Here is a 72089-nt window from a genome sequence, read left to right on the forward strand (position 1 = left end):
GTTTGGTCAGGACTTACCGCTTGGAATGTCATACTGCAAAGGAGTTGTACAACTCCATTGCTAAAAACAATTAAGTGATTAACATGATTAAGGGTATTTTTGCAAGTGTTTTAGGGATGACTAACTCCAATGACAGCACTTACCTTATCACAGAATTCAGGATAATAATACTTTTTTTCCTGGATATACAGCTGCATAGAACGGCATTTTTTACGGAAGCAAGATCTTTAAATATTTACAAAAATTGAAAATATTTGTAACTGCAAGCAAAATGAACACAAGATGCCCACTCAGCTGCCTCAGGTTAATGAAAAACAAAGGAAATATTTTTGCTCATGCTTCTCTACCTTCTCAAGATAAAAACATCAACTATTTTTAATAGGATTAAAACACATGGTTTTAATGCACCAATAATATGACAATTACTTCAAGGTTGTCTTTCCAAAGCATTTCTAAATTAACAACTGCTTGCTATAAAGATCATCAAAATAGACTCCCCAAATTTTGGTTCACTCTCCCTATGAAATACACTACTGAGGCGCTGGACAAACATTGTCACAAATGGAACAAAGATGGATTTTCTTGTTTTTAAAGATAAACTAATTGGACATCAGTTTACCTGTGATTCCTAACTCAAAACTTCTTGGCAGAGAATAGGTTTAATGATTAACTTTTATAACCTCTGTACTTAAGCTGCTGCTTCTTCTGCATATTCTGGTTTCAGACATGGGCATGCCTTGCTTGTAACTGGCTGGGAGATCTAACAAGAGAAAGACACTTGACAAGGGTTCCTGGACCCCATTAACACCAAAGAAATAGAAATAAATCAGGTAAGTGGAAGCAAGAATTGATAAAGGTAATGACTGAAGCAGTCTAAATACATGACTTTAAAAGAGAGATATTGGGCACAAAGCTACAATGGACTTCAGTCATCCAAGCCCTGCATTCTTCATGTGTGCAGTTTTCTATCATAGGTTTAATCTTAGAAGTTGGATTCAGTATGATTAAATTAATTCAAAAGATATACTTGATGTCTTTATAGCCTAAATGTTTCTGAAGACCTACAATACTGAGATAGATGTTCTGTCAATTTAAAATGCTGCAGTTTCTGTACACAGTTACTGCTTAATTAAAAAAACAAACAAAAAACAACTTATGTTGCCTAAACATGATGCCTTCCAGAGTTACTATCTGTATAGAAGCATAAGGATGTTCAGCATTCAAACTCAAGTAATTACAGTAGTAGCGTCTTAGGAGAGAGGAGACTTTTGACTGAATCTGTTTCAGAGTCTCAGGACCTGACCCGACCAATTTCCTTCACTGTCTCAGACTGCAATTTAGACCAACACTAGGGGAAACAAGCAAAATCCTCACCGGAAAAAAAAAAAAAGTAACACTAAATTTAAATTTGAAAACAAATACTTTACATTCCAGTTCTAAAAAGGACAAAAGATTGGGTGGAAGATATTTACCCTGAATCAACAGAGAGAAGATTGGTGACTCTTTCTGGGGCAAAGAGCTGCTAAATGGATAATTATAGTAGCCCACACTCTGTTTAGCAGATACTTCCATCTCCAAGGAACTGAGGCAAGGCCACATTTAATGAAGAATGGAAAGAAGCTCTCCTAGATAAGAAGAAAACAGACGAGCTTTTGGGAGGAAGATAAAAACTATCTGGACCTTTGGAGGAGTTCAAAGGAAGGACTGGCTATAGAGGCTTGATTGTTCCAGTGAGGACATCCCGGAAAGCGAATGTAACCCGGGACAGAGGACACTGACATTCCCTTGCCAGGTGGGTAAAAGGAAAATCCACAGCGAGCCGGAGGATGAGGTGAAGCTGACATAACTTCTGCTCTGCCGTTTGTTTCTTCTCTCAGTAGGTCTTTCCTTTGCCTGTGAGTGTGTGCAGGTGTTTGTTTTCTGGTAATATTTACCTATTCTACTTTGTACCCACACGTGCCAGCCAAAGCCAAGCAACAATCATATGCTGGAGTAAGGTTTTCTTTTTATTTCCTTAGAAATTTCAACAAGAATAACAAATGGGGGAAGAAAGCTTGAAGAAAAGAAGAGGAGAGGACAAGGGAAGAGAGGACAGACAATCCATTCAGAGCCATGAACCCCAAAAGATGAACCTACAAAAGCAGGCAAACCTTTTTCTTTTCCCCTTTGGTCCATTGTGGAAGGGATTGGCAGAGGGAGGCAGGGGGGATATTTGTGCATATGCACCAACATAAAAACCCACTCCTGTGTCCAAAAATAGGCTAAAATCTCAACAATGTGGTTGGTTTACATTTTCAGAAACTGCTAATTACTGAAGTTAAATAGCCCTGATATAAACAGACTAAAACCCCTGGAATATGTCGTTGAAGTTATCAGATATAAAAATAATTCAAAGACTTACTCTAAGTTGATCAACTTAGGCATTTAATCATCTTTTTTTTTTTTTTCCACATGTACTTTTCAGAAGTTGTAGTGTGTTGTCCAGCTCATCGTTTCTGAAAGTTTGTTAGTGATTATAGCCAGGAAATAGGCACTGGTTCTTGAAGACCAGTGAAAATCGGTCTCCTCTAGAAAATTACAGATGCTTCAGAAAACAGTTGTGTCACTTCCTCCCAGGAGAGAGTGGCATTTCTCTTAAAATTAATTTAAGTAGCCTGGAAAAAGATTATCTATGTGGATTTAGTTTGGTGCCAAGACTGGAAAAATACTGATGTAATTAGAGTAGCCATAGCTATCAGAAAATATTGAGTAGCCCATGCCACTTGTTTTAGTAATACATACCTCGATTTCATTGGTTTCATGTAATATTGAAATCACTACGAATTTAGGAGAACATGTTCTTATCATCACCTAGAGGTATCCACACAATTCCTAGGCACAAATAGTTAAAGCAAAGAGAGGAAAAAAACTGCTCAACGAAAAAAACCAACCCCCCCCCCAAACAAACAAACAAACAAACACCTCCCAAAACCCAAAAACCTAAACCAAACCAAACCATAAAAAAAAACCTCTGGACTCCATCCATGAAAGACAATTTGTGAATCTTAGAAAACTCAGAATTTATTAAGTGCTTGTAAAAGAATGTCATTGGTAAATCAGAGGAAAGGGCAAGTTCACCATTCAAGGTTATATTTGAGACTCACATAATCCAAAAGAGAGTTTAATAAAGGAAATAGGCAGGCAAAACACAAATAGATGTGATTTTGAAAACAGCAGGAGTACACCACAGGGTACATAGAGATCTTGGAAAGAAGAGTGAAACTTTGCAAAATTGTTTAATATGTTTCTTTATAGAACTTATATATTGAAAGCCAATAAAAATAAGTCAGTAATGCCAATTACTGTAGTTCTATGATATTGAGAAGTAATTGGTGAATTGCTAGAAATTGTTCACAAAAACATCTCATTTCATTTCATTTCAAGGTGGGCCTCATTAGTGGAATCTGTATGATTGTTGGTACAATTATTGGCTCAGGTATCTTCGTTTCTCCAAAATCTGTGCTTGCCAATGTTGAAGCTGTGGGTCCCTGTTTAGTTATCTGGGCAGCCTGTGGAGTTCTGGCAACACTAGGTAAAGGACTTGATAAAAAAATCTGAATCTTTGCCTTCAATCTTTATATCTGCTGTTTCTGTGTACTTCTCTCATTTCACAAATTAGCTAATAGCACCTCGACCAAAATCAACTAAACCCTGCTGTATATATGCATAGCAGTACTCAAGCATCAATTTGAAATGGGGTGTTTATAAAAGACAAACTAAGTTTTAAATTTGTAAACCACACTCAATTTATTTTGAAACAAAGTTTTCGTTTTTCCTGATTCATCCACTGACTGTAATAAAGAGAATAGTCTTCTACTTAAATATGTGACATTTACTGGTAGTGAGCTTTTACTTTCTGCTAGCTTTCTAATTCTGTAATTCTAATTCTATTGTCTGAAAGTTTAGCACTAAGCACCTCAAAATATTTCAAGAAGTGAAATAAAGAAATTTTTGAGCATTGTATCAAGTGGGGCAGCATACAAGAAAAACCTTAATTCAAGATGCCACAATAGAAGAGGAAGTATAATTGTATTTTAGTGTTGGACTTAGCAGACATTTTATTTCAAAATTGTGCAGAAAGTCTGTTTTTTCAGGTTTCCAAAAGGTCACCCAGTGCTGTTCTCACTTAAAGGCTTCATATAGTGGTCATTTCTTAAACAGAAATTGAATGAACTCAAAATGTTTGTACTGGTTTTGGTGAAATCTTAAATATCAATGATATTAATTTTAAGACTGCATCTGAATAAATTCAGGGTATTTTTTTCAATTGCTCACAAGTAATTAAAATTGTATTTTTCATATACAATGAAATATGCACAAATATGAAGAGAGTAATTGTTGTAGTTGCAGTGTAGTGTAGTTGAGTTGCAGTGTATAGATCAATTTCCTTAACTTTCCTACCTATTCAAAAATGATCATCTGTTCCAGCAGTCCTGGGTTCCAAAGTGTCTGAACTAAACCTGCTTTTCTTGTTATTCAGGTGCACTTTGTTTTGCTGAGCTTGGTACAATGATCACAAAGTCTGGAGGAGAATATCCTTACCTTATGGAGGCATTTGGCCCAATTCCAGCATTTTTGTTTTCTTGGACCAGCTTGCTGGTTACAAAACCCAGTTCCTTTGCAATCATCTGTCTCAGCTTTGCAGAATATGCATCAGCTCCTTTTTATCCAGGCTGTGATCCACCCCAAGCTGTCATCAAATGTCTTGCAGCTGCTGCTATTGGTAAGAGCCACACTTTGAAAGACAGAGCAGATCCAAAATTGCACAGTGACCTGTGTCTGCCCCCATCAATAAATGCACTTCAGTACCCTGGAACTTCCTTAAGTTCATCTTCACAGATACCAAAAAAATCTTTAAGACACACTCCAGTGAGTCCTCCCCACAATAACTAATTAAACAGCATAAAAAGAATTGATCTAAATATGGTTTTTTTTTGCTAGTCCAAGGTTTTTTAAAATTCCTTATTAAGATAGATACAGCTGTATTATGAAGGCTTATCTCTAGCAGAAAAGGAAGAAAAAATAAGTCTGAAAATACTATTTCTTTATTTACCAAAATGCTGTGCAACTTCAAAATATATTTTGTTAAAGGTGCTATCAAAATCTAATTAATAAATTTGCTTTTGCTCACTATTTTAAGTTATCCAAACACAGGAAGTAAAATCTGTATAAAACATAGACAAAAAGTGTGACAGACAAGCAATACAGTAAATAAGGGGAGGGGCAACTTTTCTTTAAATTCTGACAAACAGTGCAAAAATTTAAAATTTTATTTCTTTTAGTGGTCATTACAATTGTGAATTCATTGAGTGTGAAGCTGGGAAGTTACCTCCAGAATTTTCTCACAGCTGCTAAAATGATCATTGTCACAATCATTATTGTAAGTGGAATTGTTCTCCTTGCACAAGGTAATAAAATATGTGTTATTTTAAAAAATTATTTTAACTTTTGCTAGGATCACTAAAAAATTCCTCACTGACAGAAGTGACACAGTAACAAAGCACAGCCCTGCATCTCTTCATTCAGAGTTTTAGTTCTGCATCTCCTGGAAACTGTGGTATTTTCTTTTAGAGAAGGGGGATGAGTGGAAAATGCAGCATTACAGATCAATTAATACAAAAGGGTATTAATTAATTTTTATAAGCGAAAAATTTCAAAACGTGAGACATATGTTGGAATGTTTTTTCATCTGGTGGGGATTACAAGAATGAATTTCAACACTGATCAGTAATCTTCCTTTTATTTGCAGGAAAAACCGATAATTTCAAAGATTCTTTCAAGGGCAGTAAAATTTCTGTTAGCTCTATCAGTTTGGCATTTTATAATGGACTCTGGGCATATGATGGATGGTAAGGAATTTTTATTAGCCTTAACAGTTAAACAGCCTTTAACTGGTTTACTGTCTCCCTGTAGAACTCTCTGAAGAAGGTAACAACTTATTATTAAGAATGTCTGAATGAATTGTGCAAAAAGAACACTAGTTTGGTTAAGAAAACCCCAGAAATTTGCTGTTTATTAGAGAAAGAAAATCTATTAGATCCCAAAAGGATTACTACTGCTGCTTTGCTGCTGAAGGTGCTTAGATAATGCAGGAATGGGAATATAACACAGTTTAATTCCACTGTGTTAGACAAAACAGCTTTCCCTGCAGGTTATCCCATCAAATTCCAGCTCTTGTGAAATATGCAGTGCTGTTTGATTCATCCAGGAGAACATCAAAAGGAACATTGTGTCAGAAATTACAAGGTTCAACTTGGAGATTTTTTTCTTAGGGAATGTCAGCTGGCATAGTGTTCTGATGGCACAAATCCATTGTTATTCTTAAATGTACAAACTGCAAAAGTCTACATATAGGTCTGTAATTTGGAAGCAAATAAAAATATAATATTTTTCTACCACACAGCAACTCCCACTTAAAAGCTTTTGAAACTGAGTTTATTTTAAATAGATTATTTTTATAGGTTCTGTTTCCAAGCTTGAGTGTCTGAACTCAGGCATGTAAGTCTGCTAATTCAGGCATTCATTTGGGCTTTTTAGGAGGGCAAAGAAGCTGATCCCTAAATAATTATTTGTGTATGCAGCCAGCAGGCACTAACATTTGAAAATTTGCCTTTGAACTGTCAATACTAACTCCTCAGGTTTTCAGAATGGATGAATATAAAAACCTTGTTTCAATTGGTCTACATGCTCTAGCAAAAATGGGTATTTGGAAATTCAAATTCAGATAGGTATAATCCTCAAAAAGGTTTTCATGCCTGTTTTCTAAGGACAGCATGACAGCAACAGCAGCAGAGCTGCTTTACTCTTTGCCCTCAGCACACTTGTGCTTTTATTTGAAAAGACTCAGATATCAAAAAGCATGAAGTTAAAGGGAGTCTTGTAAATCTAAGATGTGTACCAAATTTTTGTTTGGTTGTTCTGGGATATTTTATCCAAGATTTAGAGTTTCCGAAATAGCAGAGATAATGCAGAGAGAGATGGAGAATCAAGAGGCTGGCATGTGGGTAAGAAGCTCACATAGGTTTTGTCCTGCAGTTTTCCCACTTAAAAGATGGATTTTACTTTTTTTTTTCCTATTTTTAAACTGAAAAAATTAAAAACAATAACCTAAGAAATAACACCTCACTGTATAGTATAGTCACATTTAAACACCAGACTGCTAAAATACTCTATGAATGTTTTTCTTTCCAGGAATCAACTCAATTACATCACAGAGGAACTTAAAAATCCTTACAGGTAAAACTGTGTAGGAAAGCAGTGTTTTTACATGCAAGATATCAAACTATGTCTTTTTCTATAAGCAAGCATATATTTTGGTTTGTTTTTTAAAAGCACTAATATTCTATTATTCAAAGCTAATTTACTTGTATTACAGGCTTTGTATCTTTGCATAATTTGTATTTTTTTTCTTTTTTTTTAATCCTGATTTCCATAGCTCTACATTTAAAAAAAAAAAAAAATACACCTAAAGAGCATATCAGGAAAAGTAAGAATCCACAGTTTACTATGATAACTGGACCAGTGATACAGCAGTGCTGATGGGGTCTTACTTTTCCATTCTTTAGAAATCTACCACTGTCTATAATTATTGGAATCCCCCTGGTAACAGTTTGTTACGTTCTGATAAACATTTCCTATTTCACCGTAATGACTTCAACAGAACTTCTGCAGTCCCAGGCAGTTGCTGTGGTAAGCTACTTACTTTTGTAATAGAACACCTGAAGAAAGCTGTGTGCAATGAAATCATGCAAATCATTAAGTTCCATTAATTTTTGGAAGATAAAATTAATTTTAGTCTAAGCTGTTAGTGCCACCTTTCCCCCTATTATTTATTATCATTTCTTAATCTAAAATTTCAGTAATGTCGAATTTAAAGAGTAGCTCTATGAGATCCAAATGGGAATAAAAGAGGGAAGCAAAGGGAATGCAATCTTCAGCAAACGTTTTGTAAACATTTCAGGTCAGAGGGTGGCTGCTTTCCATAGGCAGCAAAAATAAGGAAAGAGAAATAACATCTGACAGTTGCTTTGCCATTTTCAGTGTTTCCAGTAGTTCTGAGAAAGAAGCACATGTGAAATGACAGTAGATCAAAGATTGTTATTATGGAGATAACAGTAAATAGTCCATCATTCGCTTCCACCTTATTCTTTTTTTAAATTTTTTTTTCCTCAACAAATGTGAAAGATATGATTTTTACATTTTTGCAAGACCTACTCGTGCAGGTAAAATTAGAAATTCTGTAAGGTTCTGAAACCATAAAAAATGCATTTGCCCCTTCAGTTGCACTCAGTAAATTTTCTGTGTCTCTGAAACAACTGTTGAGGTCCTGCAACAATTTTCCTAAAGCTAATTTTTGGGGAAAACAAACAGTATGTGACAAGCATTTAAATATATAGTCTAACACAGTGAAGAAGTACAGTAATGTTGAAATGCTTTTTTTTTTTTTTAATAAAAGTTTTTGAAATTTAGATGTTCTGTGCATTTCAGCAGCTTGTCTGCTCCACAAAGTACAGCAAAGAATGAAGTTAAATCTTGTATAAGAACTAGTCCTCTTCAATACACCTTTAAACTTAGACAATCTGAACACCACACATCAACTAGCACTGAACTGATCAGACTAAATTAACAAAATCTCAGAAGTGGCACTGGGCAGAGATTTCTATGGAGCTGTAACTTCCCTTTGAGCATCCTGCTCCTGCACAAACAAACACCACTGGTGTCAGACCTGTGCACAACCAAAGCTCTTTATGCTCGACTTAACTAGAAAACAAAACCCCAACTAAAAACCTAAACCTACCTGACCTGTCCAAAACATTTAAATTCGAATTATTTGCTGTTGGTCAATGTACCTACATGAGATCTACAGCAAGAACTAACACACCACGCCACAGGTGAGAACTCAAATGGCCAGAGGGAGTTTGTCCTGTACCTGTTTGTCCCCAGGCTGTCACTGCTGAGGTTCCTCCTTCTGGGAACAGCTCTTGGTGTGGAGGATGCTGTGCAGCAATGCCATTGTCTCTGCAGACACATCCCAAACCACGTGTCCATAACAGAATTTAATTGCTGTGTAGTTTTTACATCTGTCTTCCAAAGTTTCCTACGGATGTTGCATCTCAAACATCATGACAATAATATTCCACTCCATTTTATAGTGGTCAATGAATTAATTTATTTGGCAGAGCATTCTTTAATAACTCCACAAAATACACAACATGGCTTTGTCAGTACATAGCTCAGATACCCATTTACTTTACCCACAAAGAAGCTCTAGCATTACTGAATATACTAAATGGCAGTTCAAATGACAAAAGTGATTAATTTTAATCCCATATCCCAGACATTTGGAGATAGAGTCCTTTATCCAGCCTCTTGGATAGTTCCTCTCTTTGTGGTATTTTCGACACTTGGATCTGCCAATGGCACCTGTTTTACTGCAGGCAGGTAAGTCTCCTTCTAAATATCTTCAAATGAAAGGTTCTGAAGGATGGAAACATTTTATACATGTAGCTACAGACATAAGGACATTCTTCTGATCCACACTATAGAAAATGTAATTTAAAATTGCCTGTAAATCTAGCTGTATTGTTCAGTTTTCAAAAAATAAACAGTGGCTGCTCAGGTCTGAAAAATCAGAAAATATGGTATCTTCTTAATTCAATAATAATTCGATTCTTAATTCAACCTTAATTCAAAGGTTTTTTTCATCTCTCATTAATTTTAAAGCTGAGAATTAAACAATTAAAAGTTACCAGTAAAAACATGACTAGACCAGCAAAAGTAACTGAGAAGCTATTCCTTTCTCTTCGTTGTTCAGTGCTTCCATTTATTATTTAAAATATTTTAAAATTTGAACAGCATCTGAATAAATGTGGCTGTAAAAGACCATTTTTTGACAAAAGGTTGTCAATATAGCTTTTTTTCTATGAAACACATGAAAAAGGAAATATGTAATTAAAAGGGACACAGTAGGTAACATTTCCCAAAATAATTTTCAATTATATGTTTAAAATAACGATTCTGAAATTAGTTTCAAGTGTATTATTTTAATACTGGTTTAGAATTTGTTTTAGCTCACTGCTTTAATACTGGTTATTTCATTTCCCCCATTTTAAACTGCTACAATACTCTTTAAATCCCAATGCATATCAAAGAAAACACTGATGAAATGAGCTGGATGTCTATTTTTAGTGACACCAGTGAAAGTCCAGGTGCCACACTAACTCCCTTGCCTTGTTTTTGTTTTGTCAGACTTGTTTATGTTGCAGGTCGTGAAGGGCACATGCTAAAGGTACTATCTTACATTAGTGTTAAGCACTTAACACCAGCACCTGCTATCATATTTTATGTAAGTATATATTCTAAGTACAGAAAAATTATCACCTATCACCAAAAATTCCCCAGCAATACTTTCACAGCTCCCTATAAGCAGTTTTGACAAATACCTTGAGCTATCTAGACAAGAAAATTGCTAAATACATTTTGGAAAAAAGACTACACAAAACCCCCAACTTCTCTAATTTGAACATATTCATTCCAGAACTGGATTTTAGAAATCAAAATGGTTGAGAATCAATGGCATGAGAACAAAAACTGAAATGAATGGTTAGCATTTCACAGGATGCTTGCATGCAAGCTATCACTACCCTGTTTCTTCCATGTAGGAATATTTCCTCCATGTAAAAAACTTGCATCTCACTAAAAAATTCCAGTAAATTTAAGAATAAATCTAGAACATGTTGTTATTTTTATTTTACCCATTTATCTTCAAGGCAAAACAAGATATATTCAACCCTGCCAGGAAAATTAATCCACAAACACCAGTGGTTTTTGTCCAAAAAGGAGACAGAGAAAATCTGTAAACTTATTGGAATAAAGGGAGAGGTTATGAGCATTTCCCCCGGGGTCTCTCAGATTATTAGAGGACACAGTCTCCTTTTCATCCCAATTTCCTGGCCACATTTCCCTCTCTTTCCCCACTGGCTGAGGTACTTGAGAGGTGCAGACTTCCCACATTGCCTAATGCAGATCTCCTTTCCAATGTGTGCCCCTTCCCCCCACCTTTTCCTCGTGTCTCTGTTCTTTTTCTCTAAATCCAGAGATGTAGCTCAGTCTCCAGTGAGTAACAGTCTGTGTCAATTAGTGGAATTCCTATGGAATTTATGGTTCCCCCCACTGCTTCTTTCATGTCTCTGTATCTGGCCTCATCTACCATCAGGCTCACAGTTTGTTTGTAAAGACACCTCCTTCTCATCCCTTTCAATCCCTCCTCTTCTTAATTTCTCAATAATTGTCTTTACAAACTCCAGTTATCATTGACTTGACTTTCTGTTCCTGGGTCCTTTTTGGTTATGCATTTATATTCAGTGACATCATTTTCTTTCCTTTTGAAGCCATTTCTGGGTCTGTAGCTATTACCTGCATCCCTCTGATCACATGTTGAATAAGTTGTACTAAGCAAAGGATCATGCATGGTAAAAAGACTAGAATGGATATAGCACATAAGAGGAAAAAAAACCAGTTGTTTAACCCATAGTCCACAAGGTAACCATGAAAACATGTCCCATTCCCAACCTTTCCACATTTGGACTAGTACATGGGCTAATTTTCTTATTCTCTTTGTTATTTGTTTTACCACTTTTCCATTGTCATCTATTTAGCAGTTAGAGTAATTTAATTTTCCACACACTTCCCCTTCTTCTGCTAATAGATGATTCCATATCATCTGATGTTGAAATATTTAATTCTTCATCTGAGTGGTTTGGTCAGCAAGAAGGTCAAGAGCTGCAGCTGTCTGGTTGGTCATTATTTCAAAGACAGCTTGTAACTTTATTACCAGATTTAAATGATAAATAGGTTCTCTGGCACCTGATGTAAATTAATTTGGATGCCCAGGGGCTGGTCCATAGTGTTGTATGGGTTGCTCAGGTGGCCATTCATCTTTTCCCCACTCTTGGGTGCTCCCTCCAGCCAGGGATGCCTCAGCTGACTGCTTCTCTCTAAGCAGACCACCATGTACCTTGATTCCTGACTGATTTCCCTGAAGCTGTGGTGGGAAAAAGAGCAATGGCTTAGGATATCCTACATAACATTTTAACCAGCTTGGAGGTAACCTGCAATAAGCATGTTGGCCACAAATCCTATAATGCCCTGTCAAAGCCCAGGTCCCAGTGGCAAAGGCACCCTCCCAATTTTCATCATCAGTTGGTGGATCAAAATACAGCTAATACAAAAGCTGAAAATACAGCTGTTAGACTGGGTCTAACAGTCCTCCAACAATAGTTGCCCCACCATAAAGATCACAATATTTGCATTTCCAAGCCCCCACGTGAGGTTTCCACCTACAGTTACATCTCAGATCTGTTTTGTTGGATCTGGACCAGAACTTATTAAAAGGGTTTGAATTCTGTTCTGGTGTTGCCCCTTCCACTGATAGTCATGGACAACATGTGCCCTACTTGTGGAATTATCTCAGGGGCAGCTTAAAAATAAAGGGTCAAAAAAACCTTCCCTACTGCTTTACAGCCTTTAAAATCCTTTTGGTAATTATGATAGGAACACCTTGCCCAGCTACCATTAGTGAGCTTAACATGCATTTGATTCCCTTTGCCTCAATATGTAGAACAATCATAAGGAAGGCATTTGGGGGTCCAGCAGTATAAGCCCAAAGATATAAACCCAGTCACAAGCACTTTTTCCCATGTAAATGCTTCCTGTTCTATTTAGACAATAAGTGCCTCTTTCAGAAGAATGAAGCAGCCATGGACTTGCTTCCTCATCCCAAAATCCCATTCCAATATGGATCTCACTCAGGGTGCTAATCCACCATTTATGTCCGACTGGGCTGGCCACCCATGGCCACTCTTCACATCCCCCTGGCCCTCCACAGACCAAACAATTGCTGAAGTTAAAGGTTTTTGCTCCTTCTCCTAGGACTAAAAAATCATTCTCCCACCTCTGGCCCAAACCTAAGTGACAATATAAAGATAAGGTTATTAAGAGAAACATTCTAATAGTGTATTCTAATGACCTAGTCTAATTTTCACCTTGTCTTCTGCACCACCTGTGGTGAGTGAAGGCACAGAAGCCACTTAAGAGAAAGAAAACAATGACAGCAAGTAGTAGCTCCCCAGTGGATATTCCAAAGGAATAGGGACTATTTCAGCAGCAGTCTGTGGGTAGGCACACAGGGCACTGGCTGCTGCTCCAGTCCCCTCCTGCAGTGTCAGTCACTGCCTGCCATCCTTCCCAGCTGAGATGTGCAAATCTCTGGGGCTGCAGACACCTTGGCCCGAGTGTGATGGGTCTACCCATGTTCAGCTGTTTTGATGGCTGTGTCTGTGCTCAGCAACACCTGGCAAGGCCCACACCACTTCACCACCAGTGGTGCTTCTTCCCACTCCTTAACCAGGACTAAATCCCCTGGTTGGATGTTGTGAACAGCAAAATCCAAAGGCAGGCTCTGTGCCAGCTGAGCTTCTTGTCAAAGAGATTTCACAAGAGACAGGATTCAGGCCACATATTATTTTAAATATACATCACTTATTTCCACCCCCCAGCTAGGTTGAGAATTACAAGGGTAAGGAATTCCAAACATCAATTTGAAGGGAGATAATTGAATATCTCTTCTAGGTCTGGCCCTTATTCTTGCTAAAGTCAGTGGCAAGAGCTGTACCCACGGCATCTTTCTTTCTATCACCAAGTGCAAAAAGTGTTTCTTTATTTCTCCATTCATTCTTTCAACCCAGCCCAAGTTCTATGGGTGCCATGGGGTATGGAGGTTCCTCTGTATCCCTAAAGCAGTCATAACTCCTTGAATAATTCTTCCTGTAAAATGAGTTCCCCTATTGCAGTGTATTGCTTCCACAATCCTGTATCTTGGAATTATTTGTTCCAAAAACACCTTAATAACTGATGCTGTAGTTGCTGAACCAGTTGGAAATGCTTCTGGCCACTCTGTTAATTGACATACTATTACCAGAAGATATTTAAATCTTGCCACACGGGGCATTTTTGTAAAATCCACCTGGCATCTCTGGAAGGGACATACAGCCCAATGCCTCCCTCCCCTGGCCAGTTTCTTTGTAACTCTGTTATTGTTTTTTAGCACAAATAAACAACCCTCAATAGCTCACTTTGCCAGAGTAAAAAGACCCACAGCAGCATACATTTTGGGAAGGCTTCTGCCAATCCTTGAGAGCCCCAATGGTTCCCTTCATGGAGTTGTTTTAGTATCTATAAGGCCAGAGCTTTTGGTATCCACTGCTTACCATCCCTTGTAAACCAGTTACCCCCTCTTCCCTCTGCCCCACTCTTTCTAATTATCTGCAGCTCCTCTGGTGGAAAAGCATTTCCCTGGCAGTGCTGGGGTTACTGGGAGCAAGGGAGGATCTTAGAGATTTCTGGCAACAATGCAGCTTTCCAAGCTTCATCTGCCAGTCAGTTACTGCCTCCTATTGTCTCCTCTGAGCACCCTGCCTGGTGCCCCTCTCTGTGGATTATTGCCACCCCTTTTGGTAAATTTACCACCTCCAATAGGCGAGTAATTAATCTCTCATGAGCTAATGATTTTCCCCTGCAGGTTAATAAACCTCTTTCTTCCCATAGTTTCCCAAATGCATGTATCACCCCATATGCATATCTAGACTCAGGAAAAATATTCACTGTCTTGTCCTGGTACAATTCACAGGCTCTCACAAGTGCACACAGCTCATGTCTGAGCTGACCATGTGGGTGGCAATCTCTCCTTTTAATTCCTTTCCATTAATGATAGTGTATCCTGTAAATCGCTTCCCTTCTACCACCCTTGCAGACCCATCAATAAACACATTTTGTCCCTGAGGCCAGGGAGTGTCTCATACATTTTCCCTAGCCTATCACTTGAATGCAGTCATGGGCTTCTCCTTGGTCCCCCTCTCCAGGGGGACAGGACGCTGGATTAAAATCTTCCCCACTTTTGAATTTTAAATCCTCGTGGATTCATGCTGTAATAACCAAGTGCTGCTCATCCATTTGGAGGCTCTCTCAGTTAACAAAGCTTTAACCTGATGTGAAAATTTAACAATCAGCTATTCTCCTATTTCAGTTTTCAGGCTCCAGTTGCCATCAGAGCTGTGGCTGCCCAGTTCTGCAGACTCAGGGCCAGCCTCTGGCCACTGGCTCTAACAGCTTAGAAAAATAGGCAACAGGCCTCCGTGTTCCCCCATGCTCTTGTACCAAAATTCCTCCAGCATGGCCTTCTTTAACATCCACATAGAGCTCAAATTCCTTTTCTGAGTCTGGAAGAGCCAAGACTGGGGCATTAACCAATTTGTCTTCTAATTTTCTAAAGCTTTGCTCTCCTTCTGGTGTCCATACCACAACGTTAGGACGGTCTAGGGTTAAAAAGTCATATAAAGGTCTGGTTAAATCAGAAAAATCTGTAATCTGTGCTCTGCAGTACCCCACCAACCCTAAAAACTGCTATTACTCTTTTTTTTATGGTAATGGTACTTGTAAAATTCCGTGTATTCTTTCTAGATCAATACACTCTAACCCTCCAGTCAAAATGTGCCTCAAATATTTAACCTTTTTCTCTACCATTAACATTAAAAACCTACAAATATATTTTAAATCGTCAAGATATTCAGTCAACAATACAACAGATTAATGCATAAAAATTATAAGCATTTTGACTAAAAATGGAATTAAGATTGCACACAAAAATAACCACACTTTGGCAGGATGCAGCCACAAACTTTAAAGGTGCTGCAATACAATTACACCCAAATATTAAAGCAAAAGCACTCACAGTTCATATTCTGGAACATTACACATGCAGCTATATTGAAACAGAAGTAAAATTCAGCCTTCTTCTGTAATTTCTGTTTTCATTTTTAGGGGGCCATTGCTATTATTTATATCATTCCTGGTGACATTGATACGCTCATAAATTACTTCAGTTTTGCAGTCTGGATATTTTATGGTTTAACTGTACTTGCACTAATTGTTATGAGGTTTACAAGGAAGAATCTCAGGAGACCTATCAAGGTAAGTTCTGTGTGGCTTTTCCTCCATTCCATAGATGCAGTAGCATGAATTCACACTGAGTATCTGGATATTTAAACAGCACCCTTGGGCAGTATCCTTGTTTTTTACTCCCCTTGCCTGAAATCTAGCCATTTAATAGCAGTTCTGCACCAGGACTAAGATCATAAGGACGGGGATAAGATTAAAAAATGCTGATTTTCACTTGCACAGACAACAGGGCACAAGCCAAATTTTCACAGATAGGTAATTGCTGTCTGCAGACTGGGTTCTACCCAGTTCTATCATTGAAAGAATATCCAAAATAAGACCCCAGGTTATTGCATGAAAGTCAGTTCCCACATTTATTAAAATGCAAACTTGTACACTGCAATTTGAAATATTCCCTAAGAGATCTTAGTGAATTATTTGGCAGAAGAGTTTTCCCTATCCATATTTCTGCTACTCCTTCAATTTTCCCATCTGATTACAGAGAATTTTAAAGTAAAAAAATGAAAATAATTTTTTATTTATTATAAGGGAATAAGGGAATTATTTTATTTATTATAAAGGAATCAAAATATTCTTTCATACAGGCAACATCTTTAAGAACAGCTAAAGAATGAAGAAGTGATTTTATTCTTTGTATCTTGCAGATACCCATCATCATCCCTGTCATAGTGACACTGGTCTCAATTGTACTGGTATTGGCACCCATCATCAGTGCTCCTGAACTGGCCTATTTGTACTGTATTTTATTTATACTTAGTGGACTTATAGTTTATGCACTTTTTGTTCATTTAAAATTCGACTGGCCACAAAAAATATCAAGTAAGTATACCTCATGTAGCCAGCTGCAAATTCAACATTTGCTAAACTTGAGATTAATTAGTATAATAAAGCTCAGTGTCTGGTCAATCCCTTCTAAAGCAAGTGAGCAGAATGTGGAGGGGAGCAATTTTATAATGGGCTTTACTGAAGACTCTATTTTATTCCTTCCTGTTGAAAAGAAGTAATGTCTAACTTGAGGAAAAATTAAACTTAATTCACAAAAAACCAACTCATCGCTGTAGTAGCACAAAGAAACAGAACTAATTAATTTGTAAATTTAGTTTTTCAATTGTCTGTATTTCAAAACATTGCTTTAGCGATTAACTAAAGATTAGCAGACATAATTTCTTATGCCACCAAACACTGGGCTTTTAACTCTGGTTATTAATGTTACTATTCTTACTAAAGAAAATGCTAACAGCATAAAGATAAAAAAATAATCCCAGGGCTGGGTACAGTGAAAGCTGCAAGAACCCAGCATGACCATTTATGACCTGATTGCTCATTCCCTAGAGAAACTCTGATATTATCTCAGGTAAAACAGGATACACAGGTATTTCTAAGAGGCTAATTGGAATTAGATACAACAGCATTAGCTTACAGACATGCAAAAAAATCAATAATCTGTCTCTGTTGTCCCCAGGACTATTAATTATAATTTAATAATTATAATTATTATTTAATTATGGAATTTTGGAATTGGATATGTACTCTAATGAAAGTCTGGAAATGTGAAATGCTGTAGTTTGGATCTTAAGACTGTTTATTCTCCACTCTTTCTTTTTCATTTTGAAATAGGAATGCAGATAAAAAACCAACTACGTAGAAGGATAGTTTTCTCACTTAGAAAATCAGTTTGAATTGAAATATTGTTCTCTTATAAAGACTCTAACAATAAATCTTTTCCTCAGATCCCATCACCATGCACCTCCAGATGCTTTTGGAAGTTGTTCCAGAAGAGGAAGTTACTGAATGAAGTATTTTATACCCACCAGGTTATGTGCTGTACTGGTTGAATTAGATTCAATTTCGTTTGGCACACATACATACTTGCTAAATTGTTATGTTCATACTGGTGTATTAGTTTTGCAACACTTCAGTACTTCAAAGCATTAAATATATATAATAATAAAAGATTTCTAAGACAGACTACAGTGTCCAGCAAAGCTGGTTTTATTGTTTGTTAATGTTATGGTGCCTTGTTTTCTGAATTAAAATTTTTAGCAAAGATGTGTTTCAATGTCTTTACAAACGATTCCATGGGTGAAGGTATGGGTGTCAATGTGTTTGAAATGGGTGTTAATGTCTCTGCCAACTTCAAGGCACAGGTTTGTCATGGAACCTCCACAGTTTGGTTCCTGAAACACACCAGGGTCTGCCCAAGGCTGATTCCTGAACTTTGGCTGCTAGGTGGCTTGGGAAGGCTGTACCCTCTGAGCCCCTCAGCCAGTGGGGAAAGGAAGAGGCCAAGATGGAGCCATGGGTTTGGGGTGAAAGGAGGCTGCACCCTCTGAAACCTGAGAGAGAAAATCCCTGTTATGGCCAATTTTATCTGTGCAGCTTACAGACCAGCTGTAGCTGTCCCATCTGCTTTATCTGTATGCAAATAAACAATAAATTCACTGCAGCACTATTGACCTTATCTTCACCTTCCTTGTATGTAGAAAAGTCAACTTTATGGAACATCAGCAATGGGTTTTAAGAGATACAGACTTTATTTGCCTTTAGTTTATCAGCATAGAGTGAAGGAGATTAAAGTTTTGTTGGACATTTACAAATAAGTGCCCAGAAAAGAAGCAAAAATGCCTCCAGAGCCAATCTGTATTGGAGGAAAGCACTCAGACACAGAATTGCAGTCTTGTGCAATGAAATATTTACACCTCATGGAGATTCCCTCTGCCCAATAGAGCTGGTCATTGCAGGCTTCCTGTATGGACAGCACAGAAAGGCAACTCCCAGGGATGACACAACTCACCAACATCACCAGCTGTTTATTGACTATGGGAGATGCTGTTTTCAAGCAATTTCGTTTCTGTTCTCCATCTAATTTTGCTAAATGGAGACAGATCAGAGATTGATGAGGGCTCAGATGATGGAATCCTGTGTTTGGACAGGTGGATTGAGCTCCTCATCAGCTGTGATGGGCATCTAAACCTCAGGAACATAAATCTACCAGCACTACCCATGTCCAAAATCATGAATCATAATCTCATGGAATGGTTTGGGTCAAAAAGGATCTTAACACTCATCCCATCCCACCCCAGCCATGGCAGGGACCCCTCCCACTGTCCCAATGTCCAGCCTGGCCTTGGGCACTGCCAGGGATCCAGGGGCAGCCACAGCTGCTCTGGGCACCCTGTGCCAGCCCTGCCCACCCTGCCAGGGAACAATTCCTCCCTGAAACTAAATTCAAAGCTACTCTCTGTCAGTGTGAATCCATTTGCCCTTGTCCTGTCCCTCCATCCCTTGTAAATAGTCTCTCTCCCTCCCTCCTGCCAGCTCCTTCAGGCACTGGAAGAAAAGAACTACTAGCTGTATTCTTTCACTTAGTTACTAAATTTGATAAGGAATTTTGATTAGAGAGCAGTTCTTTAGAAAAAATAATAATGAAAAAATCTAAATGTACATCCCCCTTCCTTTTTTATTTAATGTGTGCTTGTGTGGATTTAAAAAAATATTTTGCTTTTGAGGCAATTGAAAAGCTTCAAAATGTAGCAGCATACAGGAATAAGCTATCAGAAATATATTTTTAAATGTGAGAGGTATTAAATACATAGTTCAAATTCTTTGGAGAAACAACTCTTTGCCATCAGTTTGCCATACTGGGACCTGTTTAGCATCACTGAATATTAGGAGTTTTATTCAAGTGCTTAACTTCAAGCAAACATTCACACAGACCTGTGAGAAATATGAATGTTCAAAATATCTCAGCTTGGACTCTTCATGGACTTACAGAACTTGGGTAGAGGGATAGAAGAGAAATGTTATTCATAGCATTTCATGTAAAAGAAATTCTACTGTATCAATGACCAGCTGAAAAAATTCTATGTTTTAAATAAGGCGAGCAAGGTTTGAATACAAACTTTTGCTTTATCTTTATAATCCTATTGTATTTCTGTGAACAAGAGGATGGCAAAGCGACCGACTTCTGTCCCAGCTTTGCTCTGATCTAAATTCAATTTCCAAATAAGCATCAGATGCAGAGCAGGGTCTCTTAAAGGCCTGGAGCTCATTCTGCTATTGCCATCTTGTGGATGACCTGCAGCATGGTGCTGCTCATTTGGCATCTCTCCCATCCTGCTTTGGTGAGGAATGTTTCCTGATATTCCACATTGCCATGGTAATCCATTACCTGAAAGTTACAAAGTTCTTTATGTCAAAGTAATTGAATTTATTAATTTCAATTAACCCATTAAAGAAAATTAAGCTTGTCTCAATAAATTGTGAGTTACTTTGTCCAAGTAAGATATTGAACGGTGGTAGTATGTGAACTGAACTTTAAAAATTATCAGCTGTGCCATAAAAGTGGTTTTAATTAGCTATGTATAGTTCCCTTTTTGTTAGAGAATTGTACTGTGCTGAAGAAGAATGAGCCATTGTTTAAGGCACAAGGCTTATGTGAATCATGAGACTATTCAAAGTCACAAAGCCTTGGAAAGATTTAAATGTGAATGTATAACAGATTGTGCAAAACTCAGAGATCCTGGTGCTCAATGGGCAGAGCTATATTGTAAATAAAAAAGCTTTCCTGCAACATTGTGGACTTGTTATATTTGTTCTCACATTTTACATATGAGAACTGCCCCCAAAAACAAGAGTTCCAAAGGCAAGGGAATATGGACATAATGATGGAATTCCTAAGTTTAAAAAGATTTGTGTGCCTGAAGTGTCAAAGGCTTTGCTCTCAGATTTGCCCCAAGTCTAGAACTAAACAGAAGAGTTTAATGAATGGCAAAACAGGTTTCAGAGCAGAGCTTTGCACTCCCCCACTGGGACAAGAACTGTAATGGAAATACCACAGTTACCTTTTAGTATTTTTAGAAAGTTTTTTCTAGCTACAAGCAGCCTCCAGTGCTCCCTGCCTGCCTTATTCCAGCTGCTGGGCAAGGCTGCTCCCAACCTGCAAGCCCAAATGCCTGGTGATAATGAATCCAGTCTTGTTGGCCACTCTGTTTTGGTTGACACATGGAATTTTACCTCCCTGTTTTGACCCTTGGACAGCTTTTTATCTTGTAGCTCCTTATTTCTTGAACTCTTATCTCCTACTTAAAATCTCTATTCAGTATCACTTCAATATGAGCAAAGTTTAAGGATTTTTGGAGAGAGTTTGTGGCTGGATCTGGTTCAACTGCTCTGCTTGTTTAGAAAGCAAGTCCTAGATTTCATAACTGGAAAAGAAAAAAAAAATTCCATTGAAGAGTATTCCTTCAGTAAGTTTTCCCTAGGTTTTGGTTTCTTATACTCAATACAATTGCAATGATTATAACTATGATGGAAGCCTTGTCATGGTTTGACACTGGCCAAACACCAGGCACCCATGAAAATCATTCCCTTACCCACTTCTGCTAGGGCTGGGCAAAGGAGAGGGGAAAAAATTAACAAAGGGCTCATGGATTGAGATAAGGACCGGGAGAAAAGCACTCTAAGGGCAAAACAGGTTCAAATTTAAAGGTATAAAGTAGATTTATTCATAAATTTGGAGGAGGATAACAAGAAGTAAAATAAGCCTTTATAACACCTTTTTCCCCACAGCCCTTCCCTCCTTCCCACCAACAGTGCAGGGAGACAGGGCAGGGGAGTTTTTGTCAGTTTGTCATTCGAAATCTTTTTCTGTTCACTCAGGGAGAGGAGTCTTTTTTTTTTTTTTTGCTATGTCATAGGATCCCTCCCATGGCCAAACAGTCATCCCAAAACTGTTCTGGGCTGCTCATCCACAGGGTGCAGTTCTCTAGAGATAGGCTGCTCTGGTTTGGAAGCCAGGGCTCTGTCTCTTGTTATAAATGACCCAGACCCAAGTGGGAATGAGCTATAAAAGTTTGATTGAGAACAATAAAAAAATTTGCAAAGCAGAGGGGACAGCACTGGAACTGTGGCCAAACACCAGAGGCTCGTGCACAAATGATGGCTCTGCCTTTTATACCCCCGGTGTTGTATCAGTTTTGTGCACATTTATTTTGATTTTACATAGTCTCCCCATGTCAGTGCTGACGTAGTTTTGTCATTGTGGTCATCAGGGTTATCACTGAGTGAAATTCTGCTCCTTTTAAGGTTGTGTCTCCAAGGTTTGGCTAGTAACACTCTGTCCAGTGTAAACTCATAAACCCAATTAGAACAGACAAAACCATCCTTGTGAAAACCAAATACCATCAACCACTTTATAACACATATCATTATCTTAATATTGACAACATTATAATATTTAATATCAATTCCTGTAACACCCTGCAGAAGCCAATTCCCATTAACTTGTTTCCCACACTCTGTGTCTCTGGAAGCAGGGTCCATCAGGGATTTGCTCTGTCAGGTGTGCTGGAAGATTCTAGCAGCTTCTCACAGAAACTCCCCCTGTGGCCCCCACTGCTACCAAAAACCAGGCTGTGCCAAACCAACACAAAGCCCCTGAGTTTTGCACCACAGCACAATTTTGAATAACAGAAGCACACGTGCTTTGTCAATGTGGACCCCATTGGTACAAAATAAAAGGGGATATTAAAATACAGCAGCTTTTATAAATGTTAAAGCCATGACCTGGGTAGAGATATGCCAATAAAAAGATTCAAAAGACAAAAAACCTTGACTTTAGAAAAAACTCAGGGAATAAAGTAGAAAATACATAAAGACAAGGTATAAAATAGAAAAGACAACCCTTTTTCAGGCATCATACTATATATTTTGTCAGCCATTCTCTGATCATAGGAAAAGATTCTGTCATTAAAAATAAATTACAAAAGTAGGCTTTTTTATATGGTTTTCCCTACACAGTAATTTCTGAATTTCCCACTGTGAGTACATGATCAGTCAGTGCCTATTTACACAAACTCTCTGAGCTTGCAGAACACTATTCAGGGAAAGGAGGGCTGAGAGAAAATCCTTTTAAATCAACATACATTGTGGAGCACCTCAACACTGCTGTCACAATTAGAGTACTCAGAATTTTGCTAAATGAAGGAGCCTCCCGAAAGTTCTGCTCTTGGGCAGAGGGGCAAACCATGTGGTACCTGACAGCAACATTTCTGTAACAATGGTTATGTAAAGGTCCATGTGTAGGGACACACGTTGAGAAAGTAAGAAAATTACAGCCTGAAAAATATTCCAGGCTGGAGCTTTTCAGCTCTGTTCTCAGCCCATGAGCTGGTCCAGCTCAAGGCTAGGGAGAATTTCTCCCAGGGTGATAATTTGGTCAAAATAAAAAGGAATTAAGAACAAGATAGAACAGCTGTTGGGGTACGTGACCAGGCCCTAAGCATGGGGTGTCTTCTCTCTGAACCAATCACCTTTTCTCTACTCTTGGAGTTGCAGTCCTGCTATAAAACCAAGTGTGTTTCTGAATAAACTTGTCTCTTTCTTCCTGTCATGACAGACCACCATGTAGCTGTGCCTCTTATTTCTGCCTCACTTAAAGGGTTAAAACCCCTTTCCACGGCTACATCCGTGTTACTCAGAATACTCTGCACCTCTGTCCCACTCTACTTTTATACCTTGCATCCACGGATTTGAAAGATTCCTGATGGAGAGGGTCCCTGCAGAGGAGCAGCAGGTACAAAGGTGGACACTGAGAGTTCTAAGCAATGAAGATCCTGGAGCTCAAGGTTTAGGAGATCAGGTGTGAACCACGCTGGGACCTGCCAGTTTCAATGGTCAGTTCATGTGGCCGTCTCCAGGGTCACCACATTTTGTCACCTGGCACCATAAAACATCTCCCTTGGGGCCCGGGGCTCTTGCCAGCCCTCTGACATTATAATTAATGTCCACAAAGCTTCACTTGCCCTTCAGACCTGCTGTTACCTCTCCCTGACTCAGTGCAACATGCCTAGACACAAGTTAGTGAATGTAAAACAGTTCTGAGAGAGAAGTTTTTTTTCTAAACTGATACCATGGGTTAAAAAAATATTTAAATTTTGTCTGAAAATATTAATTTGGTATTCTTCACATAAAGATATTTAGACACTTCTGAGGAAACACAGGCAAGCTGTCTGGTGCTTAAAACTGACACGAACGTTCACATTTACAATATTTTGCATGATGTATTTTACTCATGTCAAAAATTATCTTCTGAAAAGAAATTTTTAAAGGGGGCAGTGGTAGGCACTTTAAAAGTTGTTTTGCACCTCCCTCTTCAAAAAGTTGTTACAGTTCATTAGGATTATGGTTATTACTAGGAGAAAGGAACAAAGATTCATCCCTGGCAGTGCCCAAGGCCAGGTTGGACACTGGGGCTTGGAGCACCCTGGGACAGTGGGAGGTGTCCCTGCCCAATGACTTTAAGGTCCCTTCCCACCCAAACCATTCTGTGACTCTGGGATCTCTCTTTGCAATAGATTGTGAAATCTATAGAAATAAAATATATATTTTGAATTGCACTCTGGCTAAGCTGAGCTCTGTGCTGTTTGTTCCCTCCCTTCAGGTGATGCTTTTCTGCCTGAGGCCCCATTTAAATCCAGTTAAACCTGTGCAGGGAAAAGGGCAGAGGCCCCTCACAGAGGACAAACCTTCTGGACTTACTACAGCTGGTTAATGCCCAGGGAGGGCAACAGCAAAAACATTTATGCAAACATATCTACAATTTATATTGTGTAGCCCAGCATTCCATAATGAAGGTGTAAAAACCAGAAATGTGTATTTTTATCTTTAATGTATTTCTCTGGCTGTATGATTTATTACCCAGACATTAATTACTTGATTGAATCCTATTTTCCACTCCCTGTCTCTTCACCCCCAGTATCCCAGTATCTTTCTTTAGGGATTTAGATTCTATCAAGTGATAGCCTCGTGCATTTAACAGAAACACCAGTGATTTCAGCTGCAGGACTCTCTGCATGAATGAACTACAAACTGAGTTTTAGAACCCTGCACAAGTTGTCTAAAGTAATTTTAAATAGCTCCCACTTACATTGCTTAAAAGATCTGAGGAGCTGTTTATTTTCTGAGGACATTTTGAAGTTCTGGTATTTCAGGGATTCAGAATACAAACAGTTTTCATATAAACCCTGAATTTCATTAGAGATTAGTGGAACAATTGAAAGGCTTTACAATAGAGAAGTAATTGATCTGTTCTATTCAAACCAAGAACACTTCTGTACAGTTTAATAAAAAGCATCTGTCATAAAGATTATGTCCTACACATTGTGGGAATTCTGTCACCACAGACAACATAGATTAATTGTAATAAACAGAAATTGTCACTAAAGCTCTCAGCTCATGCCATCTAATATTGTGTGAATAAATTTCATTTTCTAATATTATGAAACAGTAAGAGTATAATAAATCAACCACCTAAGTCCTTTGAGAATTTTTGCATAATTCACCAAGCCAAATTGATTTTAGCAGTAAACCTACTAATTTACATGGGGCAGAATGGTTTTCCTAGCGTGATGAATTTAATTTCTATTTCCCTGTTTGCATGAATTCACTCAAGCAATTCATCACTGCTAGAATTAAACTACAACCATGTTTTAGTTGAGCAGGCACATAACCTACACCTGGATGACAAAAAAGTGTCTCTCAAAGGCAGGATGTGAAATTTAGTGAAAATCATTGGAAAGGCCACACTACCTCAAAAATGTAAACAATAAGGTGCTGCACAGAAATATAAAGTATTTGGAAAATTTTATCCAAAGATTGGTTGTCAACTTTTCATTTCGGAGGTCTAATCTTTCTGGTAATTTATAAGGTTTTGTTCTATAATGGGATATTTTCTTGTAAGGAATAAAGGTGTGAAAGACAATTTGTACAATGAGTAGGTTTAAATTACGACAGAATGAACTCTCTCTTCAGATTTTTAAAAATGAGTCATCCATCCAAACACTTACAACATGCACAATATGGGAATAAATTATATTTTGCTGTCAGTTTAAGTTGGTTCAGCTTGGGACTGAAAAGTAAAATAATACTACTGGCAACCCAAGTGTGAAAGGAATGAATTTGCAGGTTTATGTCCATAGTCCAGCATAAAATAATCCAGTGGCTGCTGGAAACCCAGAGTGAGTGAGTTTATAGATCTGGAAAGCAGTGCAGGGTTGTGTTTCCCTGAGGTTCTGCTAATCGGGATTCCATCAGAATTGTGCAAAGATTCCATCCTTCCAACGGGGCAGGGCAGCAGGAAAACTATCCACAGTTGTTCCTTGCTCAGGCAAGAAAGACTTAAAATACTCACACGCCTTTTTTTTTCAGATATCAAACCAAGCTGAGAGCTGCAGGAATGCAGGACAGAAAACAAAAATGGATCCCCTTTTTCCCCACCATGGGCAGCATCAGATCCCGTGTTCACTAACAAACACAGCCATAGGAAACAAAATAAACTAATAAAGGAAGTTTCCCTTTCTGCCTGTTGAGCTGAAGGCAGTTGGTTTCATTTTAAGGCATAGTAGAGATTGGATTGTGCCTGTAGATGTTCTAGGAATAATATAATACAAAATAAAAAGATTCAGATTCTTACAGGAATGGACACAGTGATCAGACTGTCTACTTCAGCTTTTCCCCTGGCTCTTATCCTTAGGATAAGAAGCAGAACACTTCATTGCCATGATCCAGAAGTGCCTTATCAGGCCATTGACCTCTCTATTTATAAATTGATGCCCATTTTAAATTACAGTGATGCAAAACTTGTTCGCTAGGTAATGACACAACGTGTTTGAAAAGAGAGCTGTCACTTACTCTGTTTAGCACACACAATATGGAAATTAATTTCACAGAAAGTAACTTGCTCCTCTGAGGGAAAAGGACACTGCAGATATTTATAGACTATTTGATTAGTTCCTTTCAGCAGCATCAAATAGGATGACGCTGGAGCAGTCTGTATTTGCTTAATACTGAACCTATAAAGAATCCATCATTTACATATTCTCCTCAAAAGCACCAGCTGTACATTCTTAAATAAAGTCATAAATGGCACTGACAAGACTTCATTCTTTTAATGAAAAAAAGACACTCTGTGGTACAGCCTGTGCCTGTACTTCACTCTCCAGACTTTATATGCTCAAAAGTCTATAAATGTTCTCAATTGGAATAAGAAGGAGGCAAGTTGAAACTTCACTTGAAAATTAATTCTTTTTCTTGTGGAGTCTATGTACATTCACCAACATTCGATTTACATATGTTATGGATAATTATTCCAAATATAAGAATTAATATGTAAAAGAAAGCATTAAAGACAGCAGAGTAATTTTTACTTCCAACCATCAGTTCCATTTCACCTTTTTAAGATTAATATTTGTGCTGCAGGCATTGCTTGGAATCTGCTGCTTGATGGGAAATTTTCCTTTGTATAAGTTTTAGTAGTGCCAAAAGCAAGCTGGAGTGGTTCCCTGGTATTTTTGAAAGAGTGTGTCCCTGTTTCCCATGGAACTGGATGTGAATTCTCTCTGGGGTCAGCATTTTGTTCTTTGATTATGGCAACAGAGTCCTGGAACTCCTGGATGCTTTTATAGTGCACCAAACATGATTCTTATTTGGACACAATTTTAGGTCTCCTGAGAATATTTGTCATATTTCCCAAACAACTCATTCCAGCTCCTTTCCTTCTTTATATTTTTATTTCTTTGGTTTTCCTGACAACCAGTGAGAGATGTTACTGTGTCACTGTCAGATCCACCCCCCTCACCCTTTTCTTTTTCTTTGTTTTTTCTTTTCTTTTAATTCTGACTTGTAAGATCACATCTTGCTTCTTCTATGGAAGCTTCCAACATACAGAAAGTTTCTGCTACACTTTCATGGCTATTTCAAATATCCCATGCTCTTCTACAAAAGGAGGCATAAATGTCCTGAACACAGTGTAATGCTTTCATTGTACATTAGATGTAATTAGATGCACATTGTACATTACATTGTACTTTCTTAAAAAAATTAAAAATAAAAAAAGAAAAGGAAGGGACAGGAACAAGGATGGAGAAATTATTTTGTTAAGGAAGCTCAACAAAACCTCAAGAGCCTTCTAGAATGATTCCTTTTAAACCCAGCCTTTTATGTCCTTGATAATGCAGGCTGCATCCTCCCTGTAATAATTTCCTCCCATGGAGTGATTTGGAATTGCATGATGTGTGGCACAGAGCTATACAGCAAGAAAGACACCCCAAAGCAGAAGTTCTTTATCAAGAAATTTACTTTGACTAGAAAAGCAATTCTGTAGCCATTAGTCTAAAACATCAACTCTTGGAAAGCAGATCCTTGCAAAACAGGGCCAAATGGCCACAAAACTCTAAACTTTTTGTTCAGTGTCTTGTTTTGATAGCTCCATAAACTTATAAAAAAGTCAGAGCAATATAACAACAGAGGCTTTGGGGATGTGGTTTATATATATTTTTTAAATTTAATTTTAGTACACTGCAGAAGAAAGTTGGACCTTAGAGAATAAATAATTTCCTGCCCTCTGCACGGTAGTTCCCACCCCATCATGGTATATTAAGCACACATTACCAATAAAGACTGCTTGAATCATACACAAAAACATTGGAAAATGCTCAAGACTGAAGTAAAATTTTCTAAATCATGGACTGTTAACACTCATGTTCTTTGCTCCAACTTGAATGCCTGCTAAATGGATGCATTATTGCCACAGCTTTCATCACCAGCTCCTGCAGTAATCCTTCTGTTTAATGATCCTGATTTAAAAATCGTTACAGTTAACAACTCCTGATATTTTACTTTCAGCATTTTGGCATTCAGAACTGCTTAAATGAAACAGTTCAATCTTCTAAGTGACAATTATAGTTCTCATTATACCAACCGGCAGGATTTCCATTCTGCTACATTTTGATATATTATGGCCCTGCTCATCTATGATCATTAGCATTGTATTAAAAATGCACTTAATCTTTGTCAGAAAACTCATCAAATATTGAATTTTTTGTTTGGAAATATAACTTTCCTCCTGGGGATTACTCTTCCCACGTTGGACATGGGCAAGAATTTAGCTTCAATCCAAGGATCTGACTGGATCGTGGTGCTATTGCAAGTGTGTACAACAATGCATTAAAGCTGCCGAGTGTTAGACTTATTCATTGATACTACTCATTAATCTCTGTACTATTAGATAAAAAATAATTAAAATAAAAAGGACTTGGGTAAAGGGGTGTTCTTGAAGCCTGTCAAAGCACCAACACTTTCCTGTTTTCACGATTTTGTAGTGAAAAGGGGAGGAGAGGAAAAAGAATAATTTGCTACTCAGTCACCAGGAAAGGAGACAACATTCTGTTTTCTGTGTAATTGAAGCATCTATTTTTCTATCCAGCAGTTCAATTGAATTTGACAAATGGGCAATGGTCTCACAGAAAATAAACTACCAGGAATGCTGCGAAAACATGGAGCTACACAGTTCCAAACAGATACAGTTCAATTTGTTCTTTTCTGCCTCTTGCTGATTAATAGATAGGGAAGAGAAATGAATGAGAGTACTAAGAAACAGTTGTGTGTGATGGAGAGGAAAATAAAAGGCATAATTCAGAAGATGAAAATTAAAAGGGGGATGGGAGAAGAAGAGAGAAAGAATCAACATCTTTGACTTTTTCTTTTAATTGGGGACTATTTGAATTACAGAGGTTGGTACAGAATTACCAGGTTGGAAGAGACTTTCAAGATCATCGAGTGTATCAAACCATGGTAAGGAAATTTTCCAAGTACAGGAATAGGACAAGTGATAACAGAAGTACAGACTGTCTTAAAACAAAAAACTTCCTTTTTGTAGAAAAAACAGGAGGAGTGCTCAGGGCTTGGCAGGGGCTGCCCAGGGAGGTTTGGAGTGCCCATCCCTGGAGGTGTCCCAGGAAGGGCTGGAGGTGGCACTCAGAGCTCTGGGCTGGGGACAAGGTGGGGCTGGGAGGGCTTTTCCAGCCTCAGTGGTTCTGGGATTCTGTGGTAGTGAAGACTTCAGTGGAACTGGTAAGGCCTTGGGAATCCCATGTGCTGGATTCCATGCACAGCTGCTGTAGATGCAGAAAGGGCTCTCCAGGTGTGTTAGGGGTTTCTGTAACACATCCAGCCCGTGGTCCTCTGCACTGAGGCTGCCCCAGACCCCTGTGGTCTATCCCACTTCTCATGGATCTCACTTTTGTGCCTAAGAGGGTCTTGGACAAGGACCATCAGCTTTTGTGCTGGCAGTTGAGCTCCAGTGGCCCTGAGAGAGGACAGTAATGAAATCCTTCTAGCTTTGAGTTTCTGGAGAGCTCTGCACCCCCTCCTTGTAACTCAGTGTAGCCAACACTACATTTAGCAGCAGTCTGTGCAGTCCTACTGCACATTAGCACTTTCTGTGATTGAATATGGGAATTAGAGACAAGTTACTTTTGCTGGTACCTTGTTCCTGGACATACTCCAAGGAATAGAGCCTGTGCATAGCAAGGCTATACAAAGTGCCAACTGTTTCATAACCACCCGCTATAAGCAATTTCAGCCTCATCCAAAAAATGTAACTTATGCTGGTAAAAAAAAAAAATCACAGTTGTCAATTCTAATTATTCATCTCAAAGGGAACCTTGGCTTCATATTAATTTTCTTTTCATCAGTGAATCAGTCCAGTTAAATCTTCTAATTATCATTTACTTCAAAAAATGAAATGTTATTTAGGTAACAGTGTATGTAGACTTTAATATAATTTGAGTATATGATCCAATATGTATATAACTATTTCATTAGGGTTTGGTTTTGGGCATACCATACATTTTTATGCTAAGGAAACTGAAAAAAAGAAATTGAATAAAGAAATTAACTCCTTACAGAGACTGTCATTGCTGGGGACTGCAAGGTTAAAATTCCTGCTGAAAGCTCATGGAAGACCAAATGGCATTCCTTGGATTCTATTTTTGGTTATTTATATTACATGTCATACACCACATACATGTTACCACCCTGGTAACAACCTCAGCTGACTCCAGCTGCTGTGGATAAATAACCAAACCAAATCCCCAACGTGCTCCTCATTTATAGTTAGAGCAAAGCCAGGATTTGAATGTCACAGTATTTTAACCTGATCCCATTAACTGAAGCAGTGGTAAAAAACATTTTCATGTGAGCAAGGAGAATGTGCTACTTCCAGAGCAGCACAGTGACAGTGGCCACAACTAATTGGCTGCAAACAATACTTAAATGGACAGGCAGGAGAAAAAATAATTAAAAACTGAGATACGTTTGAGTTGGTTTTGTTCAATCTGCCACACAAAGATGTGTCACAGTACAACAGATTAAGTTTGTATCTCATCTTCCTATTTAGATAAAGTGAATATTATCAGGTTTATATGTTCCTTGCTCTTTGGCCCTGCAGTGGATGTCCTTATGTGGTCTGGAAAAAGTTCTGAGGCAGCACTGATCAGAATGACCTGGGGAAACTCAGAACACGAGTTCACAGATTAATTCTTAAATCACATTTTAAAATTTCTTTGCAAGCCAAAATAGAGCAACAACACTGTGTACTCAAATGACTAACCTTGTCATCTCCTCCTCCTAAATAGAGAATATTATTTAGATTCACTGCATAAAGAATCAGACCCTATTCCCAGTTCTGAAGCCTTAATTTTTCAGCAAAAAGTTCATTAACTGTGAAGCTGATTTCTTCTTTTCTCCTGTAGCTACAAAGGGGTCTCCCTGCAGTGCTGGCAGCTTTGCTGTTTCACCTTTGTCTGTCCCCAAACCCTTCCCAGGGCAGCAGAGCATGAGTGGATTATCTGTAGGGTTGAGCTGTCAGCAGATCAATAACTGTCCCTTTGGGGACACAGAGAGGAGGAGGCTGAAACATCAACAGAGCACCACTGGAGAAATCCCACCTAGCCACAGATTTTCTCAGATTTCAGCACTTGTCACACTTCTTGATGCATAACTCACCTGGAAAGATTGCACTCCAGGGACAGGACTGTCCCACAAAGGTTTGTTCAGCAAAGGGTTTTCAAAATAAAAGCTGCTGTTATCTTTGAAGGAATCAAGGAAAGAAACTCACACAATCCACGAGTCCCAAGTTCTGCATTATGTACAATATTTGTGTATCAGAGAATGAATTGCCCAAGGCAAAATTAAGAGATTGTGCATGGAAGTTTATTCAGTAGGAGAAAAATGCACCATTACAGAGAAGAGTAGAATGGGAAATGCAGATGTGTATTTCACTTGGAAAGATTGATAGGAATGCCTTGAGAAAGCTGGTTTGATGGAGAAATGGTGATTTGGTAGAACTAAAAGCAGCAGCTGGGGATGAAATGATCTACCTGTGTTTGGCAGATCTTGAAATCAGGTTACTGCTTCTTCCTGTTTTCTGCTGGGTTTTGAGAACCTGGTGAGAAGGTAAGCCCTGACTAGCTAGACTTTTTACCAGGTTTTTCATCCTCCAGATCTAGAAGGAGGAGGAATGCAGTTTCTTCCAAAAAGATCTCCTAATGCCTTATGTTTGTGCAGGAATTGTTTCCTCCAATCTCTGTGCTAAGAGAAGAAGAGGTGGGTTAGCTTTATTTTTTATTTTATTTTAATTACTACCATTGGAAACAACTAAGCCACCACTGACAGAATCAGTAGGGCACACAAAAAGTGGCAAACAGCTACAACAGCCTCTTTTACAGGTTAATCCTGATGTCTGACAAAACAGCCCAATTCATACAAAGATGTATTTTACAATACAAACAGAAAGAGAATACCCTGGGAAACACAGACTTGCCTGGTCTTAATGTCACACTGATTGATCAATTCATAGTTCAAACCTAAAGGAAACAAACATTTTTACTCCTCTGTCAAGGAATATTTCTTGTGGATTGGGTGTTCACGTGTTTAAAATTGTGGTTAGAGAGTGGAGCAGGCTCAGAGAGAGACACGTTATGTAAGTGTTGCAGAAAAATCCCTGTAGTGAAAGATTGAAAGAGTTTATTCAGCTTTTCAAAAGGAAGACTGAAAGCAAGTAAAAATTATTGTATAAGCACATTTATGAGGGGAAAATATCAGTTACAAAAGAGCTCTGCAACTAAGCAAAGAACAGTACAATATGAAAAGTGAGGGCTGACATATAAAAACTGTTAAAAACAGTTGGCTTAAACTGTGACTGTGATAGAATAACAGCAGCAAACTACTGAGGGAAAGAGAAAATTTTCCATCTCTTCAAGAATACAGATTGCATGCCAAGAGAAATTCAGCCACACAGAAATTCATATGCTCAAGGCACAGTCATTAGGGTAAGGATATGATAAACTTAAAAAGGTAATTTCAGACAAGAGAGGTCTGCTAAAGTATAAAATAAACATCTGAACAGTCTGAATGTGAGAAGCTGCTTTAATGAATCCATGGACACAAAATATGAGTCACTTACCAGATAATTCAGACTTGTGAGTAGCCAAAGGGCAGAAATAATTTTCATGTCCAGAACCAAACCAGGATATTTCATAGAATCACAGAATGGTTTGGGTTGGAAGGGGCTTCAAAGATTGCAACCCCCCCTGGCATTTTTTCCATTAAAATAACTGAAAATTTCCCACTAATTTGGTATGGACATGCTATTATTTGCTCTTTTGGGAAACCCATCTTTTCCCTTATTTATTTATAATTTTTTTAAAGCAATAAATATGTCCATATTTAGGATCCTCGTGCAAAAATTTTTCTCTGCTTTTAGCAAACAGAAGAAAGTTTATGATGTATCTGCTCTCCCTAAAAATAGGGTAGGAAAAAGATTAACACCTGGAAACAGTTAAATATGCACATCTGTCCTTCATTGAGGAGCAAATAACAGATTGCTTAGCTTTAAACATATGGCCTTGAGTTCTCCTGACTTTGTGGGGGTGAAAGCCTTAAATCAGATTCACATGGGTGGAAGAATCTGAGTATAGAAATGAATCCAGGAGCAATGCTATGCACTGAAGTGACACTTCCTGGAGTGTCTCTTATGCACTTGTTGACCAAAGGAGAGATTCGTTGTTTCACTCGTAGAAATATCACTGGTGCCTGAATTTCAGAAAGGTAAATATTTAAGCAAGAAAAAAAACCAAAACACTTGCAATAAAAATTGGATACTTCTAAAGCCACTGGTAAAAGGCTCATCAATATTCATATGAAAATAGTATACTTTTCTAAAAGCAAAAAACCCCTCATGCATCAGTCACAAGACAAGTGACAAGAAAAGGCACTTCTTACTTCAGAAATTGTCCCAATCTTAAATGAAAATGTTTCAAAAAAATAAAGAAAATTAGAAAATGGAGCAAGAAATCCCCATGGATTGGTCCTATCAGGAAAATGCTGATAGGCAATACATCATATTTGACCCCCAATAACCTCTGATCAAAATTGAAATGGTTCTCTGTAGAAATCATTATATTGTAATTATTTTCTCAAAAGACTCATGATTATTTAAATGGCATAGAATTCATCACTAAGAGATATTCCCAGAATGAAAATATTATTATCAGAATAATAATAATCTTCTTAGAAATATCAGTACAATAGAGAGTTTGTACCAAATCAAAATAATTTAAAAATTAATATATCTGGTGCTGAACATTTTTACTACACAGCATGGAAGAGCTACATAAATGGCTGCATCTAAGAATTTTAAAGAAAAGTATCTGATTGGTACTCTTCACTTTAATGTTATCTTGAAATCTTGAGGACTCTATTTTTTTTTTTTTGACTCTGCTGGTTTAGCTACAATCCAAAGAACAGAAATTTGGCAAATCTATTTCCAAGGGCCTGGAGTTCCAGGATAAGGGGGAATGCCTTCAAACTGACAGAGAGCAGGTTTAGATCAGATATTGGGCAGGAATTGTTCCCTGGCAGGGTGGGCAGGGCTGGCACAGGGTGCCCAGAGCAGCTGTGGCTGCCCCTGGATCCCTGGCAGTGCCCAAGGCCAGGCTGGACATGGGGACAGTGGGAGGGGTCCCTGCCATGGCTGGGGTGGGGCTGGATGAGTGTTAAGATCCTTTTTGACCCAAACCATTCCATGAGATTATGATTCATGATTTTGGACATGGGTAGTGCTGGTAGATTCATGTTCCTGAGGTTTAGATGCCCATCACAGCTGATGAGGAGCTCAATCCACCTGTCCAAACACAGGATTCCATCATCTGAGCCCTCATCAATCTCTGTCATTTTTAATGATACTCTTAAAAATCCCAATCAACAATCATTTTGTGGCTTTGCTAATCGCAGTTCTAATGCTGCATTTCACCTTAGAGGTGGCTGGATTTCTGTAGTGCTGGAACCAGTCTTTCCTTGGTGCACTCACAAAGCCAAACCCCCTCAAAATTGTCAAAACAACTGAGACATAAAACCAGAGGCAGTTTTTAATCACTATAAAATGAATTCTCAAAGTATTTTAATTCTTGTTATTCTACAAAGCACAAGTCCAGCACAATTACAGCAGTTTAATGTTCAGCAGACCTGGAATAAAGTCTGCTTCAGGAATTTCTTGTGATTCACCTAACTGGGGTTTGGAGTGCATAATCCCATTTCTATTATCCTGATACTCCTCTAAGCCATGTTCTCTGTTTTATTTGCTTCCCAGGAATGCAAAGCATTGTTAGTAGCTGTTTTATAGAAACTCTTGCTGTTCCATGGTCTCACAAAACAACAAAAAACCCCCTTGGACAAAACCCTGCTGTGTACAAGAAAAGCTTTTACCTCCAGATGATCACACCCACGGGAAGACATGAGGTATTTTCTTCAGTGTATTTGTCCAGTCTTTCTGTGAGGTGTTATTTTTGATAATATTCTCATGCTCAGGCCATGGGAATTTGTACTTTGGCTCATTTCTGAAAACAGAAGTTGCATGAGGGCTTGAGGGAGCCTGAGCCACGCTAAGGTCAGTGACCATTTGATCTCTGATTTATGCTGAGAAACAGGAACATTAATGCCCTTTCCAGGTAATCTGTTAGTCTTATTTCCATATTCTGCTTCCATTAATCTTTGCAATAGCTTTTTAAAAGATGGAACACTATGCAGCCTCTGTGGAGAAAATAAGAGGAGGTTTGCAAACCATGGCCAGTGGAAACACCATCAACCCACATATCAGCTCAGCAATGTTTTTACTGAATTGTCTGCAGCTGGGTGATTGGAGTGCAGTTTGTTTTCACAAGCCATCATTTCAGGCAGTTTCAGATGGATGTTATGGACATTAGTGACATTGCCCAGCATTAATTGCAGTTACTATATTAATTTTATTTCTGTGCTGCTGTTCACAGGTAGGAGCTGTTGGAGGGTCCCCACAGGATCACAGCCTGGATAAGGCTGGGAGGGACCTCTGGGGATTCTCTAATCCCCCCTCCTGCCCAGAGCAGGGTCAGACAGAGCAGGTTGCTCACAGCTGCCTTCAAGTCAGGTGTTTGGTATCTCCAAGGATGGAGAACCCAAAATCCCTTGGGACAACCTGCTCCAGGTTTGGCTGTCCTCACAGTGAAATTTTTTTTCTTATGTTTAAATGGAATTTCCTGCATTTCAGATTGCTGAGATTACCTCCTCTCCTTTCAGTCCATACCACTGAGAAGGGTTTGGCTCCATCTTCCTTCCTACCCCTGTCAGGTATTTACACATTCCTGCAATGTTCACAAGTGCCTTCAGCAAAGAATAAACTGGAAGGAAAAATAACTGGAATTTCAGTTGTTTTAGCCTCTTCCTGCTTCATTGACTTGCTCTACTTCTAATGGAACAATTTTACATAGCAGTTCTGCCTGCAGACCTGAAACAGGCTGAAAGCTCCTCTGGGCCAGAGGAGAATAACAATTCCTCCTCTTCTATTCCGTGGAATAAACAGAATTGTAGCACAGACTGAATTAGACTCTGAGAATAAAGGCAGACTTCCACTCTTTATGCCTTTATGGCAATGAGAAGTTCCTATGCTCCTTCTCACCAGGTTGTCAGAATACACAAATAAGAGGAGCCTCAATTTCCCTTCTGCACAAGGAAGATTTTGACAACAACACCTTCTTCCAAGAATTTTAAATTTTTCTATCAGAATAATATATTTAAATTCAATTTATTAATGAGTTAAAATAGCAAAAAGGCAAAGAAATGTTTGGTACCAGAAAATAAGGAATAGAGAAGGAACCTCAGGTATTTTAGCAGCTTGCTCACTGTCCTCCACCCCCACAGTGTGATGAGGGAACAAATAGGAAGAACTGGAGTGGGAAAACTTGTGGGTCAAAGCAAAGACAAGGAAATCACTTATCAAGTATTGCTGAGAGGAAACCATACTCTCAGCCCAAAGCTTCTCCTCTGCAGGTGAACAATGCCAGCTGTGCCAGCCTTTCCTCCCAGCAGAGCTGCTCCATGCTCTGCTCATCCTGGAGCCTCCTCTGGGCTCTCTCAGCAGCTCCAAATCTTATGCAAGAACAGGAAGGATCATTGTGGATAAAAGCAGGAATATTCACACTTGTTACAAAGGCAGCCTGGCCAAGTTGTGTCATTTACAGAAACCTGAGCAGCTTAACAAAATTATTTTCCTTTCCTCTTCTGACAAATCTCTCCCTGTACTATCTACTTAAGTTGTTTTGCAGAAGTGCAGCAGCTCAGGGTCATTAGAAGAGCAGGGCAAGACCAATAATGACCTCACAGCTGTATTGGACAGGCTGCAAGGAAAGCACAGAGTTTGTATCTGAAACCCTGACAATTTCACATAATGAATTAAAGTTCTAGTGCAAGTCTGCATTTTAAAAGACTGACAAAAATCCCTTTTTTGGCACATGACACTAAAATTTTGAATTTCAGCATTTCTTCAAAGGCATTCACACATATAACAGGAAATAATTCTGTGCATATTTAGTGAGCATTTATAGCAAGAGTCATCACTTCTTTGTATTGTCACAATATTCATTACAATGAATTTTAGTCTAGACAGTTTTTTCTTATTATTAAAATGTTTATTCATAAAAAAATTAGTTTCACATTTGGGAACTTTGTATAATTCGTTTGTATTAAATAACAGTTTTAGTGCCTTTAAAAAGGAAACAACTCTACTTTCTGTATACACATCTCTCATAAAGGGACTTGAATATTTAGGTAACTATCATTTATAGCTGCTACCACCTTGGATTTCAGTGTAATTTATAAGGCTTTGTAAAAGTATTTCTGTAACACCTTGATTAAACAAACATTCCATTGCTAGATTAATCAGAGCTTTCATAATATATCCACAGAATATTTATTTGAATTAGGACTGGTTTTAACTGATGCCTTCACGATCAAGGACTGCAATAGGCATTTAATAAAACAACCAAATACTTGACTGCTTTTTCTCTGTGCTTAGACATTATTGCAGCTCGTGCTGACTAGGTTAGAAGTGGTGTTAAGGAAGATTTAGATTAATGAAACAATATGTAAAGTCATGGGAGAATATATTAATAGAAAAGCCACACAGTTACCACACAATCTGTTCTTGTATTTGCCCATTAACACAGATTTATTGTGTCTTTACAGAAGTGAGTGCAAGTGTGCTTGACTCTAAAGGCTTGGACTGAAAATTCTTGACATCAACAGAAAACTCTCACGACTTCAAAGAGCTTTGCAGCAGAGTTTATATCATCTGTGAGACAAACCTCCCATACAAAAAGATATTCAGCATCAGATCTTCTAATTTAGACTCCAACTATTATCCTTCAAACCAGGGTTTATGCTAAAAGCAACCTGATAATTAACTCAATTGGACACCTGACTCTTTCCAGAGTACCAATGGTCTCTGCCTGTTCAGAACAAGCTTTGAGTCCAGGAGATCCAGAGACAACCCTGTAACACTGGGGGCAGGTAAGGGCACCAGGGATGGAGCCACAACCCTGTTGAAGAAACAAACATCCCCCAGAATAAATATTGAAAAATTTAAATATACACTGACAAAGAAAAACTTCTTTTTGAATCAATCTATACCTTAATTCTTTGTGCTTTTTTCCATCTAAGAAGGCTTCACACCCCAGTTAAAGTTCTTTTTTAGACCAAAGACAGTGCTTTTGTTAATCTGTAGTAACAGGACATGTTTACAGCCCTGTTTAAATCAGAATACCAGAGTTGTGATGTGTCCTTTTCTGTCTCAGTGATCCAGGCCAATATGAGATGTTGCTGGCAAATAAATTCTGACAGCCAGTGCTGTACAGACATTCTGACTGGCAGCTCCACATTTCCCACAAGCTCTGAAGTACAGCCAGCACTGGGCACCCATTTTTACTGACCCAAAGCAAAGTATCAGCCTTTTCTTACTCTTTCTGATACTTATAAAGGTTCAGATCACAGAACTCTGCAGTTCTACTTTATTCAAGTGCTTCCTTCTCTTTTTAGGAAAAATTGCCCTGCATGCCATGTAATTGGACTTCTCAGTGTGGCTGAGGAACTGGATTTGGACTATGAATAGGATACAGTCATCCTGAATATTTTCCCAGTTAATGATCTGTATTAAAATAAACCTACAGCTTCATCCATTAGCTCTCCTTTCTACAGAAGAAGGGAAATGCAATCAAAACAGAAAAGGAAAAAAAACCTAGTTTTGGCTTCAGGGCATCATTGTTTTAGCTTAGCTATGGCATCATCTAAAATCAGGAAACTATCAATATTCTAGGACTGTAAATCACCTTAAATGGTGTGTAACATCATAGACTTGGGTGTCAATCTTTCTTCATGTTTTTATTCCAAAGGCCTTATTTTCAGCCATTGCAATTCACCTCTGAGTGCCTTAGGTGAAGTGTTCTCAATGTGAAAGCATTTACCTTTGACCAGATGGAAATACTCACCCACTGCTGCCAGATCTCTCCCATCTTAAACACCACTGTGAAAAGATGGAGAGATTGATCTCCATTCAAACTCTCCTATCCACTTCCCTTTGGCTTTCTTAGTTAATTCTGAGGAAGACAATTGCTTAGGTTATTTTATAGTAATTCATTATATAAAGTATTACAGTCGCCTTTTCCTCTTCCTGCCCCTGCTCCAAAAAAATTGAAAAAACACTACTGGAAACTACTGTGTGCTTTATTTCTTCCAATGTACTAATTGTAAATCTTAAATTCATTGATCCCTTCTTCAAGTAGTGGCAAATTGTGACATATTTCTCTATTACTTTATGTCACTTTTTGCTACAGATAAACATCTCAAGAGCTTGAAACTGATGGTCCTAAAAAACCATATGGGGATCTTTCTGCTGATGGCAGGGGTGTTTGCTCTCACAAAGGCAGCCAGATTTTGGCAAGAAGCTGCCATGTACCCACGGGATGACTTAAGGAAACTTCTCATTCCAGCCATGCAGGACCCTCTCTGAAGATGCTGCTGGCAGCACCTGAGCTGGGGCCCTGCACAGCTGCTCCCCCCATACCCACACACACCCACACCAGGTTTCCTCACCAGCTCAGCTCCAGGGTTCCTATGGCAGAGTCTCAGATGTCCTGATCCTCAAAATAATTTAAACTTGGTGCAACAACTTAATAACAAAATCACAGCCTGAGCTGATACCTTAATGTTGGTCAGTGCTGGCTGATCCTCGAATGTCTGTTCTGCTGCCACTTTGTCCATCTGAGGCTCCTGCCTTTCCCTCTCTTCCAGCAGAGTCTGGCACAATCCACAAATGGCAGTGCCCAGACAAATACCTGGGGAGCTTGGCCCCAAACTGCTGCACATCTGCCTTTATCCAGAAGGGAGAACAAGATACACTTGTTAGCACAGAGCACAGTCAAGCACATGATATCAAAAGCTGATGTCCTGGACAAGGGAAGCACAGGTTGGCCAGATTCATTCTGAGCTTGAAGTGAATTTTAAATTAGAGTGGGTGTATATGGACGAAAAATCTCCAAGTCCAGCCTAGATCCAATGAAACTGCATAGGCCTTGTTTTCAATAGCTTCCTGCAGCATTTTACAGAATCACAAAACAGGAGTTGGATATCAGAATAACCTAGAAGGACTCACCAGAATTATTGAGTATGACTCCTGTTCCTGCAGCCCCCCAGCAATCCCCCTGTGCATCCCTGGCAGCGCTGTCCCTGGAGCTGTGGACCATTCCTGGGGAGCCTGGGCAGTGCCAGCACCCTCTGGGGGAGCAGAACCTTGCCCTAAAATCCAGCCTGGGCCTGCCCTGGCCCAGCTCCAGCTGTTCCCTGGGTGCTGTCATTGTCACACAGAGCAGAGCTCAGTGCCTCCCCTCCTCTTCCCCTCACAAGGAAGCAGCAGAACTGCTGAGTTCTTCTCTTCCTCTTCCTCTTCCTCTTCCTCTTCCTCTTCCTCTTCCTCTTCCTCTTCCTCTCCCCTCCCCTCCCCTTCCCTTCCCTTCCCTTCCCTTCCCTTCCCTTCCCTTCCCTTCCCTTCCCTTCCCTTCCCTTCCCTTCCCTTCCCTTCCCTTCCCTTCCCTTCCCTTCCCTTCCCTTCCCTTCCCTTCCCTTCCCTTCCCTTCCCTTCCCTTCCCTTCCCTTCCCCTCCCCTCACTCAGCTTCCTCTCCAGACCTTTCCCCATCCTCCTCCTCCTCCTCCTTCTCCTCTAAGCCAGTCCAAGATGTGGCAGTCTCTGAGGCCTCCTTGCCACTTGCCCTCTGCAATTTGCATTATTTAGGCTCAGCCCTAAAAGGGCTCAGATCTCACATCTGGGTGAGATCTGGCAAATCTCCATCCAGTTCGTGCAGCAGGAGAGGCAGTGCTGGCAGGGAAGAGCAGGCTGGGTTAGCAGGCTGAACAACCTCCTCCTCCTCCCCAGAGCCCAAACACAAAGCTCAGGGACCAAAGGGAAGCAGAATCTTCCCTGAGCCGAGGTCAGACCAGCTCCAGGTCTGCTGGCACGGAGCTGCTTCAGAGCCCGGGAGTTCTCAGGCGTGCAGCAGAAATGAATCAGGGTTTCAGGAAAGTGCTCGGCAGTGGGCAGCGTGAAGGGCTGGCAAAGGCTTTTACAAAGGCATTTCATATTGACACTACAGTTTCTGTCTGACATATTAATCCACACACCGGGAACTGAGAAATGAGACCTCAATTCCAGCTTGGATCATCTGGCCTGAGCTTCCACATGGATAAGAAGTGCTGTGATAGTTCTCTATAGCAGCTTAATTTCGAAATCGCTGAAGCCTGAAAGCCTCAAATGAGTTTTCCCTTTCTGAAACAGAAAATAAAACTTCAAGATCCAACTGTTGAAAAGCTTCCCTAAATCTCCTGGGAATCACAGTGCAGTTTTCTACAACAATAACAGCCATCATACCCATAATTCTTAATTAGAATAAAGCCTTAGCCATAGAAAATCGAATATGTTTTATGTACAACCTTTCTTACTGTTAATCTTAAAAAAAAAAAAAAAAAAAAAAAATTGTTCTATTCCATACAGAGCAATAAATGTCCTAAAGCACACAGCACATTGATAGTAAATATTGCATTTGAGGGGTGGAGGACAAACATTTGAAGCAATCCTCCCCCTGACTGTTTCAAAGACAAGACATAAGTAGAAATTGGAAGGTACCAATACTATCCAACAGCAAAAAAAGTGATTGGCAAGGTCAGACTATTTCTAGAAGAAGCATTTAAACACTGGTTTTACTGAAACTTGAAAAAATTGCTAAGACAAGGGACAACACAGGACTAAGAAATTAAAAAAAACTTAAGTAGAAAAAGGCTTTTCTCACAGTGAGCATGAAAACAAAATTGATTCTTCAATTGACCCGAGATATTTGAATTGAGAGAATTAAACCTACTATGTCCTCAGGAAAATCATGTAGTATTGTTTTCCAATATTAGTGTATCGTCCAATTATCCTTCTAAAGATGCATAAATCACCATTTTACCCAAATGCTCTCCAAAAATCTGGTTATCAGCAACACTCCCACACGGTGCTGGATCAGGTCAAAGCCCCATTTATTTGAATTACTCAACTGTCCTAGTTCCAACTGGTTGTTCAGGAAAGAGTATAATAAAAAAAGAATAAGAAGTTGAAAAATTATCTCTCAACAATTCACATTGAGACGGTTTCCTCAGCCAGGTGTGGTTTTATTTGCACAGCTCTTGATGGATTTCTTTCCCACATTTCAGTCACATCAAAATCCAAATAAATTATTAGCTGCTGTACATGCTACAGCAAGGGATTTCAGTGCTTAACAAGGTAAATGTTAAATTTTATTCTATTTTAAATTAATATATGAGTATTGGTGAGGAATATTCAGCTCTGTCCCCTCAGTCTGTACTTGAAAAAAGAAAATTAATCCCCTTTTTTTTTTGAAATTAAAGTTACCCAAGTTTGCACGTGTTCAAAAATCTGTTACTGCTGTGCAAGGATAAGTTCAAGAGTAGGCAAAATACAGCAGTTTTGACTTTAAAAAAGGGATAACACCTGCAAAAAGTGAAATGACTGATTTTCAGACTGATTTATGCTTTGGCCTTTAGTTCTGAGGAATTCCTCTGTTATGCCCTGACTTGCCTGAAGATGGTAGTGGCATCACACAGACCTCCCTGCACAACTCCAACACCTCATCCTGTCATCCTCAGTGCAGAGCTGAAACATCTCAGGCAGCTGCTCTGAATATTTTAATCCTGTTTCTTCTCTAATTTACAGTAATTTCAATATAAAATAATAAGTTCTTCATGGTGCATTATTGTGCAAATAGCATTTAATGAACCTATTTTTCTGCAGCTCTAACTTAGCTTTCCAGAGTGAGCATTGCTACAGGTGGGAAAATAATGGGTGTTTCAGTTCTGTATCTAAACCTTCAAAAATGAGGAGTGGCTTGGTGGATTTTTAGCAGAATTTGAGGATGGAAAATAAGAGAAAAAATGGAGAAAGGAAAATCAGCCTTGCCTCGGGGCAACCTGCAATGCATCACTTATCACAAAATAAACTATTTAATGCAAAAAAATGGCACAAATGAAAAATGCTGTTTTGAGGAAGAAATTAAGAAATGCTTAAACTGAAAGGGTTATTTCTTCATGCAATATTTCACTTTGAAACAGATGATGAAACACTAACCGTTTGCTTATTTCTGGAGAGGTTTACTAATTTTTTAATAAAAGTCTTAATTACTTCTTATTTAGGAGTAGGAAAACTGAGAGGAGTGGTGAAGATCAGAGGAGATATATGTAATATATATGTATGAGGCAGGTTATATATAAATTATGGATAAAAGACATAACTTAGAGTCAACTGATGTCACTGAGCTTAAATGGCTTTGAATTTAAGTTTTTCAGCCTTCATCATTTCAGTCTTTATATAAACTTGATAATTTTAACCTTTATTTTTTGTATAATTGATTGATATGCCAGCAAAATATGAGCTTGTTTTAAAGAAAAAAAAATCCACAAAAAGAAAAATCCTGAATGTCCTAATCTTCCAACAATGACATGTAAAGGATTTTTGTTTAAACTACAAAAAAAAAATAAATTTGTATGTGCCAGGCAGCATCCTGGAGTCTAATGGGAAATCTCTTTTTTATGCTGCTGGAGACAAATGATACAAGGCCTTGAGTGACAGATTCTGTTCACCTTGTGCTGAAAACCAAGAGTGTGAGGCAATATTCTAATGTCTACTCAAATGAGTGAACAGATTTTTTTGGATCAAGATGCTTTTTGTGCTGTAAAATGACTCATTTTGGTATCAGAGACGATTTTGTTCACACACACACGATGCTGAATAGAAATGCCAAACAAACCAACAATCCAACATATCAGGGGATGGGGCAGATAAGGCAAAATTTATCCACATTTTATAAGTTTCTACTCAGGTGGCAATGAAAATTCACCTTGGAAAGGACAACTGAATTAGAACAGAGAGCAGACTTGACTAATCTAATCCAAAACTAAAGCTGATTCTAGGGATTGTTATCTTCACTGACCTCAGGGACTTCACTGGACACTGAATAACTCATTTACATTTAATGGCCAAATTTTTTCTAATTAAAAAAGCAAAAAAAAATCCCATAAATTTTCACTAAGACTCATAGATGTGTAATAAAGACATAGGAACATTTCCTTGCAAAGTCAGGACACAGGGAATGGCTGCCAGTGGCAGAGGGCAGGGCTGGATGGGATCTTGGGCAGGAATTGTTCCCTGGCAGGGTGGGCAGGGCTGGCACAGGGTGCCCAGAGCAGCTGTGGCTGCCCCTGGATCCCTGGCAGTGCCCAAGGCCAGGCTGGACATGGGGACAGTGGGAGGTGTCCCTGCCGTGGCTGGGGTGGGGCTGGATGGGTTTTAAGGTCCTTTTCATCCCAAACCATTCTGGGATTCCATGATTTTTTGAAGTCCTGAGAGAGCAGTTGTAGAATCTAAATGTGGATCTTCCAAATTAGGAGTAAAATCAGGGAAAGACATAACTTGTAAGCCTTTAAGTGTTGATTTTTGAGTACTATCACACAGAAAGTCGTATAAAACCTTCCCCTTCTGAGGCGACCCCACAGATGAGAAATAAACCCCATAAAATTAACTGAGCTTCCCATGAAACTTGGAGGAAGGGTCAAAATGATATTATTTCTCCCAGGTCAGTAGTGAGACACACCATCACAAAAATCTGCTGGAAAACAGACCTTGACCTTTCCCCTAATCCAGCTCTCTGCTTCAATTTCCACTTCAGCTCTATTTTCATAAAGATTAAACAAAAGAACTGGATGGCAACTGCATCTGCTGCCAGACTTGGAGCCAACACAAGTCTGAGATTACCCCTTAGCTACTGAATAATTAACATCCTTCCCCATATCATACTAAACATCTGAAGGATTTCATGCTTCTGTGGTGATAGATTTCTGGGTTTTTGTCCATATTCTCGATTTTCCAATTCTTCCGTGTTGCTGAAGGAAGCAAATCTTTTTGATTTGAAGGAAGGACAATGCCAAAATGGCATCATCATCATGGTTGCACTTGCAGTTATACAAGTGTTGAGTACCCAAGTGGGATCCTGAATATTAAGGGTTTTTTGAAAAATATTCTCTTGGACCAATTATTAATTGCCCTGATTTAAATACTTCCTAATGATCTTTTATGTCTTATTGGGAGAATCATTTTACCACCAGAATCTTCCATCTTTCCTTCCCTTCAGGTGCCTTGTGACCTGAAATGTTTCCTTCAGCAGAGAACACATTGTCTCTATCACTTGCCTATTTTCTTCTTATTTGTGAACTTATATCTTTTGATGATATTTTTGTGTGCTTGCATCTCCTTTGAAATTTGAATTCTTGGTCACTGAGATTGTTGTGATGTAGCTTCAGCTCTGCTGCACTTCATAGTTTTCTGAAAGACAGGTAACAGAATATATTGGTTCAGTGTGAATCACAAAGATTATTTGATGTTCCTTGCAACATGTGCCCAAAAAGTCTTCTAAAATTACTTGTTTCTTTAAAAGATTATTTGAGAGGTTTTGTTATTGCTGCATGCATTTCCCTTAATAAGGATTTGATCTTTTCAGACCATGTGTGCTTTAAATGGATTCATTCAGGAAGCATTTCTCTGACTTATTGATGGCTCCAAATTAACACTATAGTAACTAGAAATAGCTCTGATCTCCCATGCTTTTGTGATTTGTCTGGAGGCTCTCCACAGAGGACAGCATAGAAAGGAGAGCTCTGCTTTCAAGACACACATTTCAAGATGTCACAAAGCACCACATCCCTTCCCTTCCCTTCCCTTCCCTTCCCTTCCCTTCCCTTCCCTTCCCTTCCCTTCCCTTCCCTTCCCTTCCCTTCCCTTCCCTTCCCTTCCCTTCCCTTCCCTTCCCTTCCCTTCCCTTCCCTTCCCTCCCCTTCCCTTCCCTTCTCTGGCTGGAGCCCAGCCAACCCCACTGAATTTGTTGGATTCCTTTTGGCACAGGGGCCATTGTGAGTTACTCCCTCCACAGCTGTTACACATGACCACACCACTGCAGATCTGTCCTATTTTGGATTTCAGTGCCAGAAAGAAATCGGGACTTTGCAGGGGGAAAGCACAATGCAAGACTCAGGTGAATGGATGCAGCAGGACACTGTACACTTAATACACTTAATTACATTGCAGAGTCAGAGCACTGATGGAGGCTGGGAGCCAGAACAAGGAGATTCTGAGACCTGCTGTCAAGGATCTGCCAGGGAACACAGATAATTGACATAATTCCTACTTTCTGAACACATTTAAACTGTGTGATGGTCTTATTAAGCTCAGACTTTTATCCATTCCTTATTTCTTCAGTGAAAGAAGGTAATAAATTCCTTCTTCAGGGGTTCTAAGCAAGAGCCAGCAGATTTGTGCAGAGCCCTTAATGTTGGAAAAGCCCTCCCAGCCCATGGAGTCCCAGCTGTGCCCCAGCCCCACCTTGTCCCCAGCCCAGAGCTCTGAGTGCCACCTCCAGCCCTTCCTGGGACACCTCCAGGGATGGGCACTCCAAACCTCCCTGGGCAGCCCCTGCCAAGCCCTGAGCACCTTTTCAGTGAAAATAGGAAGTATGAAGCCTCTCACAACAAAGAATGTACATTTTCCCAGCTCTCAAATTTCTCTAACTGTTAAATCTCTCTTGTCTTGACTGATTTCAGTCCTAGTCCCTAACATTCATTTCTATTCCCTGCAATTTCATAGGTGCTCAGTAATTCCAAGTTTCTAACTTCATTCTGGCCACCATGGGATGGAAAGCTTTTGTGTATACATTTCTTGCTGTGCTGTAAGTCCAGCACAATTTGCACCTGCTTGTACAGTTGACTGAGCTAAGAAATCTACTCTCTGTTCTCTTACCTGGAAACCAAAGCCAACCTCTCAGACATGCAAGATGAATCTAAACAAAAGTTTTAGAGTTCTGCTTTCATATCTCCCTAGAAATCCATCCTAAAAATTGTTTTGCTCGTGGAAGCCTGACTGTAACTTCTTATGGCTGTAATTCCTTAGTTCAGCCAAGTCAACAGAAGCATTTCTCAGTGATTTCTATTTTAACCAATGTGTGTAAATTCTAATGGCCAGTTAATTGGCAGCCAGGTTTGTATTTCAATATTATTTTTGATATACTGAAAATATCCAAGACTACAGGATTCCTCTCCATGTTTTTTAAGCCAATGTAGTTTATTTACATGGTTTAAGTAATGCAGCCACATCCAGGGATGCATTCTAAAAATTCTGCAATTACCAAAAATTGTTTAAAAGAAAGCTACAGCCTACATTTCTTTTACCTTATTACTAAAAATAACAGTAATGTTTTCAGTGCAGAATTTTTGTAGCTTTAATTTTTAAGCTCTCACTCTTTACCTTTGCATGTGTTGCACAGTAATATTATTATTATTGGCTCCATTTATAGCTTCATGAAAACTATACAACCTACTTTAGTATTCTTTAGTCCTTAACAAGTGAGACTGGGAATTGAGGGGTAATCACTAATGGTTATCTGCCTCTCCTATTTAAAAACAATAATGATGTTCACTCATCCTGAACAAGGACTTTAATTAATCATTGTAGTAATGCAGACTGAAGTCCCAGTGTTACTATCACTGACACATAATAGTAATATTAAGTCCTGCTTAAATGCTTTTATTCTGTAAAATAAATCTTTGCATCAAGACCCAATAATTTAGTAAAATTAAACTATAGCCCCATTATTCTAGTTCTTACAAAATTTTCAAGCAGGTGTATTATTTTTAGGCAGGTATTGTTTTTATCCTGTGAGAGCTCACAATTACACTATTTAAAGGATATGTTTTCAGGCAGTGCATAAATAAATATATTTTTATATATATTCTGTCTATATATTTTCCTTATATATATCTATATTTAATTCTTATATTAAGAGACAAATTTCTCCTTCTATATGTATTTTCACTCAATTTTGCAGCCTATATCTGAGTTCCACAAAGTGTAGCTTAACCTGCAGGTCTGTTTCTTTGGGTTTAAGATTACTCTGTTTTAATGGGCCTGGGAAGAACCCAGCTTTGTGCATTACCTCCCAGACTGGTACCCTGATTGACTGAAATACAATCTGCACCTTCTATTTAGATATGGCTACTAGTAGCTAATAGCCTAATTAGATTAAAAGCTACCCAGTGCATCTTTTTCCACGTGAATAATTCAAATGAAATGACTAATTAAATTCTTTAGGGAAGCACACAGCTATTTTCTCTGCTACCTTGGAGTTCCCATCACAGTGGCCACGCACACATCTCCTTGTTTTGTCACATTTCAGAACATCCCCCCAGGTTGGGAATGCTGCAGAAGGAAGTGCAGCTGAATTCTCTGGAGAGCAGGAATCAGGTGTGCAGGGACTTAACAAACTCCAGTTTCCAAGGAAGACAGGAAAAACCAAAAGGAAATGCACTTCTGCATTTCCTGAAATGTAAAGAGCCACATTTCATATACACTCTGCCCTACACAGCATCACACTCTGAAGGCAATGAATTATAGAGTGTTATTGGTGTGGTTTCACACCTCTTTGGCTGGACTCCACATATATTTATTTTTACAGGATTTGATACTTTTTTTTCTTTTATTGCCTCAAGCCTTGCCACAGCTACTCAAGGAAAACTTTGGCTAGTATCAATGTTGCTTGCCATCCTAGATTTTCCACAGTTCTATGTAACATTCTGGTCCTACCAATAGATGAGTGAGTCAGCAAGGCACAGAGATGGCAGTGTTAAAATGAAAATGAAAAAGAAAAATGAAATGAAATGAAATGAAATGAAATGAGAAAAGAAAAAAGGAAAGGAAAGGAAAGGAAAGGAAAGGAAAGGAAAGGAAAGGAAAGGAAAGGAAAGGAAAGGAAAGGAAAGGAAAGGAAAGGAAAGGAAAGGAAAGGAAAGGAAAGGAAAGGAAAGGAAAGGAAAGGAAAGGAAAGGAAAGGAAAGGAAAGGAAAGGAAAGGAAAGGAAAGGAAAGGAAAGGGGAAAATGAAAAAGAAAAAAGAAAAGGAAAAGAAAAAAGAAAAAAAGAAAAAAAGAAAAAAGGAAAAGGAAAATATGAAGGAAAGGTTTTTAGGTTTCTGTTGTGTGATGTGGCATTCCAGAGCCAGGGACTGTGCTTGCATTCCATGCAGTCGTGGATAAATCTCTTGACCTTGTAGTTTTCCCTACTAAATTAGCAATTGTGGATGCTGACTTTTCCCTACCTAGATCATCAGGTCACAAACAAAGGTATCAATCAGTGCCTGTTAGGCACCTTGGTAATGTAGAAATCAAAGCACTATTTGTCTAGCTGGGTAGAAACCTGGTATCAAGCTCTCAGCATGAAAATTGGATCTGACTTTTAATGAGGAGATTTGGATAGGTGGTCCGGTTTTGAACTTAAAAACACTGAGAAACACTTTCCAAGTATATTTTTGTCCTTTTAATTAAAGCCTTTTCTCATTTTCCCAATCCCTTTCAACAACCCTCTAATATTTTTTCAGCCTTGCCTTTTGAGGGGCAGGCACAAAGTGAGGCAGATACACTGAACAAGGGGATATCAGAGCCTGAAGTTCCCCTGTCGCTTTAACCACATGAAAGCTCTCCAAATGTATTCCCTTGCTCCTCTTAGTGGTTTGTATAATGAGATCAGTGGAAGTGAACACTAACATCTCCCTGTTCCATTTGCAGCTGCTGGGAGCTGAAGGATAGCTGTGCTATGGTAATGATTCTATTTGAAAAAGGAATATTTGCTACTGCATTCTTTCTTACAGGTTGGTTTTTTTGTTTTCTTTTTTAATGCTCTGACTGTGTTCTCAGTTTTGGGGAGGAAAGGGAGGAAACAGAAGAGCACTAAAAAAGGATGATCCCTGCCTCGAAAATTTAAAATCTGATAAGAAAGAGGGCAGAACTAAGTGGTGGTCTCAGAGGACAGAGAAAAAATTATGATAGGGAAGGGAGGAGGCAAAGTCTATAGTTGCTTATCAAATCAACTTTATCTGGAGCTCTGATGTCCAAAATAACTTGTGCCAGTCTTCAGAACTGGAACCAGTAAAAGCTCTGCAAGAATCAGAGAATCCTGGTACGGTTTGTGTGGAAAGGCTTAGAGCTCATGCCATTCCACCCCTGCCATGGCAGGGACACCTCCCACTAACCCAGGCTGCTCCAATGTCCAGCCTGGCCTTGGACATGGCCAGGGATTCAGGGACAAGACCTGTCCTTGTCTCAAATATTCCTGACATGCTCAGTGTCCTCCCTGTATAAAGCACCTATTCACATGATTATCTTCCATACATAAAAAATGATTTCACTGTTTCAGAAGTTTCACAGGTAAAGCCACGATAGCATTAAAACAGTACAGAAAAAGGCTCCCAAACCTGACATAAAATTGGATTTATTTGCTGTATGCTGCACACATACTGCTGTGATGCCACTCCAGGCTATAGGAGCTGCTGCTTATTCACAAGTAAGAAATGCTTATGCAAGAATGCACCAGCGCTCCCAGACAAGATGCAAATAGTTTTCCTCAGAAGAGCTGTTTTATGATACATGGATTTTTATGGAAAAGACAAAATACACAGACTTCCTTTTGATAAGTTCTGGCTGAGAAACAATACAATTATTTTTATTTTTATACAGATATTCTTCTCCAGACAAAGTAGCCAGGGGGTGTGTATTTTTAACATATTATTTTCTCTAATAATACCCAATTTTGAGAGGCTTACTCCCACTCCTGGGCAATGCAGTTGTTAGTACTTCTTCAGGGATCAATATGGCTTAATCTTAGTGCTGAAGGAGAGTATCATTAGAGCTCTTTGAATTATTTACTTTTTGATTCAGGTACTGAACCAGGCAATAAAAACTGAGAAAAACTATGCAGATAAAATTAAAATGAAAACTTGTCACTTTTTCTCCATCAATTCTAGAATTTCAGAAGTTTAATTTATTTTGCTTTGCAACTTAAAATGACCCCATTTTTTTTCAGAGTTCTCTTTGAAAAGCAAAGGAAAACAAAGAAGTAAAATGCTTAAAATGTGGGTAGATGAAATTCTGGTTGCATTTTATTGGTGGCTCAAAAGTTAGTCTAAGGCAGAGTAAGAGAGGAGATTGAATCTAAATCATCATCTTTAGGGAATTAGCAGCCTTGTTGATTTAGTCTCTGCTTTACTAATTAATTATTTCATCTCTGAACACAGTTTTGCTGAAGTCTGCATGTAGCAGGCACTGACTGAATTCAGAGAAAAAAATTCAGCATAAAACTACAAAAGGTCTTGTAGGCAAGCTGTAAAGAAGATTTACACTGACCAGGCAAATGCATGAACAGGTAACAGTTACTAACAGCTGAGCTTTGCCACCCAAATACATATAAATGTCAAATAATCAAGAGATTTGTCTTGTTTGGGAGCCTCAGTGAGTTAGCTTTTCAAAATCTGAGTGGCATCACTCCACAACCTACTGAGACTGATGTTTGAATATCACCTTGTAGCATTCCATGACCATCTTTTCCTCAGAAATCTCTTGCAGCAGCATTTTAGTCTTTTAAATCAGAGCATTCAGACATTTAGGAACACAGTTAATTCTTCTTCTCTAATTACAGCAGGAGCTAAGTGGCATCTGGGTGCTTAACATATGATAGTGGGCCATGGGCAAAGAGCTTGGAATGGGGTCTTTGAGGAAATTGATTGTTTTGGGTTGCTTGTGTTAATTAAACCAAGATCAAGCAAACATTAGGAAATACATCCACCTCTCACCTTCCATGGAATCAGAGGAGAGTTTGGGTTGGAAGGCTCATCCCATCCCACCCCAGCCATGGCAGGGACCCCTCCCACTGTCCCCATGTCCAGCCTGGCCTTGGGCACTGCCAGGGATCCAGGGGCAGCCACAGCTGCTCTGGGCACCCTGTGCCAGCCCTGCCCACCCTGCCAGGGAACAATTCCTGCCCAAGATCCCATCCAGCCCTGCCCTCTGCCACTGGCAGCCATTCCCTGGGTGCTGTCCCTCCAGCCCTTGCCAATTGTCTCTCTCCATCTTTCCTGCAGCTCCTCCAGGCCCTGCAAGGCCACCCTGAGCTCAGCCCAAAGCTTCTCCTCTGCAGGTGAACAATGCCAGCTGTGCCAGCCTTTCCTCCCAGCAGAGCTGCTCCATGCTCTGCTCATCCTGGAGCCTCCTCTGGGCTCTCTCAGCAGCTCCAGCTCCTCGCTGTGCTGGCCCAGGGCTGGGGCAGCACTTAGGCCACAAAAACTCCCAAATTTAGGCAAGGGAGTGATTTGAATTGTTTCTAGTATTTGTTGATTAGCTGTTGGTACCTGTGAATGTGCCAGCACTTGTTAGTTCATTTGAATATAGAACAGAAAAAACCCTATTCCCTTGTTTTTTTGTAAATGTTTGATGCAGTATGTCATTTAACACAGGCACAATCAAAAAAACTGGATCAAACACCGAAACAGTAGCTTTGTTTGCCAGAGAACAATGCCAGTTGTCAGCGTTTGAATTATTACAGAGCCATTTGACGTGTACAAAAAAGACTGTGCATTTTTGACTTGCCTTGTATTGCATCAGCAAATAGAATTACTTAATAGGATTACTATTGAGTTATATTGTACATTTCTATTTCAGTTACAGCTTTTGTACATTGCCTCTCTTTGTACTTTACACATGTAACTATATTATATAAAATGAAAAATAAAACATTGAAGTGCAAGCTGCTTCTTTAAAAAATATTTATATGGTATATTTCAAAGATATTTTGCAACTTGAACAATTATGGTAAAAGAAAACTACACATGCTAAAATATATTTTTAATTACTCCACAGAATCCAAGTCTCACAGATTGGTTTGACTTGGAAGAGACCTTAAAGCTCATCTTGTTCTACCCCCTGCCATGGCAGGGACACCTTCCACTGTCCCAGGTGCTCCAAGCCCCAGTGTCCAACCTGGCCTTGGGCACTGCCAGGGCTGCCACCACCTATATAAACACTAAACCTGTTATTTATGCTATGTAGTTAAAAAGGATGGATCAATCAAATGTGTTATTTGAAAGATCATTATTTCTATTTGTTGGACCCAAAGGCAATCAGAGAAAAATGGGATGTTGCTAATGGGGAGGAGTGAAAACTCAAATGGCTCAACAATGAATGGGCACAATGTGGGGGATGTTCCTCTCAGGATGTCTGATCATAGCTGGGTTTTTAAGCTGAAAGCTGATAATAGCTACCATTTCAATTTCTGGCAAATAATTTGTTGCAGCTGTAGTTGTTCACATGCACCATTAACTGCCAGGGCATATATGGAAAAAATTCCTGTCCTTTGCAGGGTGTTTCATAGCTCTTCTGCTATAAAACTTACAACCCTAAGCTATGAAAAATTTCCCAACTCCAAAGTATTTCCAACCCTTTGAGAAAACAGAAGCCCAATGTACCTATTGGAATTCTTCACAGTGGTTAGAAGCAACCATCACTTCTGTTTACAGTATAGGATTATAAATTATATTGAAATATCATTCAGTTACAGTCATTCTCCAACACTGCAAAGAGATGGATGGTCTCCAGGGTAAGGTTGTCATAAAAAGGAAAATCAAACCAGCTGAATAATACAATAAGTCTGTGTATCAAGCCAGCTCAACCAAGCAGTGATAAGAACTGTGGCAGGCTTTGAGGAGCTGGCTGACAGATTTCATTTGTCTGAGTCCAGATCCTGCCCTAGTGTCATATGTCATATCCTCCCACCATCCCTTTGGTGTTCTACCAGCACCAGGTGCTGTCAGGGGATTAGAAGGAGTCTGCCAGTTAAAATGTTTGAATGGATAATTCAAGAGTACAAGTAAAGAGCACATTTCATTTATTTTTGAGTTTTTTATACACCACAGAATTGACACATCTTTTGCATTTGGCTGTGTGCTTACACATGTGTTAAACTTTAGAACACAAACATGTAGTGCAGTGTTAAAATGGGACTTTTGACCTAAATAGTAATGAGAATGGAAAATGAAGATGATTAGGCCCTTTGGAAATATCAAGAGTTATCTTTAAATCTGTGACTACAGATACAACGTCTGGATCCACGTATCAGATATTACCAGTGTAACCCCTACAATGTAAACACAAAGGCCTGTCCGTCTGCACAAAATAGAAGTTGCCCTGTGTTCACCACAGTGTTTCCTCTGTGACTTCATTTCCTCATGCTTTTTAACTACTTTTTGCATTCACTCCACCGAGGTAACAGAATCCCAGAACCACTGAGGCTGGAAAAGCCCTCCCAGCCCATGGAGTCCCAGCTGTGCCCCATCCCCACCTTGTCCCCAGCCCAGAGCTCTGAGTGCCACCTCCAGCCCTTCCTGGGACACCTCCAGGGATGGGCACTCCAAACCTCCCTGGGCAGCCCCTGCCAAGCCCTGCCCACCCTTTCCATGGGGAAATTCCTGCTGCTGTCCACCCTGAGCCTCCCCTGCCCAGCCTGAGGCCGTTCCCTCTCCTCCTGTCCCTGTTCCCTGCAGCAGATCCCAAATCCCCCCGGCTGTCCCCTCCTGTCAGGGAGTTGTGCAGAGCCACAAGGGCCCCCCTGAGCCTCCTTTTCTCCAGGCTGAGCCCCTGCCCAGCTCCCTCAGCCCCTCCTGGGGCTCCATTCCCTTCTCCATCTCTGTTCCCTTCTCAGGACATGCTCCAGCCTCTCAGGGCTCTTGTGGCCACAGAACTGGCCACAGGTCCTGGTGACTCATACAGAGTTATGTTTTACAGCCCTGTCCAGTGCATATTCCTGAGTTAGTTCTGAATGAGTTTTGAGAAATAATGCCAATTACTAAAGTGCATATCCAGAGACACTTTGGTACATAAATATCCAACTGATGATTGACCCACCCTGCATCTGCTGTGGCTGCTTTCGATGTCCTGGTTGCACTGGTGCCTCCAAAACTGCACCAGGTACCTGTGCTCAGGTAGCTGCACCACACTGTGAGCCACCACAGCTCAAGAGCAGCTGGGCTCAGTTTTGGGAAGCAGCTCTGGTGAGTTAAACACTTCAAACAACCTCATATATCTATTTCCCACTGCTCCAGCTCAGCAGGAGCAGCAGTTGTCTACACAAGTACACAGACACACTCCCCAAATCCACTACTCACCATTCCATGTCCTTCCAGGGATGAGAACAAATCCTCCAGTCAGGAACCTCAAGGCTTTGGGTTTTGAGCTACAAGCTCCAGCAGACACAAATTCTCATCTCATTTTACACAAATCTCTCCCCACAATTTGCCTATACAAAACATATGTAAAACGATAAAAACCTCCATTAAGAATAAGTAATCAAAATAACACATTCTGTGAATAAACTTCAGCATCACACCTTGGATGTGAAATCTGTTGTAATTTGAAAACCTAATCTAAAGTTTGCAACTGTTTCAGAAATCATTCTTCATGAGAACTGGATAGGTATAAATTTTAATAGCAAATTCTTTGCTTACAGGAGAAACCTTTGGACATTATCAACCCCCTGAACAAAAATGGGAAAGGATAAACTACAGTTTAAAATTTAATGGCACTTTTCTTTCAGATAAAAATTGAAGGTTTTGCATAGCGTTTTTGTCCAACAGGTTCCTAAAATCAAAGGAATAAAATTCAACTTCAACATTATTAATTTAAAAAAAATTTACATATTTCTCAGCAAATTTTATTTTATATCTATTGAAATGACAAGAATATTCGTTCCCATAGCAGTTCTAATGTTTTTGATCATAAAGAGATCTCCTGAAGGAGGTGGAAAAGGGCAAATATCCAAAAATTCCTGAGGTGCCAATTGCACCTGAGCTGTGCCTCACAATGGAGACACAGCAGCCAAAGTGTAGAAGAAAAAATAATTCTAAAATTCCAGTTCACATCCAGTCAAGACACAGGATTTTACATTTTCATTTTTATTAATTTTAAAATCTTTACCTTTTTATTTGTGAGCAAAAATAAAAGTGTACGTGAATGAAAATGTCTGGAAGGAAAGAAAACAGTAACTGAAGCTTCTGCCTTTAATCAGCAGCACTCAGGAATAAAACAGCTGCCAGAAAGCTGTTCCAGTGCACTGGAGTTACCAGTCCAGCCTGATGCCAGAATGCCTCTGGCACTGTTGTTTTGACACACTAGTAATGTCTGCTACTTGTTAGCAAGGGTTTTATTAAATTATCTTGTCACCAATTCCGGCTTTTATCAAGTTAACTTAAACAAATCCACCACTTAAAGAATAGAAAATACATTTTTTTCCATAGAGTAAGTCTGGATACAACATCTTTGAAATCTTATTTTCCGGTCTATATCTAGCACCAGACTTGTGTGTGGAAGACAGAAGAAAAGATAAGCAACTTTTTTTTTAAATTTAAAAATGTATCAAATGGTAAAATGAAACTATTTTTCACTCCTAAACTTTAAAAAGCACTGCCTTTTAAATAATGTTAATCTTATCCAAAATGAGAAAGAAAAGCTGGTGGGTGGTACAAGTTTTAACATCAAAAGGGAGCTCTCTAGAAGAAACAATATTTTTAAAGACTTTACACTTGGTACTGTCAGTCATGTTTTGAAATTTGGGACCTTTAATACCTTAGGATTGCAAAATCAAATAAAATAAAATAATTAAGTGTAATAGTGGAGCCAAAGGATGCATATGAAGGATGACACAAAACCCCCACGTGGCAGCAGTAGATGGACTGGTGGCATGACACAGCTGTCAGGGTGACTCAAACCCTGGAAAAACTGGAATTGCCAGAGAAGAGGGGCCCTGACTTCCTAAGAGAGCACAGCCTGCAGCACAGACTCCTGAATGAACACATATCCAAGTGTCCTAAAGTTTGGGAACTCTGGGAGAAGAGCAAACCACAATATATGCTTTTATCTAAGCCCTTTCATTGCACAAAAAGTGCAGTAAAAATGCCTAGAAGTGTTTCAGAAGTTTCTAATTAAGATGTTTAAAAACTATGCTGACATAAGCCTCTACCTTCTCTTCACTAAAATAAACATAATTTCAGTAATCATAGTAGATTAAATCCTGTGTCTAAGATGCTTTTTTTCTTTCCTAATTCTAAATTTAAGTTGCTAACAAATAACCTGATAAGAAACTGAAACTGACCACTTATTTTCATACATTATTCACTTTCTTAAACTAAAATATGCTATTTTTGGCCAGTTTGGCAGTAATTGATCATGGTCCATCTCTCAGGGCTATCAGTCTCTTGGGCAGAGCAACCCCAAACTGGGAAGGGGAATGGATGCACAGCCATATTCCAGCAAAATGTATGGAGAGAGAGAGCTGCTATGTCTCCTGGCTCTGAACTCAAAGTATTTGGGTCAAGCTTGAGCTTCTTCAACTTTCAGAAAACTGGGAAAGTTAACATATGTCTCAGAGGAATGGGCCTTCCTGTGTTCTTCTGGGTGAATAAACAATACAATTGTTTTGAACGAGCTATTTTGAGTCACTTGAATTAGCAGGAGCTCCCTGTAGGGAATTTTGCTACTTGTGGCGAATTCAGTTGGGATTGCTCCGTAAGAACAGTTTTAAAAGAGAAGATTGTGAGTACAGGAGTTAGCCTGAGAATGATTAATCCCAGTGTTGTACACCTGTGACTAGGAAGGGAGGCAGTAAATGTTCCTGTACTGAAGTATTTGAAAAAACCTGCAAAAGGCTTTAGGTCGTTGTGTTCCTCATCCATGAGGACCATTTGTTAAAGCTTCACAATTCAAAATGGGGTTTTACACTCTCATAAATTACCTACTTTGCCAGCCAGAACCCTCTAATCAGAACCTTAATTCTGAAGAAAACTCACCTCTGCTGGTCACATGTTAAGGCCACCAAATACTCAACTGATCCTGTTGGTATTTGAATTCTTCCCCTTCTCTTTTAAAAATAAAGTTTCTCCATGGGTGAATACAAGGGCACTGCAAAATGCTCAGGCTGCCCAGAGAAACTGTGGCTGCCCCTGGATCCCTGGAAGTGTCCAAGGCCAGGTTGGATAGAGCTTGGAGCATGCTGGCATAGTGGAAGGTGTCCCTGCACGTGGCAGGGGAGGTAGGATTGGATGGATTTTAAGGTCTTTTCCAACTCAGACCATTTAATGATTTTATGATAATCCTATGAAAATACTTGTACTAGTTTGAAAGCAAGCCAGTGAGAGACTCCAAGTCAGAACTACAATTTAATAGGAAAATTAAAATAAATGCAAGAGTACAAAAACATGGACAGTGTCGGAATACAACCTGACACCCCATCAGTCAGGTGTTGGTAGCAGTGCCATTAAATGGTGGCTGCATCCTCCTGCAGTGACAGATGTGGTTCTGTTGAAGCTGTGATCCTGTAGAAGGGTGTGGGTTTCCTCTGAAGGTCCAGCAGTGATTTAGAAGGGTCTGGTTTTCCTCTGGAATCCAGTGGAAAAAGGCTGCCTTGGTGCTCCAAATCTCAGTTTTTATCTAAGTAGGAAATATTTGGCTCCTCCCCCTGGCTAGAGCATCCCAAATGAGATGATGTAATTTTATCAGTTATGCAGTGGGACTCAATGGGATGATGTAATTTTATCAGTCATGCAGGCTGACTAAGTGGCCCATGAACAGAAGATAACTCTTGGAGGGAGGATGAATTCTGGAAAAGATAAAGAACACTGGCCCATTAACAGAAGATATCCTCCTGGAGTTATGAGGGATGAGTCATGGAAGAGACAAAGATCACTGCCCCACCTGGTTTTAAAAGCTTGTGAAGGTGGTTATAGAATGCATACTTTTTGTTACATCTTAGATTGCAACCTAAGACAATACTCTGGCCCCAAAACTGAGCTGCATAATTGAATTCTTTGCAAGAACTAACTAAAATATCATAATAGAGTTTCTTCTTTGAAATCCATCAGCTACCACAGGACAGTATATATGGGTAAAATTCACGCCTCAGCTGGAAGAGTTCATGATAGTTTTGCAAAACTGAATTACAGGTTATCTTGATCACTGGAGAGTCAGTAAAATTCTTTAGGTTTCATATCTTAGTAAAGTTACTAAACCCTTTGGATTTCTAGTAAATACACAATCCCACATTTTGACCTCCTTTCTCTGAGATTTACAGCAAGGGCCACACTGCTTACCTTGAAAACTCCCCTGCTGCAAAGAGAAGCCAAAGCACATAAAGTATGGCTTGGTGGGTTCCCCCCACCTTCAGCAGGAACACAAAGCCATTCCTCATCCTTCAGTCAGGTCCATCTTCAGTTGGCTCCTTAGAATTCCACATTCCATAATCCCACTATTGCTCACTTCCTGCAGATACCAGCAAAAAACTTTATCTGAGCAAGGGAAAAATAAAACAGACTTCAAACTCATGAACTGAAAGGGGTTGGTTTAATAAGGAACTTGCTCAGGAATTCCACATATGCAATCTAGAACATGTCTAGCTAGACTTTAATTATCTAAATTAGCTTTATTTAGGGTGAGAATGGGATTCCTAAGGATCCTCAACACTACAAGACATAAATGACAGAACAAGTCTAAGTGTCAATTCACATTACAAATTCAGCTCCTTAGATCTGTATCTGTATAGAGGAAACAATTTTTATTTAAAAAATTATAGACAATGTACAAGAAGGGAAATTTAATTGAAATAAAAATGAATTTTTTTTTACATTATAAAGCATATACTTTCCCCCCCATAAATAAAATCAAGCCCAGATATTGCCCAAACACAACATATTTAATTTTAATCAAAAACAGTCTGACAGGAAGCACACACCTTTGGGATACTCTGTGTGTCCCCTTTGACTAAGTAGAAAATCCATATTTTCCCAGTTTTAGAAAAGAAATGGACATTACACATACTGTTAACATGTTCTGGAATAAGGTTTTACAAAAGCTAATTTTAGTATTCATGTGACACTGAGAAGTCACCAATCTGCCCTAAATAAGAGATGTCTAGAATATGATCCCTCTTTTTTTTAATAAATAAAATATTTTTATTTATGGAAAAAGATGAAAAGATTTAATGTTTTGCTTGCATTGTGAAATTTGAAGGAATGACAAGTCTCTTAATGCCAGCTTATGAAATATCAGAATGCATCTAGAAAGGTTGAAAGAGTTTATTCATCTACAACAAAGGACAGAGAAAAATTCAGAAGCACTCAGTATATTTTGGAAAAAAAAATTACTTATGCAACTTACAGTCCTTAAAAAAAGGAAATGGGATTTTCCCCAAGAAATTCTGTTGGTATTGGAGCAGTCCTCAGTTCCTCTGATCACCAAAAAAAAGTTGAAGAACCTTAAGAGAAGTGATATCATAATATCTTATGCCAAATTCAATATTTTTACTTGCTAAGCACTATTTATTCTATCTGATTCATTCTGAGAAGTTTGGAACTAGAAATGCCTCTTCTCCTGCTCTCTTCCTTTCTGCAACTACATTGAAAAATTTTGAAAACAGTCCAGAGAGTTTTCATTAACAAAGGGATGTCAAAGGCATGTCAGGAAAATCTCCAAGGAAAGTTTAGTAAATGTTTCTCCATTTTTAATAATAAATATTGATTATTTAACAGCAAGGCTTCCAGATGCTGAAATGGCAAAAACACTGTTGGCAGAAAATCAACACAGTTGGAGCTGTCTACACTGAGTAAGAGAAAATAAAGTTAAGTGCAGTAATCTTGGGAATTATTTTACTTCTCTAAGTAAAATGCCTTAGCCTATATTATTTTACTTTTAATTATTTCATGGTCACCAAATTCACTTTGTGCTGATGTTTTGCTTCAACCGAGGATCGTTTCCAAACAAACCTGAAGCTAAAAAAAAATTAAAAAGTAATGGAGGATACAGCCAGGTGGAGTCTGAGCTCTTCCCAGGGGAAAAGACAGGACAAAAGGAAACAGCCTCAAGCTATGCCAGGGGAAGTTCAGGTCGGACATGAGGAAGAATTCCTCCATTGGAAAGGTTGTTATTGAAATGCTTCTCATCAATAACTGTTCTAAAAAGAAAGGGGTAGAAGGAAAAATTGTGACATCGCGTTGGCTCTTGGTTTGTATTTATTGATTTAAAAATCCATTTAACCGTAACTTGTTCAGTGCCTTATTATGCCCAAGGAACATGACCTAACCAGTGCTGAACAACTTCTGAGAAGGAGCCTGATTGATTTCAAATCCCAGTCATTTAACTCCAAGCCAAAAAGAGCATTGGACTGCAAAGCAACGAACGTGCTTCAGTCACAAGTGTTGATATGAATCTGGCCGTGTGGGGAAAGCCACTCAAGGGCACAAGAAGAATAAAGAACAACAAAGTGAACAGAGATGTGAGCAGACAGGAGCTGTTCATTATGGTTATACAGTAATTGAAACAAAGCATGTTTCAACAAAAGGCAAAAGGCTTTAAAATAAAACAAGGTGTGGAAACTAAATTCAAAGCTGTTGTGTGCATCTTCATCTGTTCTGTGAGTTTTAGAGACTCCACAAAGTGTTTGCAGTTCCCAAAGGCTGGGGAAGTTCTTGAATTTGACATTTTAAAAAGACAAATCTTCTGCAAAATAGATTGGAACAAGCCTCCCCATAAACAACCTTAATACCTTTCAAATGAAAGTCATACCTCTAATCTCTTCTCAGCATTCACAGCAACTGCCTGTAACTCTGCAAATAATTTTATCCAATGGTCAGGCAAGTGGAAGCAATTATCCTTTCAGTCTTAGGTACAGCACACATACATGTATATTCATTTCCTGATGAGGTGAGAATGGACTTTCATCTGAAAAGAAGATCATTGAGAAAGTCTGTAGGCTCAGTTTAATTAATCCTGAAAATATAATGGGAAGAATATAATAGCAATGGGAAGAGTAATATAACAAAAATGAGAAACACATAATATTCAAGATAATTACTGTAATATTCTTTTTCCATAGGTGTAACACAGACTATATGTGAGAAGTGAGGAATACTTTTAGCACATAAAAACTTGCTGTAACATCTCCACAGAGAGACAAGAAGTATTCTTTCACAAACAAATGCTAAAAGTTATTGAGTGTCAAACTGAAGCAGACAGAAACACAGGGTGAGGAATCTCAGCATGGATCATGGAAACAACAGGTTGGGGAAACTCAGAATTGACATATCTGGACATAACTTACTTAAGTATTACACATAATGATGCCAATTAATAATGCTAATAATGATGCACTCAAGGGCAAATAAGGGCTTCCTCAGTGACCTGCAAACCCAACATCTGAACATAGCCCTGCTAAAGTCCAGCTGAGTAGTTTCACACAATTTTTTTTCTAATCATCTATGATGAGAACCTGTGTCTTACCCAGTAAAACAGATTAATACAATGCTTTCTGATTTTGAGCATTACATCTGCTTCCTTTTGATCTTTTTTTAGAACCTAACACTAATGATGAGAATTTGATTTCCTGTGTTTATATTAAAGCTGGCATTAGCTATATGTTCTTAATTAAAGCTTTAAGATGCATTAGACAAGGACATGAGTAGATTCACAAGTACTAAAGTATTCTTCGAAAAAGTTTCAGCATTTTGCACTTTGCTTCCAATGTATGAACACAGATTTCACAGATAATGGAACCAGAGCTGAAGACTTTACAGCATTCCAAAAGCCGACAGAGGAACAGGAAGAATGGATCATTTCTCAAAAACTGAGGTGCAGCAGACAATGAAGTTCACTCTCAAAATCTCCTGCTGCAGGAATCTTCTCAATTTCCCCCTGACCACATGGGTTTTCACTCCTTTATCTGATCTCTATGTTCAGCAGCAGGGGTGAGCACTGAGGTGTTGAGAATTCCACTTACTGAATTAAAAGTCCATTATTTCACCTTTCCATCTCAAGTCAGCTGATTCATGAACAGCACAAAAGCATCTGGCCTTAGTTGATACTGGACACTGAGATAATTATTCATTTGTTTATTATTATTGACTAAAGTTGTGAAAACTGTGTAATAAAGGATTTAAAAGACACAAATGAAACTTAATATCCACTTCTCCGGTCTGAATTTATTTGCAGACGACAAGGAGCTGGAAAACTCAAGTAGCGGCTGCTGGGAATCTCCTGAGGTTCAACAAAACCGAGTGCTGGGGCAGCACCTGGGTCAGGGCAGCCCCTGGGATCCCTCCGTGCCCCTGGGATCCCCCCATACCCCTGGGATCCCCCCGTGCTGGGGCTGAGCAGCTGGAGCAGCCCTGGGAGAGGCCCTGGGAGCTGCCCTGGGGCAGAGCTGGGACCCCAAACCCCCCTGCCCTGGGCTGAGCCAGCGTGGGCAGCAGGGCAGGGGGGATTCTGCCCCTCTGCCCCCCAGGTGAGACCCTGAGCACCTGCAGAGCTGCCCCAGCCCTGGGCCAGCACAGCGAGGAGCTGGAGCTGCTGAGAGAGCCCAGAGGAGGCTCCAGGATGAGCAGAGCATGGAGCAGCTCTGCTGGGAGGAAAGGCTGGCACAGCTGGCATTGTTCACCTGCAGAGGAGAAGCTTTGGGCTGAGCTCAGGGTGGCCTTGCAGGGCCTGAAGGAGCTGCAGGAAAGATGGAGAGAGACAATTGGCAAGGGCTGGAGGGACAGCACCCAGGGAATGGCTGCCAGTGGCAGAGGGCAGGGCTGGATGGGATCTTAGGCAGGAATTGTTCCCTGGCAGGGTGGGCAGGGCTGGCACAGGGTGCCCAGAGCAGCTGTGGCTGCCCCTGGATCCCTGGCAGTGCCCAAGGCTAGGCTGGACATTGGGACAGTGGGAGGGGTCCCTGCCATGGCTGGGGTGGGATGGGATGAGCTTCGAGGTCCCTTCCAGCTCAAGCACTTTATGATTCTACAATTTCCTTTCTGAAATTATTTTCATTTATCATGTACTTGCCTTGATCTGTGGTTAAGCTGCCAATAAAAATTGACATTTGGTGGAGAAAAGGAAACAAATAAGTCCTCTAGGTAAATTAAGAAGTTGTTATATCACTTCTTGCATCTTGAATTACTTTTTCATTCTCTCTGCAAAGCTGGTGGAAAATGCTTTACCAGTTCATTAGCTCAGCATTCTGAGGACTAAATTTGCCTTCCTAGCCCTTAAATTTGTCAGCACCTTCTGTGTCAGAAGACAGTAAGAAAGAAGCCATAAATATATTGGATAAAGTTTATATCTGAGTAGCTATGATCATTAAACCTATGATTATCAAACAAAATTCAGGAAATCCTTTCCCTTTGCCTGGTTGCATGAATTTCTATTTGTCTTTGGAATAACTTGTGTGATTTCCACGTTCATTATTTGCACTTCCTTACTGTGAACAGCATTAATGGGTCCTCCAGGGATATGTGATAAATAATACAACACATTCCTCTCTAAAATAAATGTTGGTGAACATAACATATTGTTTTAAGCTATTAGCAACCAAAATATAATCACTAAGTTTTTTGTAACCCCTAAGAAGAGTCCCCTTGGTTGCTATGACACACAATTAGGTATTTATGGGTAGTTTGGGATTCAAGAGCTTTAGTGCATGGAATTGGCACCCTCCCATATGCTTCTTCCATATCTCTAAATTACTCTAGGTTGCCATGGTATTTCTTTTTTCCTTCACATCATCACATTTTGCACCAGATTCCAGATTTCTCACGGTGAAGTAAGGCAGCTGGTTATCTCTCTTCAGTTTTGTTGGGCAAGGGATATGGATTTGCTTCACTTCCCGAGTTGTGCTCAGTGACAAAACACAGGGATCCACCGAATAGATAAATGTGAAATATGACTTTTGAATATTGCAATGCCAGCACCATTTCTTCCACGTTTTCAATCATGCCAATTGCTTTCAATACCTCTTCATGAAATAAATTCGGGAGAAATGATTTTGTAGAAGTAATGAGGTCACCAAAAGGGTTGAAAAAACTGTGATCCCCTTCTCTTTGGTGGAGCAAAATCGATGAGATGATATACACAAAATATATTTTTAATACATATGTAAGTTGCCCATAAATATGACAGATAAAGAGGGGTTTTGTGTTTTCAAATTTTCAGGTAAGAGGTATCAAATTAACTAAATTTTGTAAGAGGTGTCCAAAGGGAAGATTGTCATTCAGTTGAAACACTATGAACTGGAACCCACCTTGATTTCCAGACAAATGCAAATCCTTGTTCTTATCATTTTGCTGTCATTTAAAAATAGTAAAACTTCATTTGTTCTTAATAACTCTGTATCTGCAGAGTTCCACTGCCTCTGACAGAGCAATCCCAACTTTCCACCTGCACAACTGAGAGGACAAAGCAGTTCAGGGACTTTTAACTCATCTTTAAGGTCTTACACAGTCAACTGCAAATTGGGGAGACAGGTAATTCCAATTTATTTAGACATGAAAGCAGTCAGACTTGCTCGTGTAGGCACAGCTCTGTTTTCATGAAAATACCATGTCTGTGCTCAGAGAAGCTATTTCTCTTTCATGACACAGATATCAAGAATAATTCTTTTGTGAAGATGTACCTAAAAGACAGGAATATACTAAAATAAGACAATACTTTCCAGGAAATGTATTTATTGATTCAAGCATGAAATTTATCTTCTCTTAAATCTGGGTCAAAACCAAGAACCAATCACATAATTTGATTTATAATAAAGAATAACACACACATCCTGCTGCAAAGAAAGAGAAATTCTCCCTTAGCCTGTCCTTGGAAATACACACACAATTAAAAAAAAATTATTTGGTTTATACACAGACAATGAGAAACTAAGCCTGCATGATAGCCTTCTGATTTCAAATGCTTGGATTTAACTTCATGAATATTTTTCATTTTCAAGCCCTTTGCATCTTTGTGTTTTCTTTATTTTTGGTCACTTAGATGCCAGAAAACTGAAATTTCAGAGTAAATAATCTATTAGTCTTCTAAATACAACATGTATGTGAGATCTGAACTGCAAAAATAGTTATGCACAACTTACAAATAATGCTAGACTACAGAGTTCAGAGTATAATGCTATTAAAATAGAATTTTTTTTGGGTTTATGGCAACGTAGAATTGTGTTCTTAGTGATTAATTGCAGGTAAAATCTATTTGCATTAGACACACCTATTGTTAATTGAATATTTTCCATGAAAAGGCTCTGATTTAAAGCTACCAAATCCTGGTTTCATTTTTCTATGTGCTTGGTGACCTTCTCTGGGATTGAATGCGGACAACATATCATGGCAGAAGGTGAACATCTTTATCAAGGTTGTAAAATTCCACTTTTCCCCTTGGATTTCTATCTGAGGGGAGCTGACAGAATGGAAAAGCCATGGGGAACAAAATTAATCCTACAACCACTTGAAACCTGCAAAATTTATACTCTGGGTCTGAACAAGAAAAAGAGAAAAAGTTGCCTTTTATTTTATTTTAAATCAAGGACCATTGGCAATGCAAGTTGCAGTGATATATAAAGATCTGATCCCTCTCAGCCCTAAATCTATACTTCACTTAATTAAATAGCAGTAAGTTCATTTCCACTGATATTCTCCTGCTCAGTTTGACTCAGATGTACTGCACCAAAATCCCACATATTAGTGTGAAGTTGCAATCTCAGGGCTCACCTTCCCCGACAGAGTCCATTGCTTCCTGAAATGCCAAGGAATTTTAAATAATGCAAAAACACAAAGCATTTGGGAATGGCAGAGAAAGTTCAGCTTAGCTTGGGTCTGCAAGCTGGGATGTAATGAAGAAGACTTGAGCAGTCCCACTTAGTAAATCCTGCCTACCCAGAAAGATTATTTTTGTCATTGTGCTTAATTAGGGACTTGGAGTTGTAAATAGGAACTTGTTAATATCTAAAATACAGCATAATATAAAAAAAGGTAAGGAAAAATATTTCAACATTTTTTCCTTGAAAGAACATATGTAAACATTGATTTAATAAGCTGTTTCATATTTTTATTTCTACTTTTTTGCAGAAATAACAATCAAAACACTGGCTACTGCAGCAGTCAGGCACAGATATATGGGGAGAGGAAGCTTTAAGTTCAGGATGGACCCTCCCTATGAAACCTATCCATTTCACCTTGACTGTAACAGGAAAAAAAGTGATTTCTAAATGCATCAATAATCGGAGTCCCATATTTTGGTCCTTTGTTGCCCCTGAATCCCTTATCTTTATGGCAGGCTGTGATACTATCTGTCTCACTGCAGGACAGAAAATAAGAGGCCTGTCAGGATGACATGCATCTAAAAGCACAAGCTTACTTTAAATGAAAGACCTGCCAACAATTGAAAGTATTTTCTCCTTTTGGTGTTTTGTTTGATATTGCTTTACTTGCCAATTCATTCAGATGGAGGGCAAAAAGGAAGAAAAAACCTTTCTAATGCCCATGCTCAGAGTGAGCAATGTGGAACAGAGCTGGACTCCTGTGCTTGGGATTCTGTCCAACCACTACCACATTCCAGTTAAAACCTACATTTATTTTGCATTATGTGTAAGTCAGTATAATAGAATCAAGTGAAACAATAAACACAAAGTGCATTTCCATGGTACAAAATATTTACAGTAATAAACTGAATACTGATACAACCCCTTGTAATCCCCTAGGTTTCAGCACATGTTAAAGATTAAGTATTGAGCAACATATTTATCTCACTATGCAATATTTATCTTCCCCCCTCCTTTAAAGGATAAATAATCCATTTTCCCTGCAGCAAAAATATTTGGCTTTGAAAGTACTTGTTTTTCTTAATGTGATTTTAATACTTAATTAAAAATTATGTGCTTCTTTGAATGGAATACATGTTAGAACTAAAATAAAATAAGAACACAAATAAAAATAAAAAATGAAAACAAAGCAAATGGAATTTTAGTGGCAATATTAACTGGACTCAAATTATATGGTATTTCAGGAACACTACTGAGTAAACTAAGAAATAATCCAACGGCAGAGTTTTGCTGTAGTTGTCATACAAAAGTAATTAGAGTTTGAGATTTGTAAAAACATTCAGTCTTGGTCTAGCTCTTCCTTAATCCTCAAGAATTCAGTGATAAACCACTCATAAGCTTTAGTGAAATCAGAATTAAGTTTCCAGCACACTTACCAGGTATAGAGTAATTACTTGTTCTCCTAAAAATCCTATCCTCCTCCAAATCTGTTCTCATCAGAAACAAATATTTTGGGCACTGTATTTGTAATAGTAGAAATAAAATAAAATAAATACCAAAATTCAGGTATTCGTAGCAATACAAACTCAAGCACAATTCGAGGTGTTGGGCAGGTAAATTTGTGCCCAGACCATTGCAGAAAATAATGCAGCAGGTGATGAATTTTTCAATAATTTGTCATATTGTAAATTGTGAACAGTTCACATGAAATCCTCTTTACCTTTGGCCTTTCTCTTAAAATGCTTTCCATACACTGAGTTTCCAGCACTGTTGAACTGCTGCCACACACACAGAGTCCATTGATGTATGTTTGAATCACTCAAGGCAGAACATGTAAATTGCAGGCAGAATTTTAGCAACTCTAGGAAAATATGATCCATAATTACAAGCAAGAGGAATTTATGTAATTGAGACCACAGCAGAGTGTGAAGCAGGTATCATTCTATTGGCTTTTTATTTCATTTCAAGTATTTGGGGCTTTTGTTTTTAAAAACTTCTCAGACAGCAGAGCTAATTAATTTGTAATTGTAATTTGTAATTATTACAAACTTGCAGTAACTAATTATGTCTTCTGATGCTGAGCAAATTACTTCTGGACACTTATAACATGCAGGTCTGCTTTTCTGATAACAGACATGGTCTGCAGTGTTCTGTTCTTAATCATCTCACTCATTTAAAAGTAAAAAGAACGATATTTTCAAAATCTCATCTTTGCAAGATCATCTTGGTATTCACCACACTGTGTGTGCTAAGCCTTTCCAAAGTGGTTTGATAGCAAATTACAGAGACAACTGTACTTTTAATTCTCTTTAGAAAGTAAATTTACATTTGCTATAAATGTAAATCATTCTCATATTTGACCAGTTTTCCTCCCCGGGGTACTTAGTGGTCCTGTAAAGGTTTACTTGACTTTTGTCACTCAGAAGTAGTTGGCAGGTGAAAAAAAAAGTGGAAATAACAAAGCCTTGACACCAAATACTCAGCACACTGCTGTTCATGGGAGAAGCTACCATTAAATGGAGACATGCCTAAAACCCAGGATCCACATTTGAGTAACATGTGAATGTAGTGCCTGGCTGTGGGTGTAACAAATGTGCCTGGGCACACCACCAGTCTGTCAACCTGGCCGTGCAGATGTGCAGGAGGGACATGAATACTTTTGGGAATGTAAATCCATCTCTTCTTGCCCAGTGATGTTCAGTATTAGAAATCCAGTAGGTATTTCAAAAGTGGACTGTGAAAGACCCTGTTGGCATAAGATAGTACAGGGAGATGAACAGAGCACTGGGATGTAGGGAATGGTTCAAGACAGACTGGGAACTCACCAGCCCTTGAGCAGCTCCTGTGGGAGTGCCTTACCTTGAGTGACCAGTGTGACACAAAGGTGGCACACTGTTGGCACAGTGCTGCAAGTGCTGTAGTACCAGGAACAAAATAAAGCCACTATTTTCACCTCCCTCCATACCGAGCTCAATATTCTAAAGTTTGTTCAAAAGTATGTTTTTTTTCATTTTACAGCATGATCATCTCAAAGACCAGAAGCACTGATATCCCAGAGATGTGTGATGCTGCTCATTGTGGTTCATTCTACACACTCAGATGAAAAACACTGCATGGGTTAATGGTATTAATTCAGTTTATGGCTTCCAGAATGCTGCTGCTTTATTGTCTGTTTATGTCTTCTGAGAAAATACATAAGTAGTACAGTTTAAAAAAAGTTAATCTCAATAGAGTCTTCTCCAAATGCATTCCTTTGGTGCCTGTGATTTACTCTGCAATCTGCTTCTCCTTGAGGGCACTGCTACTTCTTTGTTTAGTTTTGTTGTGTACTACACCATTATTTTACAGAACATTAAATATCACCAAGAAAATATTAGGCCAGTGTAAATACAATCTTTGAAATGTGTCTTGTTGTTGATAATAGGGCACCTTGTGAATTTTCACCTGGGCTATGCATCTATTTCACTTCAGCAGATGTTACTGATACTCCTAGGGGTATTCTAACTTTCATAGCTTTATTTTCTCACTGAGTAACCAGATGCCAGACCACAGAAACCCCAAATCCTGATAAAATGTATGTCTACTCCAGTGATCAGAATACAAATTAGGTATCTAATCTACTCCAGCAGGGCATAATTACAGATTGAAGACTGCAGGCAAAGCCCTAACTGGTGCTTACTTTGCATTTCTTCCAAATAATAACATATTTAGAAAGAATGATTCTGAAGTCTACACTCTGCCTGGCTCTGTCAAGGAATTGCTGGGTGATTTTTTCTTTATTTTCACTACCTGGCCAATGGGTTTAATGGAGAGCTGGAGCAAGCCTGGGCAAACACATCCATTGTGATCAGTAGTGTGCAAGAGGTTCACTATGATGGGAAATTAAATAAGTTACACAACTTTCCCTTCCTAAAGAAAAGACTGGGAAGGGAATATCATGGAGATCTGAAAGTTGCTAGGGATGCAAAGAACAAATGCATGAATGTTCTTCCTTAAAACACAGGAACCTGGGTTTGTTCAGGGGAACCACCAAAGCAAAGACTTATGCCACCAATGCATTTGCTACATGAAGGTGTGAAGATAAAAGGTGATACAGCTTCAAAGAGAGATTACAGAAGCTCAGGGGACAGAGATTTGGTATTAACTATCAAACACTGATATCTGTGTGCAAGATCTTGTACATGACACCCATATTTCCTGGAAGTTGGGAAAACATGACCCTAGCTACGATATATGTTCTTTCCCTAAAATTCCAGTGGTCTCCTCTCTTGAAGAAGCTAAATTTAGCCTTGTGTGGCCATTACCTAATCAGCAAAACATTTATTACACAATCACAGCATGGTTTGGATTGAGAGGGACCTTAAAGTTCATCCAGTCCCACCTCCTGCCATGGGCAGGGACACCTTCCACTATCCCAGGTGCTCCAACCTGGCCTTGGACACTTCCAGGGATGGGACATTCAAAATGTCCGTGGACAATCTGATCACATCAGCTCATGAAATTTCACATTTTCATGAAGCAGGGAAACTTCTGGTGTTTATAAAAACCTACAGAAATGCAAGAGAAGGAAAGACTGGGATATAAAATATTTTGTTAGTCTCTGGACTGTTTTATTTCTTTCTGTTTGTGCAAAATTAGCAAGTATAATGCTTGATCAAGTTCACTTTTGATCTAGATAAGCACTCATGATCTTGATATTTTAAAGGAAAAGGTACTTTGTACCTAGTGATGTCAATAGAAGGCAAAAGATATGCTTAAATAA

General features: G+C 39.0%; 1 protein-coding gene across 1 annotated transcript; it reads left to right on the plus strand.

Annotated features, from left to right (window-relative positions):
- Positions 1-718: 718 nt before the first annotated feature.
- SLC7A9 (solute carrier family 7 member 9) lies at positions 719-18094 on the plus strand. The gene is made up of 14 exons (XM_014882065.2): positions 719-830; positions 1563-1792; positions 2019-2144; positions 3424-3571; positions 4520-4762; positions 5322-5447; positions 5789-5888; positions 7231-7275; positions 7605-7728; positions 9377-9480; positions 10288-10384; positions 15916-16065; positions 16698-16872; positions 17784-18094. Exons 3-14 carry the CDS (start codon positions 2040-2042, stop codon positions 17846-17848), a joined length of 1482 nt encoding a protein of 493 aa, XP_014737551.2. The 5' UTR covers positions 719-830; positions 1563-1792; positions 2019-2039; the 3' UTR covers positions 17849-18094.
- Positions 18095-72089: the final 53995 nt, after the last annotated feature.

Source organism: Sturnus vulgaris, chromosome 12 (assembly GCF_052056855.1).
Source record: "Sturnus vulgaris isolate bStuVul1 chromosome 12, bStuVul1.hap1, whole genome shotgun sequence".
Classification (NCBI taxonomy): Eukaryota; Metazoa; Chordata; class Aves; order Passeriformes; family Sturnidae; genus Sturnus; species Sturnus vulgaris.

Coding starts and splice junctions, on each gene's coding strand:
- SLC7A9 (XM_014882065.2), top strand. CDS start 2,040: ATGGGGGAAGAAAGCTTGAAGAAAAGAAGAGGAGAGGACAAGGGAAGA. Junction 5,889..7,230: donor CTCTGGGCATATGATGGATG/GTAAGGAATTTT, acceptor TTTTCTTTCCAG/GAATCAACTCAATTACATCA. Junction 16,066..16,697: donor ATCTCAGGAGACCTATCAAG/GTAAGTTCTGTG, acceptor TGTATCTTGCAG/ATACCCATCATCATCCCTGT.